The sequence below is a fragment of the Pithys albifrons genome, chromosome 19 (assembly GCF_047495875.1).
Source record: "Pithys albifrons albifrons isolate INPA30051 chromosome 19, PitAlb_v1, whole genome shotgun sequence".
In the NCBI taxonomy this organism is placed as follows: Eukaryota; Metazoa; Chordata; class Aves; order Passeriformes; family Thamnophilidae; genus Pithys; species Pithys albifrons.
The window spans coordinates 9369848-9441126 of NC_092476.1; the positions used below are offsets into that span (position 1 = coordinate 9369848).

Genomic DNA, 71279 nt, shown 5'->3' on the forward strand with positions numbered 1-71279 from the left:
CAGGCAGGTTGGAGTGAGCAACGTGCCCAGTGTGGAGGCTGATGCTCACCAGTGGCCAGAGATGCTGGGGAGGTGTGTGGGGAGAAGGGCTGGGGGGAAGGATGGGGTGGAAAAGCTGCCCTGCTCCAAGGCCAGGCTGAGGATGGAGCAGAGAAGGGGTGTGAAGGACAAATAGCACTTCTGCAAGAGTGAACCTTACAGGAACAGCTGCTGCACTCTGGTGTGTCCCCACCTGCAGCTCCCTTCAGCCTTCCCTTTCATCCCTACAACCTTTATTTCATTTGATTAATAAAAAACTTCTTTCTTTCTCTCAGCAGAGATACTGGAGCACAGCCCACATGTTGGGAGGGGAGGGAGGGAGTAGCTGCAGCTTGGCTTCTCTTCTCTGACCACCAGCCAGCTCCCTATCTCGGGATGGATCCAACAGGAGCACGGGAGCTCACATCCAAGAAACCCCAGTGCTCTGCCAGGGCCACACAGGTAGCAAAGAGCCTCATAGAAAGTCAAGTGAAACATCTGGGAGTGCTTCTTTTTCTGCTGCCTCTCCTGTATTTCAGGGCAGAAACTTTTGGATGTGCACAGAGGATTTGCAAAGCTCCAAATGCTCCAGTTTGCTCCATCAACACTCCTTTGTGTGGACACATTCATGCCCATGTCTGTCTATTTGGATTAGAGGAAAACAATAATATGATGAATCAAAATGTCAATTGATTTAATAAAATCACAGAATCACAGAATGCTTTGGGTTAGAATGGACCTTAAGGACCATCCAGTCCCACCCCTGCCATGGGCAGGGACACCTCCCACCAGCCCAGGTTGCTCCAGGCTCTGTCCAATCTGGCCTTGGACACTTTCAGGGATGGGGCAGCCACAGCTTCTCTGGGCACCTGTGCCAGGCCCTCACCATCCTCTGAGTAAAGAATTAAATAGTAGTTCAAACCCCCAGGAGATCTGATATGTTTTTGCTCAGGTGAGTGGTGGAATCACCTTCTGTAGAAGTGTTCAAAAAAGGTGCAGATGTGGCACTTGGGGACATGGGTTAGTGGTGGATCTGGCAGTGTTGGGTTGTACTCGATGGTCTTAGAAGGCTTTTCCAGCCTTAATGATTCTATGAGTTTAGGAGGGGCAGCAAAGCATTCAAAATGCACCCAGTAAAAGTTGTTAGTAACTCTTTTCTCCTCCTTTCTTCCTAGAGATGTCTCATCCAGCCTGGGAATGGGAGTCCTGCCATGTAACGTGACTGAGTAATCCCTAATACCAACAAAAATCTTAAATAGATAATTTCCTAACAACAGAACTAGCAAACTCTGTTCCTGTGAGCCATCCAGCTGAGAGACAGTGACAGAAGTGAAAAAAATTATTTCAGGAATTAATTGTGAGCAGAGAAGGACTCCAGTGCCAGTGATGCAGGAAAGACACAAGCAAAGAGAAGAAAAAAAACCACAAGAAAATACAATCCAAACATCCACAGAAGACATGCAAATGCAGGCACAGTGAGGGGCCTCTATATTTTGCTAATGAACTCTAATGCAAAGAGGAAATTAAAGAACTCTGTTTTCCACCCTGCCCAGTTGCAGAGTGTCTGTGCAGGAGCTGGAGCGTGAGGAAGGCTGTGGTGCTGGAGGGTGAGGGATGGGGCCAGGCAGGGACCTTTCTGCTCTCAGCCTGACAAGCAGGACTTGTCAGGATTTTATTTTTGATGGAATGCACTTGTTTGTTAAGCAAAACAAACAACCCACTCAGCAAAACTGGAACTTCAGGCAGGAGAAGATCAGCCTGGATAAACTTCTTGACTGAGTGTTTTTGTTTTTTTTTTCTTTTTTTTCTCTAAAAGGGTCTTCAAGAGGGTTCAATAACTAAAGCCATTTATTTTTTGAAATAGAAACATCCAGTCTCCATAATACTTCTCATTTTGAATCGTGAGCTAAGTATAGTATGAATGGGCCTTCTCTGCTGAAGGCAGAATTGAAACCAAATGTTTAAAAATTATCTATTCAAAATGCTTGGCTTGACTCTGACAACTGTTGCTTTTTTAAACTATAAACAATATTGAAATTCTGACTGTTTATCCCCATATGACTTGAGGATTGTTTACAATTTTTCGACATTTCTCAGGAACTAAAAACCTGTTTCTCATGTATATTTATGCTGGCAGCTGCTGTCGAAAGGACAGCTCAGCTCCTCGAAAAGTGGAAGCATATGACAATTTTCTCTTTAGGAAAGCTGGTAAAATATGGGGTGTCAAAGCAGAAAGAATTTCCCCGGCCAGTTTGGCCATCCAGGCAGCTGTTGCATCCCGGCAGGATCTTTGGTGTCATTCCCCTCTGCAGTGCTGGTGCTGAGGGTTCAATGTGCATCATGAACCCCACACTCTTCCCACACACTCCCCATTCAGGGCACATTTATCTGAGAGGGGTTGTCCTAGTTCAGCAGGAGGGACCAGTTAACACTGTATGTGGGGGTGATCAAAGCTGTGTATTCTACCCCCTCTATTCATTCCCCAAGGACAACGGACCATTGGCAGCAGCTGCCCAGGGAGTCATTGGCACCTTCACACCCAGCCTGAGGGGGTATGGCTGTTCATGGGCCATCAACAGTTCAACACCCCCTGGCTCCAGAGTTAATCACCCATTGTGTGAGTCCCCACCCAGGGGGAGGGACTGGGTGCTCCCTGAGGGTACATAAGTGGTGGGTAAGAAGACCTTGGGAACTTCTCATCGGATCCAGAGGAGCAGCAGGACCTCAACAGGAGGAGATCCCCGCTCTCACCCAGACCACAGCCCTCGCCTGCACCAACAGGTTTTTCATTTCCTTTTGCTCTGGACTTGGGGGAGCCACAGGGGTCTTGGCACAAGGGCAAACAAACCCCCTTGGGTTTGTGCCCCAGGACACTGGGTTATACTGCTGGGTTTTTGTGAGTTGAAAGCAATTTCCCTTTTGTGTCAGGGTATTTATTGTAATATTATAAACAAATTTTAGCTCTGACTTATAATCTCTCTCATGGTGGGTTCATTTCTCCTGCTGGTTTGCCTTTAAACCAGCACAGGGGTTTAGGTCGTTGAAACATAAAACTGACTTTGTGTAATGGTCTGACCCATGGCTTCCTCAGTAACCATTGTATCTAAGGAAGTTCCAAGTATTCCACACGTGTCTTCCACGTAGTGGGGGGGGAGTGTTTTTAGGCTTCCTTCTCTTGGCTGAGGAGCTTGTGGGAGGTGGTTGGAGTCTGGTCCCTCCGGTTGTTGGTGGTTCTCCTGTCCTGGGTGAGATTGTTTCATGCTTGTTCGCCTTCCTTGAGGTTTTTAATTGTGTTTGTTTTGATTCATTCGGTTTCTTTAGGTTGGGTTGGTGTCTTCTCTATTTTCTGGCTAATCAATCCCCTTTTTTCCCTTTCCCTCTCCCCTGGGGGTGGGATCCTATGTACTGTGCATACAGTGTGGTTTGTAAATGTTAGAAAATATAATTTATTCTTTTTATTCAGTTCAGTTTCTTTAGAGTGCATTTCTTTTCAGTGGTTTTTTTCTTTCCTTTGCTGGGAAAGTTCTGGGAGGTGGAAGGGGGGCCAGTCCAGGGTTGGCAACAGTGAGGCCAAACCTGCGACACTTTGGGTGCACATTCCTGAGCTGTCTGGAAAATGAGCTGTGCCTTCGGTTTGACAGAGGGAGGACCAAACCTGGGATTTCAGAGAAGCTGTGGCTGCCCCATCCCTGGAAGTGTCCAAGGCCAGGTTGGACAGGGCTTGGAACAAGATGATCTTTAAGTTCCCTTCTATCCCAAACCATTCCATGATCCATCCATGCAGGGGTGCAGGGGCTGTGGCCAGGGCCAGCTCTGCTGGAAATGGGTCAGCTCTGCCAGAAGGTGGTGAAAGCTCAGCCATGATCCCAATGCCAGGTGTGATGATGTGCAGGCCATTACTTCTTCCAGACACCTCCTATGTGAGACTCTGCTCTGAATGACACGGTTTGTGCCAGGTGGGGTCACTGAGGGCCAGGGAGAGCTCACATCTTGCTGACCAAGATGTACAGGGGTAATGTCCAAGTTACATGGGCAGAGCCAGCCATGCCCTAAGCCCCAGCTCTGCCAGAAGCTCCCATGGGTTGTCACACTAATAATTTCTTCATTTAACCTTGAATCTTCTCATTGTGGAAGATGGAGGAGTTTAGTCTCAGGCTAATACTGAGTTTGAGTCACAGGAAAGGGTAACAGTGAGGGGTTTTTAAATCATGATGTGGCATTGCCATTGGATTTATCTCTAGAATTGCCATGGTAGGTGGCTATAGATGTGCCAGTGGAATAGGATGTACTCCTAAACTGGGGCCAACAAACTAAACTTTGACCAACAGACTCTGTCTGGACCTGACAGAGCTTTTTAAAACTCAGTAGAAAATGGCTCCTGGCATTCCAGCAAATCCTGGGATGTGTTGGCAGGATGCTCCCTCTGCCTCCACCAGCCCTGCTCCTCACTGGAGCCTGCCCCCATCACAGGGGGAGCCTGTGCTCGGAGCACAGACAGCTCTGCACATCCCAAAGCTGTGAGTCCTGGGAAGCTGCTGCAGCTGTTTGCCAGAGGAGAGCTGCAGAGCAGGCAGCTGCAGGAGTGCAGAGAGGGGGTAATTAGATTGGTGACTGTGTTTGCCCCATCGACAGGATGCGTTCAAGCGCTTTCCTCTGTGCTCTTAAACTTGTCCTTCTCAGGAGAATGTTTTCACTCCATTGCCATCTCCTCTGTGCCTGCTCCTGGGGGTCCCCAGCAGTGAGCTGGATAGAAAATCTATTGATTCTGTTCCACAGGCCCTGAACAAGGGAAGGTAAGTGCTCCCCAGCCAATACCTCTCAGTTATTTCCTTTAGGTTGTTGCTCACATGCCCTAAATCACAGCGGGTGGTGAAAGAACAAAAGAAATGAGCTGGAGAAACTCTGGCCCAGCAGGTCTAATCCTGCCTACAGCACCACCATTGCTTTGGCATTAAGGAACTCGGAGAGGCCAGATGCCTGTGGAGAAGAACACTCCATTTCCAAGACTGTCCAAATTGGAGGAGGGGAAATAGCAAAGAGCAGGGAGATGGAGCTGATAAGCTGTGTTTGAAGTTCCTCTGCTGCACTGAGGACCTTGGGTAACACTCACACCAGCGAATTTGGCCTCCAGAAGTTACACTGTTGTCTTAAGAACTGCGAGATGATGATGACCATTATTATTCCTAATTAACAATGCTGGAGTGCAGGTGCTGAGCCTTTCCTGAGGAGCTTTGCTTGGCTCTCAGCGGAGTTCCCCATGAGCCAGCCTATCATAGAATAATAGAATGGATTGGGTTGGAAAAGACCTCTGAGATCATAGAGTCCAACCCTTGGTCCAACTCCAGTCCCTTTACCAGATCATGGCACTCAGTGCCACGGCCAAGCTCAGTTGAAAAACCTCCAGGGATGGGGAATCCACCCCCTCTCTGGGCAGCCCATTCCAATCCCTGAGCACTCTCTCTGCAAAGAAGTTTTTTCTGCTCTCCAACTTCAATTTCCCCTGGCAGAGCTTGAGGCCATCGTGCCCCCTTGTCCTATTGCTGAGTGCCTGGGAGAAGAGACCAACCCCCACCTGGCCAGAACTTCCCTTCAGGGAGTTCCAGACAGTGCTGAGGTCACCTCTGAGCCTCCTCTTCTCCAGGCTAAACAGCATTTCCCATACAGCATTTCCCAGCCAGCAGGACTGCAAGGTCAGGGGCCAAAGCAGCGTGGAGGAGGCTCAGCAGTGTTGGCCTTGACTAACAGCTTCACACCCAGCTGGCTGATGGTCCAGAGCCTTGTGGTGCTGAGCCTGAGGGCAGTGTTGGACCTGATTTAACGAGGGCTTTCCCCACAGAGCACTGAGCCCGTGTGGACAGGCAGAAGATGAAGGAGGTATAATTTTTTTACAAAAGCCATGGCTGGCCAATGTCTTAGGTAATAAATGCTGTGAGCTGAGGAATGCAGCCTTGTTATTGCCTGGCTGAGGGGAATGAATTCTGCACACTGGAGTTTTCTGCCCAGGCGTCGGTGACTTCTTACCACCCCATAGGTATTTCTGTATTTCAGCAAAATTCCCCACTTCTAATCTGGATAGTCCGTGCTGGGTGGAGTGCAAAACCCACATTGTTAACTCCGGATAACGGTAATTAAAAGAAAATAAAATCAAAGGTGCTCAGAAAAGAAATGGAAAATTTTTCTGTGGAAGCCAAAAGATTGTATTAAACTTCGGTGGTTTAATAAAATATTATGAAGTTTGGGAGCATATTTTACCCAGGACTTAATCTGTTTATACATCTAAAAAAGTAAATAGAATATCACTTTACTTGACCACACAGCAAACCTGATATAGGGGGGCTGCTCCACTGTGTGTATTTCTTGGGGAATTCCTTCCCCCTCGGGTTTCATGCAGTGCATCATGAGCTGGGTCCATTCCTGAGCTACCAGGTCAAGGAAAGCAGGAATTCATCCAGCTTGGTGGAGAAATGCTGTGGATGTGGCAGGGCCAGGGCCAGCCAAGGGGTGAGTGTTGGGGGAGTTGGGAAGACCTGACAGCTCAGGGATTTTTGCAATTTAAAGAACAGAGTATGACACTGACCTTGCTGAAGAAACAAGACAAGAGGTGGTGGAAACGATGCCTACAATGCCACTGGAGAGTTCACAGAAGGTAAGAAGGAGTGAGTTTGGTTTAGGAGACTGAAATCAGACACAAATGGGTAATTTTGTGTTTTTCCCCCCTTTTTCATAAACCTGCCCCCACTTTCCAGGTTGCTGCTGCCAGCAAAAAGAGAGCACAGCCTCTCAGTACCCGTAAACTTTATTAAATGTGTGCTTTTTCATTCTTAAATTAAATTAAAATCAGTCTGTTTCATACTGAAATAGCACCAAAGGGAGAAGGATGACAGTATCACCAAGAGAAGGGGAGGGAGGAGGGAAAACCCAGAAACTGTTATATATGACCAAGAATTTTTTTAATAGTTAAGAAAATGGGAAATCTTTTCCCCTCATCTGGAGACCTTACACTGTGTGTGTTGGTGTGGGAGAACCAAAGAGGCTGAGGATCAGTGTGAGTCAAAATCACACTGAGCAGGATGGGTAAGGCCAAATCATCACTGGAAATTTGACTTCTTAGTGCTGCATCCCAAAGACCACCCTGGCACCACACAGAGGAGTCCCATACAATGACCTTCATGGCACCTTGGTGGATATATTCTTCTAACTGTGTAAATTATTGAGTGGCAGCATTTCCACAGGAGTTGGTTAAACTCCTCATAGCATAAAATCAGCTCCAAGGACAAGGTGGGCACAGCAGCCTGGTCTTTACCCATCCAGGAATGGCAGCAATGGAATTTGAAGTGGGAAAAGGGCCTGGTTTTGTCTTGCCAAACTGCACTGCATTTCTCTGATATTTTCCAGGTGTGGCCAGTTGAAATAGAGAGCAGAGAACCTTCCCACAGCTCAGGTTTGGCTGAAAGCTGCTGCTGCAGTGGGTTAAAAGGAGGTCTCACCTTCAACCACCTTTCTGAATCTACAAGCCTCTCCAAAGCATGTCACCAACAGTGGGAAAAAACCCTGATGTTTCAAAGACTTTGGGGCAATCCTTGTGCTCAGTATCCCTGTGCCCAAGCTCCTGGTGGTTTCAGTGCAGGAGGGCTGTGGTGCCAATTTTGGGGCTGGGCAAGATGCTGTGCAGACCCCCAGAGACCCCCAGCCTGTTGGCCAAGGGCACCCGTGCAGTGCTGCAGGTGGGGGTGGTGAGTCTGTCTGCTCAGAGATCATGGAATCACAGAATGGTTTGGGTTGGAAGGGACCTTTGAAGGCCATGGGCAGGGACACCTTCCACTAGCTCAGGTTGCTCAGAGCCCTGTCCAGCTTGATCTTGAACATTCCCAGGGATGGGGATCCACAGCTTCTCTGGGCAACCTGTGCCAGGGCCTCACCACCCTCATTATAAAAAACTTCCTTATGATGAATTTGGCACTTGATGCTGACGAGATGCCTCCTAAAGTTTGGTGGGGTTTTATTTTGGTCTTAAAATACATGTTCTAAACCCCAAATGTCTCATGGTATACAAGCCTAAACTTCATCAGTGCCTAATGGCAGATTTCATTATTGAGACCTGAAGCATTTTAATACACCTGATTAATATCTCATAGTTAATGTATTGATTTTTCTGCTTTAAAAAACCCCAAAACACTTTAAGGTCACCTTTTTATTTATAGCTACTTTTGCTTTCCCCTCCAATGCACACGCTCAGCACTGCAGGCCCAGGAGAGGTGCAGGTTTCAACAGTTTACTTCCAATTCTTCTTAAGTTAAAATAATCTAAACTTCATGGCTGGATTTTCAAATAAGCCTAAAGAGTTTAGAGGCTTAAATGCTATTAGAGTTCAAAGCAATTTTGCTTGCATGACCTCTTTTTAAAAGCCATTGTTCATACGTGGAGGGATTTTCAAAAATACTTCTGGCCCAGATCAAACCCAATCAATCACAGTCTCAGCTCCCTAAATAGTTTTACAAGGTGTGCAGCCAGGGATTCAAACCCTCAGAAACGAGGGGAAGTAAAACATTCAAGCATTTAGGGGGAAAGTATGTCTGTGTGGCCAAGTTCAATGTGCTGGGAAGAGTTTTTTCAAGGCACACATGATGTCCTTGTGCACACATAGCAAAGCTCTGCTGATTTACTGACAGGGATTTGGTGGCAATTGTAGAAACTCATTTGTATGAATGTGCCTGGTATTGCTGTAGCTTGTGAAATATGGGCAGAACAATCTGTAGCACTTTAAAGCTGCTTTATACGAGTCTAAATGTGGCTGCATGGGAGACAGCAGCAATATAACTATATTGATTTTTTTTTAAGTCATACTCATAAGTGATATTTATACTTGTGTGCTGGTTTTGGCTGGGGTGAAGTTAATTTTGTTCGTAGGAGATGGTCTGGGACTATGGTCTGGATTTGTGCTGGAAACAGTATTGATAACCCAGGGATGTTTTCATTATTGCTGAGCAGTTCTTACACAGAGTCAGAGCCCTTTCTGCTCCTCACCCCATCCCACCAGTGAAGAGGCTGGGGAGGCACAAGGAGATGGGAGGGGACACAGCCAGGACATCTGACCCCAGCTGAGTCCAGACCATATGGCATCATGCTCAGCATATAAAAATGGGGGAACTGGGAAGAAGGAGGGGATGTTTGGGGTGATGGCATTTGTCTTCTCAAGTCACTGTTACATGTGACATCGCCCTGCTGTTCTGGGGCTGCCTGAGCACCTCCCTGCCATGGGAAGTGAGGGATGAATTCCTTACCTATGAAGCTGTTTTTATCTCAGCCTACAGGTTTTCTCAGATTTACTCTTCTAATTCTCTCCCATCCCACTGGGGAGTGAGTGCAGTGTGGGGCTGAGACCCCAGCTGGGGTTAGACCATGAGAACTTGTCAAAGGCATGTACATATTTTCCCAACTTAGTTTTCCTTGAAATACAAAAGAAACAGCACACTTAAACCTTCTTGCCAGCTGGGAAGACCTCAAACTTTGTGCTTCACTGGTGCTGGCATAGTTTGGTTGTGACTATGAGTGAATGATGCCTTGTCCTTGCCACCACCTTCACTTTGGCATTTGAATGGAACACCACAGGGTGAGATGGGTTGTGTCCATCTTTCATTTCTGCTCCTACAGGCCTTGTTTTTAGAATATTTTTCCCAATAATTACACCTCACCCCACCCCCATTCTTTTGGCTACACTGTAAGCAAACTTCCCCTTGATCTGGCCAGCATGTGCAGAGAGCAGATTGCTCCCATCACCTCCAGTAATACACTGGGGAGACAATGACCAAGAGCCCAACATTCTTCCAGCTTCTCCTGATTTGAACTGCAGAGATGCTGGGAGGGACCATGAGCTCATGGAGCCAAAGCTGTGTGACCATCTCTGATGTTCTCATGTCATCTCTTGCATGAACACTGAGGGGCTGAAGGGAGGCAAGGAAGACAAAGGGCTGTTGGGGGTCTGTGTGACACCTCATGGGCCTTTCTGCTGTAAGGTGTTTGCAAAGGGCAATTAGGCAAAATGCTGAGCCAGATGGGCACTGCCAAAAAGGGGCTTGGAAAGGGACACAATGGAACAAGAATGCTGGGAAGGGGGTGAAGGGATCAGTGGAGGCAGTGAGGGTGGCACTGAGCCATGCCATGCCAGGACAGGCTGCTGAGCACAGCCCAGCTTTGGTGCCTCAAACCCAGCATCACTTCACCAGTGGGGGACATGGAAACCTGGGCTCAGGTAGAGCATTGGGTTGACAACAGTGGGAGAAGCTCCTGAAGCTTTGCAACACTAGGGAAGTTATTTTCATTCCCTTGGGAAAAGGGCTTTGCTTGGCAAAACCCTGTGGGTTTGTGTCTTCAGGGCACAGAAAGGTCCCAGGACTCTGCATCCTTGGGAAGAGAGGGAGATGTGTAAGGATGGCCTGGAAGGTGGCTCAGGGCAGCCAGGAGAGGATGTGGCTCCACACCTGCAGTGGAACTCGGGGCTGCGAGGCTGAGTGGCCTCCAGGATGTTTTCATAACTTGCCTCCCTCTTGGGTTAAATTGTAATTTCAGATACAATTCTCTCTGGACTCCTTGAAATCTCTGCTCTGCTGTGGTTTTATTAAGATCTTGGCTGGAGTGCAGGCAGCCAGCAAACTTCATCCTCAGCCTTCTTCCTAACAACACTCCCAGGTGATCCCCCACTTTGTTTTACTCTGTGAAGGACTTTTCAAAGCTGGACTCTGGAGAGTGTTGTGTTTATGCAGCACCAAGTGATAATTGGGTGCTCCTTTAGCTCAGAAAAGGCTGGAGATAAGAGCTCACAGATAAATGAGACCATGGTAACACAAGATCCTGCTTCACTAATAGATTTCTGTCACTGAGACATTTTTACTGGCCAAAAAAAGGTGATAAAGGAGATTCATTATGCCTGACAATTTTTAAAGCCCTTCACAACCAATGCTCTTGTTTCTGCTTCCTGCTTGGTTCTCAATTAGGACAGAATGATTGTCTTCTCATTCCCCTTTCTGGACATGCATTTTGTTCACTTTTTCCCAACTCTACTATATTTATGACTGGCCCAACTTAAAACATTCATTATTAGGGCTTAAATTGCATCTGCAAGACATCAAGAAGTTTCCTGCACTCATGTGATGAGATGCTCAGTCCCCCATCACCTTAAAGACTGATGTGCCATGAGCATCATCTCAGTGTGGACCTTCCCATTCCATCCCTTCCCATCCCTTCCCATCCCATCCCATCCCGTCCCATCCCGTCCCGTCCCGTCCCGTCCCGTCCCGTCCCGTCCCATCCCATCCTGTCCCATCCCATCCCATCCCCCAAATCCCTTCAGATGGGCCTCCCTTGGAAATGGATTCTGCTGTCAGTGCAGCAGAAGGGATGTAATAAACTCTGGTTTAGAGCCAGCTCCTGTGAATGAGGCCTTTTGACTACCTGGCAATTTTCATCATAGAGTTAAAAGAATCATTTGTTTCCTTTCCCTTTTGGCTACCAAAATTATTTTGTCTCAAAACAAAACAAAGTATTATTGGTTTTGGCTTCCATAAGAGGAAAAATAAGTTTGGTTGATGAAAAGAGCTTGATTTACAGGGGGTAAAAGTGAAAAAAAAAATTGGATAAATGAAGAAAAATTGACCAAATGTTTCATGCAATAAAAATAATCCCCTAAGGTAAGGTTTGGAAAGCCAAATTGGGTATTAAGCCTCCTTTGTTTTATTGTCAGAAGTGGTGAGGTCTGGCCTAAATTGGCACTTGCAAGCCAAAATCTGGCTGACCTTTCAGGTAGACCCTGAGCCCCCCAAGCGCCCCTGTCACTTCTAGAAACTTTGCACCTGCATTTTCTTCACAGAGGCAGCACTAAACCTTGGGCCCACTGAAGGAAAGCAGCCAAGCTGCAGGTGAGGTCAATAGGACCAGGATGCTGTTCACAACCTCCTTTTCTGGACGGACACATCACCTCTTCTCTGAGAGAAGAAAGAAAACAAAGCAGCGAGAAAAGAAAAAAATAAATCAGAGCAAATCATGTTTCAGCACAACTATTATTTTTTTTCTGCATTTTCCCCCTCTCTACTGATATGTAAAAAAAATATATATTATATTATATTTTCCTTTTCTTAAATTATTTTTTTCAGGCTCAGTCCCAGCCGAAGTCCTGCCCCGTCATCTGGTAGAACTTCATGTTGAAGGGGCGGTAGAAGTCCCGCAGCCTCTGCACCACCTCCTGGTCGATGTCGGGGTGGGTCCTGCCTTTCGTCTTGCCCAGGCAGTGGGGTTTGCTGCTGCCTTCCGCCTTCTTCAGGCACGGGAACCCCTTGGTTTTGTTGAAGTAGAAATGTTTGTCGGTGATGATCCTCTTGAGGCCCAGAAAGTCCTGGACCCTGCCCAGCTCCCCCGCGGGGTCGCTGATCAGCCTCTCCCCGCTGACGAAGAGGATCTGCCCGATGGGGAAGTAGAGGAGCCAGTTCTCCAGGTGCTTGGCGTAGATGCCAATCTGGATGGCGCTCCACGAGGTGTCGATCAGGCCCGTAGTCCTGTTTTTGAAGGTCAGGCTCTCAAAGGTGGGGATATCAGGCTTCTTGGAGAGCGTCTGGGTGTAGTCCGAGATGGCTCTGGTCACGGGGTCCCGCACCACCACGATGAGCTTCGTGCCCTTGGACATGGAGGAGATGCGGGCTGGGGCCTCCTTGGTGACGAAGTAGCTGGGGGTCTTCTCCATGGTGATCTGCCCCTCCAGCGTCCTGGGCATCAGGTCCCTGAGATAAAGGGAGAGAGGGACACGTTAGTGCCAACAGCCCCTGGGCAGGGTGGGGGAGCTGGGTGTGGGCAGAGCTCTGGGGATGTCCTGGGTACCAAGGGCAGGATGGTCCTGAGCCTTGTGCCTCCAGCCCAGCTCTTTCCTTGTGTGGGTTGTCAGGAGGTCCGTAATGCTCTGATTCTGCAAAGATCTGAGCTCATTCCTGATTTCCCACTTCCTTTGGCTGTTCATTTACCTAGAATTAGACCTGAATTCATTGCCCTCTTCAAGGCCTCCCCTCTTGATGGGATCCCACCTCCTCTTGCAATGGCACTGTAAGAACACAGCACATCTCTATGATCCCAATGCCCTATCCCTTTAAATTCCTTCCTGCCCACACTGGGCTTTCCTGCACAGTGGCTTAAATTCCCCGGAATAACAGTAAATTCCTGGAGTAACAACACTCCCTTCCTTCAGGACAGAGAGATTTTCAAGGACCAGGATGCAAGACTTTATCTTTTCATATTTTCCAGGTGGCAGCAAGTTGGTGCCACAAAAAAATGTACAACATCAGCCCTCCTGACCTCAGCAATTTCCTTCTTTCACTTGAAAACATCCCCCACACAGGCTGCTTTGGGAAGCTCTCCTAGATAGGAGTGGGAAGGGGCTGAGGGCAGGGTCCTCCCTGCTTCAATGTCCCCTTGAGAGTTCAGAGCCCTCCTGGGCCAGGAATGGATGTGGCTTGCTAAAGGACCACAGGATTTGGTGGCAGGATAACCAGAGCCCCCCACATTGAACAAGCCAAGCCAGGAAAGTGTAGGAGCCATATGAGCAACCAACTGCTCCTCTTGGGCACTCCCAGCTCTGCACCTTGCTCCACCTTGCCTTGCCACAGCCCATGCCCTCACACATCACCCTGGGTACCATCCCCAGCCAGGAGCCAGCACCTACAAAATGCCAGTGATTCACACCACCATCATTTGGTTACAGGAATCCAACCTCTGTAGTTGATCTTCCAATGCTCCCGTCCTTCCCAGGGGGAATGGGAGATGGATGGCAGGGGGCTGCAGCACCAGGGAGGTTCACAGCAGTGCCACCAGCAGTTCTCATGGCAACTGCAGCCCCCCACACCCTGACCCCTCGGCTCTGACCCCACTGAGGCCACAACACCCGTGCTCAGTGATGAACTGCTCCGTTCCTGCTTCGCTGCCACCGTCCTGCAGCAGCAACATCTGGTTTGCAAACCTGTGCAATATGCCAGCAAAATTAAACTCATCTATCAAAAAAGCAACAATGAAAAGCCAACAACAGCTAAAAACACCAATAACAACCAAACCCCAGGCTGTTATGTTACAAATGAGAGAGCAAGGAATGACCCTTCCCTAAAGCAATTCCCTTTGCAACCACATTACAGAGGCTGAGCAAAGACATGGTCCTAGAGAAGCCAAATCTTCGCTGAGGGTTTCTGTTTGGGGGAAAATCCAAGAATTTGGGACATTTAGGACGGAAAACAAACAAGCTGAGGGATATGAGAGAGCTCTCACATGTGCTGAAAGCTGTGAAGACATAAAGGGAATCACTGCTGAATTAAAGGTGGCCTTTGCCAAGCAGACATAATTCTGTGGTGGAATGTGCCATCACCTGATGTTGCAAAGGCCAAAACCGTAACTGGTTCAGAAACAGACTGGCCAAATTCATGGTGGCTGAAATAAATGGGTGGCAGTGAAATGTGGGAGTCCCAAAGCCACTTGAGTCATGGGGAGCTCCCAAACCCAACTGCCCTCAACTGGGAGGAGAGAACAGGAGGAGACCTACACTTGTGTGTCGATACCTGATACCAGCCACCATCTAGAAGGAGGTACTGGGCTGGAAGTCTCTTTGCTCTGGCCTGGTGCAGCTGGTTGGATGGGTTTTGCTCAGGGCAGCCTCACTGTTCACAAGGGCATGGAGTGATAGGACAAGGAGTGATGGCTTAAAACTGAAAGAGGGCAGGTTTAGATTGAATATTGGGAGGAAATTCTTCCCTGTGAGGGTGGTGAGGCCCTGGCACAGGTTGCCCTGAGAAGCTGTGGCTGCCCCATCCCTCAAGGTGTTCCAGACCAGGAACACCTTGAGGACAGGACTTGGACAGCCCTCGGACAGGGCTTGGAGCGACCTGATCCAGTGGATAGTGTCCCTGCCCACGGCAAGGGAATGAAACAAGATGATCTTTAAGGTCCTATCTGACTCAAACCATTCTATGAATCATTCTATGAATCACCTTTTTCCCCCCAGGTGCACCAAACTCACAGTTCTCTGGTGTTGCCCTGCAGTGATTGGATCATCTGGAAGCAACTGAACCCTTGAAAGGGTGAAGGAACCAGGGCATACCCCCTTCTCCACTGCCTGCCAGCTCCGTCCCCACTGGCCCTGCCCCTGTAACAGCCTCTTGCAACTCAGAGTTGCTCCTCAGCAAGAGCCGGGGTCACTGAACCAGCAGCAGGACAAGGGCAGTGGGATGGCACCGACTTCTGTTTGTGTTCTGGTAAGAGTTGAAATCTCAGCTGTGTCTTCCCAAGGAGCAGATCAATCCCTTCCACAGCAAGGCTGCAACACAAAGTGTCCTTCAGTGCCCAGGAATGAGCACACACCTCTGGTGGGCAGGGACACACCAGGACCACGGGAATGTGCTACCACAGCATTGGGGAGATTAATTAATTACAAAGGGCATCTTTCATGGACATAAACAGTTGCCTGGAGGCCTCCTTGGACTAATGGCATCTGATTTTATTGCAAAATAGCCACTTGAAAAGACAAGAACCACAAAAATGTTTTTGGCACGAGCTGCCACCAGCAAGCCCTGCCAGAATAAATGGATTTTGTTATTTTAATTTTAGGAGAGCCCCGAGCTTTATTTCATTACTTAATAGGGGAGGAAGACTTTCCTCCAAGGGAGCATTTCAGCCAGGCATGAATATTCATATCTGGTCTCTTGCAGGTCCAGACTTTGTTTCCAGCACTGGTGTCCAAGGTCTAAGACAGCTGGTCCCGTGTCTGGCCAAAAACCCTGGAGGCAGCTCATGATGGGGGTTGTGGCCCCTTCCTCACACCAGTGGGCTTTGCAGGACTTCACTTTGGTAATGGAACAGCTTGGATTTGTCTTCCCTGGGAGCTGCTGCAGCAAAGCCTCCAGCTCCTGGCCAGGGTGGGAGAGGCAGAGTCCTGGAGGACCAGGATGGGGTGATGCTGTGCATGGGCTGAGCACCAGGATTAGGGTGACAGGTCCAAGTGATGCACCTGGTGCTGCCCAGGGATCTCCTGATGCACTTGGTCTGCCAGTCCTTGATGTCAGCACTTTAGTGCTGGGGTCACACTGGGACATCCCAGTAAGCGGCTCCCGACCCTCAGACACTCCAGCTGTGGGAGCTGAGCTTTGGTGTCATGTTTATTGTGGCTTTTGTAACTCTTTGTGGACTGTACAATGAGGCCTTTAAAAAGCTGGACTCTAAGTTTTCCCAGGGTGTTGGCTCAACCCCCTCCCTGGAGATCAGAGTCCATAGAGATGTTCTCTGATCTCAAGTCTCTGTTCTTATCAAGAGCATAACTCCAGGGAAGAAATCATGTCAAAAAACCAGAATAAGATACAAGACTCCCTTCCCACAACACTGAGTACTCAAGGGCTGTGTTTCTGGCAGTTCAGCTTGGAGAAGCAGAAGCAATGATAGGTGTTGGTGGTGTTTGCCACCAGCCCATGCTGGGTACCCACCTTGGCTCCATCAGGGGCCAGGAAATGCATCAGAACAGCTGCTTTGCCTCAGCTGACCTGTGCTGCTGTCCCATCAACTCGAAGAAGCTGGTTACTGGCAAGAAAACAAGCACTGGTTGTTCCAGAAATGAGATTTCTGGGAGGGGATAGCCTGTTTCATGTAGGAGGAGAAGCCCTGAGCTGCTGTTTCCCACAGAGGTTGGAGCAGCTTTAGGTCACTGGATTCAGAAAACCCAACGTGAGTTTGCTGTTTGAAGTCCATCTGCTGCTTTGCTCCCAGCTGGATGGAGCCATGTCCTGCTCAGGACCTCCTGGGCTCCTTGGCAGCATGCAAGACATGAAAAGAAGCTGTGGATGGACTTGCTGCAAACGTTTCCCACATAAATCTAGCCCAGATCTCTCTCCAAGGGAGGCTGATGTCAGTAGATAAGGGCAGCTCTTCACCAGGCCTCATGCCAGTGCAACCCAGAGCAATAAATAAAGCTGCTGTGACTCCAGGTCAGTCCCACGTGCTCTCTGGGCTCCAGTAAAACCTGCCCCAACCATGTGCTAAGGGCAGGATTCATCTTCTCTTATTTAACCTCAGAAGGTGAGTTCCTTCTCCCTGGAAGTCCTTGTAAGACTTTAAAAATGATCAGCCTGCCAGAGCCCGGGTATCCAGGCTGGATGGACTGAAATGATCATCCAGAATGAGGTGGTGCCACAGAGAGGAAGGGTGGTCTCAACCCCTGCCCTGTGCTGGCAGGGTCAGCACTGCCCAGCAGCAAAGGGTCCTGCACCCCCTGCTCCACCTGAGGGCATGGCCAGGTCTGCCTTTGGCTCAGCTGCAGCAGAGAACTGAGTTTGTGCAGTGCCTGAAATGGCAACTGCCATGTCACTGAGGAAGAGGAGGATGCAGGGAATGGGTCTGGACCAGCACTGGGGTTTGAATCCTGCAACAGCACAACTGCTCAGTGCCAGAGCAGGGAACAGCCCAGGGGCAATGAGCAGTGGGAGATAAAGATCATCAAATGCTGATGGTCCTGGTCCTGGCACCAGCAAACTGGGGGTGGCATATGCTCCCCCTGACAGCCTCTGCTGTCCCTGGGGCAGTCACAGGTCACTCAGTGCAGGAGAGGAGAGCAGGGGGGGTCTGCAAGCACCACAGCAAAAATGGCACAGGTACAGCCTGAACTGCAAAACCACCAACAAATCCTGAGATGCAGAAAACCCTGCAGCCTGGGCATCTGCATGGCAGTGGCATCTCAGGGGCAATGCCTGTGTCCCTGGATCCCTTCAGGAATTCTGCTGGGCCACCTGAGTGCTCTGCCCACCCACCTGCAGCAGCAGCAAAGGAGGAGCTGCTGTGGCCGAGCCCCTTCTCCCCATGCCAATATATACCCTTATCTTTGGCCATGTTCCCACTGCTCTGGCCTCAGCCTTGAAAGGGCATTCAGGCCAGGAACTATCCACAGGATAAAGGATGGGAATGAAGCAGAAGAGATAAAGCCAGAACTCCACAGAGTCTGTTTACACAACCCTGGGCTTTCCCAAAGGTGCTGGTGACTTTGGCTATCAGGATCCTCCCACTACACAGCCTGTGAGGTGCCACGGGGTTATGAGATGCAGCAGAAGCAGAAGGGCATTGCTGACCCCTACCCTGAACCCCAAGACACCTTCCCTGGCCAGTCTGGCCTGGGGGACCTTGCTCCAGCCTCAGGGTGCTTTTTCATCTTTGCCACTAGCCTGAGCAGTGGGATACACAGAAGGGAATGGTGGGGAAGGAAAACCCCATGGCAGGTATTAGAGCATCTCAGGAGCCTCACTGAGTTGTCAGTGAATGTGATAACAAACTGCAAAGGAAAGTCTGCCTGCTGTTATTTTTTTCCTGGTTTGTTGCAGTTTGGTTTTGCTTCCAGTGCAATGTCCAGGGTTTAGCTGGGATTTGGAGCTCCCCAGCCTGCAGCTGCAGTGGGAAAGGAAGTGTCTCATGGGGGCAAGTGCTGTTTTTAAGGAAGTGCCACTGAAGAGGTCATCACAGGAAAAACTGGATCAAAGAAATGTTGTTCTTTCCAAAAGGGTCTGACAGCTCTGCAATCAGCTGTGGGACCCTGGATCCCCTGGAAGAGCCTTTCTGGCAAGGAAGGACCAAAATCTGCTCCCAGAAATGCAACACAGGCTCACAGGGAGGATTGGACCCTCTAGGCAGTGCTAGAGAAGCAAAACAGAGTGAAAATGAACTGGCTGAGAGGGTTTATTTCACATCTCACTTCTCTACAGAAACACTGCCAGAATTTCTGTCCCCAGGAAGGAGCCAGACACCAGGGTGATGGGCAGGTGGCACAGCTGGCAGTCCTGGGGAAACACCCTTCTCCAGCATGAAGCCATGGAACAAGGAGGCCAGGGAAGCTGAGGCATGGCCAGCACTGTGACTTGGTGCAGCCTCACCCCCCCCAGGGCACTGTGCATTCCTCCCTGGGCAGCTGCAGCCACCAGCAAATTGTCTTCTCCTCCCTCCACCATTTCTCTTTTTCTTCCAAATAATTTTAAATAGCGACTCTGCAACAGAAATTTATAAAAAACTCAAACTTGCTCTCTCAAATGCTTTCCTTCCCTCCCCCTCCAGCCCACACTCCCAGAAGTACCATTACAGCATGTACAGGAGATGACTGAAAAGAAAGATGCTCTGGCAAGAGTGATAACTTGATGTAACCAGGAGCGTGTATGTATATATAAATTAAAAAACACTGCCTAAAGAGATGAATTCCTCCCTCCCATGAGGCCAGTGGCTCAGCCCAGGGGCTGTGCTGCCCTGGCAGCTCTAGCAAGGCTCTAAATTTGCTTTGATGAGCTGTGAGGGTACATCAGAGTTAGCTGAACCTCCTGCTCTGCCTTCCTTTAGATCTCAGGTGAAATCAATTCATGGAGAGAAGCATTCCAGGAAATGGAGAAAAATGAAAAAAAAAACCCAAACCCTCCAAGAAAAGCTGTGGGACTGAGGAAGCTGAAAGGAAAGGGGCAAAGGATCAGAGAGGTCTGCAAGGAAAAAAGAAACTCCTCATTGTGTTGCTGGATGTAAAATCTAATCCTACTGGCATTAATAGCAAAAGGACACTCTTGCCACTGGTTCTAATGAGGATGGATTAGGCTGAGCCTGGAGCAAAGTAAGGGGCAGGAACAGTCCTGGGAGAGGACAATGAAGACCATGGGTCTCTCCTATCCCTACCCATCCTGATGCTGGGTAAAGACAATGCTCAGGGAAATCTCAGAGTTATTGGAGGGACCTACAACACAACCATCATTTCCTGGAGGATGTTGCACCCTCACAAAACAACTGCAGTCAAGTCAGGGGCTTGGGATTTCCTCTGTCTCTGCCCTTCTGCCCCCACAGAACCAGTGCAAACTGTGCAGGATGAGCTCATCACCTGATGGGATAAATGTGGTCCTGTTCCCTTGGCCATGGTTGGAAAGGTGTCTGGGAGAACTGCTTCATTTCCACAAGCAGGGAATGATCCCTGGATTATTTGTTTCCCCAGGATGTTCTGAGGACGCTCCTGGCACAGTGGCATGATCCCTGTGCCCAGCACAGCGAGGTCCCTCCCAGTACATGGGGGTTTTACCACCTCCAATGCTCCAGAGGGGTTGAAAAAAACTAAAGCATAGATGAAGCATGAAGAGAGTAGGTTTAGACTGGATATTAGGAAAAAAATTTTCCCTATAAGGGTGGTGAGGCCCTGGCGCAGGTTGCCCAGAGAAGCTGTCGCTGTCCCATCCCTGGTTCAAGGTCAGGTTGGACAGGACTTGGAGCAACCTGGGATAGTGGAAGGTGTCCCTGACCTGGGCAGGGAAGTGGAATGAGATGAGCTTTGAGAATCTTCTGACCCAAACCATTCTGAGATTCTATGAATACAGGTCTTTGTTGGATTGAGCTGTGCTGGGATGAAAAGGGCAGCTTTTAGAGCATGCAGGAAGTATGACCAATTTTAGGAACTCAAGAAAGTACCCCAAAACCCAGACACAGTAGCTGGCAGCCAGTTCTGAGCATGGGCACCTCCCCCTGTGCCAAAGCCGAGGCACAGTCACTGCTGGGTGCTGCAGGCACAGCCCTGGACACAGCCATCCCTGCTGGGGACACATGTGGCACACCACAAAGATGCCACCTTCCCAAACACAGCACTGTCTGAGAGGCAGGGCCCCCAAATGTGCCCTCTCTGTGCTTGCTGCTGGCACAGGAGCAGCCTCGGGAGCTCCCGAGCTCGTCCTCACGGCGGATGCCACTGTTTATTTGAGCAAGCCCTGGTATTTATGTATCTCATTACATCTGCAGCCAGCAGCATCTGTTTCCACGCTGTATCTGTCAAGCAGCACCTTATCAGCAGAGCTGCCTTCCCATCCCTCCCTGCACTCCTTCCAGTTAAGCTCCCTCTGAAGTGTAGGGTTGGCTTACAGCGCAACACAGGTGCAAACCTCCACCTAAACTGTAGCCCACAGGGCCCCCAAATTGTTTTCCCTGTCCCCTTCCAAACCCCCAGCAGTGACTATGGCTAGTGGTCCCAGCCCCAAATCCAGCCCACCCAGCAGGGCAGGGGGGACAGAGGGGCTGGGCAGGCAGCTGTGCCCATCCAGGCATCCATGCTGTGCCCATCACACCAGCATCCTGGCAAAGGTGTCTGTGAGTCCACCCAAGGGCTGAGCCAGGCTCTGGGTGGTCCTCCACAGACTCTCCCTATTGCATATGAAGCAGCACAGGCAGCTCCACTCCCTGCACCAGTGGGTTTAATCAGCTCAGCAGTTAAGAGAAAGACACTCCAGGAATCTCCCTGCCTGCATAACAGACTGGGACACAAAGCTCCCAGTGCAGCATTTGTGGGGGTAACTTCCAGTGTCACCCCACCATGAGGTCACAGCCAGGAAGCCTCTCCCCTTCTGAAGGGGCTGGGAAACCCATCAAAGGGATGCCGTGAAGAAAACAGTTTGTTTGCACTGTGTGTTACTGATAACTCCAGAGGTGGAGATTCTTCCTGGATCTCGGGCTGTGACCTTGGCCAGGAAGAGCAGGAACAATCCCGGGCCAAGGACAGGCCAGCTGAACAGGAAGTGGCAGTGTCCTCAAGATAAGGGGTTCATCTGCCCCCAGGAGACCCCCGTGGGACCAGACACACGCGTGACTTCACGTTGGCTTCTCTGGCCCCGGAGCGACGGGAGCAGGAGGGCTGTGAAGGGCAGGGGAACATTTGCACGCAAAGAGAGGCTGCATAGGAGGGCTCTGCTCAACAGCCCTGTGCCCCCACTGTGCTTTCAGTGCTCAGCTCCTGCCTCAGTGACCCCCTGGGAAGGGAGATTGCACTGATCAGAGCTAATTACAGCACGCAAACCCTCTGCCTAATTGCTCTGATCAATTATTGATGGGCAGAGCTCAGGCTCAGAGGGCAGCAGGTAAGCAGCGAGCCCTGTGCTCAGGCAGGTGCCTCCTGGCTCCTCGTGCTGAGAGGTGACCCTGCTGTCCCAGCAGCCTGTGACCAGTCTGGGAGAGGGAAATGTACTGAGAGGCTCCCAAAAATCTGCTGTGCTGGGAAACCCATCTGAGCATCTCCTGAAGGCCACCAGTGCCTAAGTGCTATCGACAAGCAGGAGCTCCCTGATGCCATTAGCTGTGCAAGCCATTGATTTTCTCTGCTGGAACAAGGAACTCATCAGAGCTGAGACAATCATGGGTGGCACCACCACCTCCTCTGAGCTGACCAGCTGGGTTTGGAAAAGGGGCGTTTTGTAGTTGCTTTCTCTCCAGTGGCTATTTGTTGGTAAAGTCCAGCCCTCTGCCTACCAGAGCAGATGAAGAGCTCTGGAGCCCTCAGCCACAGCCCCCTTTACCACATCTCCATCCTTTGTATGGGAATGCAGACCCCACTGGGCAGTTTCTGAAGGAGTTCTCTCTGATGGGGTTGGGAATGGGCTCATCAGCCATCTCTGCCACTGTCCTGCTCTTTACAGCATTACAGCTCATGGCATTCCCAGTAGCTTTGGAGAGAGGCAGGTTTGGGGTATGCCATGCACTGGGAAGCACAAACTCTGCCTGTCCCCATCAGACCTGAACCTGCACTCATCTGGTGTCTCCAGCACCATGTACCTCCCCCAGTGACAGCTTAACCCAGCAGTGGCAGGAACTCTTCAAGTAAGGCATGGGTTGTTTGTCAAACCCCTGCAGCACCAGCTGATTCTTACACAGCAGCAAATCAGACCCATAGTGATTTCATCATATTTCCAACGTAGTTCCCAAATGAAAAGTGATTCTCCATTTCCCAGCTGGATTTGCTTGGGTAAATTCAGACTTCTGGTGGCTGGTTCTGTTGGCTTTCGGGCGTTGCTTTATTGCAAGTGTGGTCTCTCTTAATGAAAATAGACACTCCTGCTCTCTTCGCCAGATGCCTCTATTATTGGGGGATGAAGGGCTGGACATGACTCAGCAATGTGTGTATCTGCAGCCTAGAAAGTCACCTGTGTCTTGGGCTGCATCCCCACAGCACAGGCAGCAAGGTGAGGGAGGGCATTCTGCGCCTCTACTCTGCTCTGGTGAGACCCCACCTTGGGTACTGCATCCAGCTCTGGGTGCCCCAGCATAACAAGGATGTGGAGCTGCTGAAGGGAGTCCAGAGGAGACCACAAAGATGCTCCAAGGGCTGGAGCCCCTCTGCTCTGGAGATGGGCTGGGAGAGCGGGGGGTGTTCAACCTGGAGAAGAGAAGGCTCTGGGGATACTTTAGAGTCCCTCCAGGAAAGCTGGAGAGGAACTTTGAACAAGGACCTGGAGTGACAGGACAAGTGGGAATGGCTTCAAACTAAAAGGGGGCAGGGTTGGATGGGATATTGGGAAGAAATTCTTCCCTGTGAGGGCGGGCAGGCCCTGGCACAGGTTGCCCAGAGAAGCTGTGGCTGCCCCATCCCTGGAAGTGTCCAAGGGCAGGTTGGACGGGGCTTGGAGGAACCTGGTCTAGTGGAAGGTGTCCCTGCCCATGGCAAGGGGTGTAAAAAGATATTTAAGGTCCCTGGACAAACCTCTTTGTGATGCTATGATTATTCTACAACCTGGTGACTCCCCTTTATGCCGTATAATGGCAAAGGAGGATTTTCCAGCTGAAACAAAGGGCACAATCCTTTTACATCCTTGGAAGCTTCTCTTTTCCAAGTGCCATTCAAGAACTCCCTGTTGCACTCCCACCATGCACAGGGTCAGTCACTAATTGGAGGTGGAAGGCAGAGGACACTCAGTGTGTGGCTGGACATGAGGTCCAAGTGACCCAGTATCTGACATAATTAACCTCAACCTCCTTCCTCCCTAAGGGCACCCCTGAAGTCTTACACAGGTACATCATCCCAAACATCCTTCCAGGTGCTGCTGGTGGCCTCTGGGGGACCAGAACTACATGTTCCCCCACCTGGCCCCAGGTGAACCCTTTTGAGGGGCTCAGTCCAGGGCAGAGGGGTTGGTACTGGGGAGAACCTCCACCCCCAAACCAATAACCACCTCATGTGTCTCTCACTCCAGGATCTCCAAGATCACACATTTCAGCCCTGACTAAGCAAATCATCTTAAAGAGGAAGGTTAAAGAACTGTTTGTTATTGGAAGTGTCTCCCTCTTATTTTTTGATAAATTAACTCCAGCTTCATTACTTCATGATATATTTCCCTTGACATTTAATTATACTTACCCCAAACACATTAAGCCAATCAGTCTGAACAGCTTCTTATTAATATGCAAATTTTTCCTTTGAAAAGCCATGAATCTGTGAAAAATCTCTTTAGGCTTCAATTAGGCCCATTTGGGAAGTTGGGAAATCCCCAAGAAATACCCTCCTGGTCCAAGGCTGGAGGGGACTGGGGGTCCAGCCCCACAGACACTCCCCAGTGCCTGGTTTGGGGACAGGAGAAGGAAATGCTGCCACACACTAAAGCACCTTCTCAGGCCTGGAGACATGAAGATGGGAGGCCGAATCCTGCAAACCAACATGGTGTGGGCAGGTTATCCCCATGCCAGTCCCTCTCCATGGGACCTCCTCTGTGCCAGCCCTGGAGATGCTGTGATCCAGAGAGATCCTCTGCTGGGACCACAAAGCGGAGCTTCACGTGGGAGCTGCAGAAGATTCCGTGAAGTCTCAGCTTTTAGCCAAACAAACAGGAATCCGGTTCCCCCGGCGCCACGGGCAAACGGGACATGATTTGCATTAGGCAAATAAATTGAACCACACAATTAACCATCTGCCCTGGAACAGATTTAGGCTTTGCTTTAAAGCATCACTTCCAGCCTCCCTGCGCTCTCACATCCGTCTGAACGCCGCAGGATTTTCTGCTAGGAAACCAACGGGGAATAAATTCACTGAATCATTCCTATAAATAATTGGAGAGAAACATCAGTGTAGGTACTCCAGCTCCGGTGGCCTTTGGCCTCCTGGATGCGTTTCCTGTGGATTACGACAATGGGCAAACCTCAAAACCGCTTCAAAACCTTCCAGACCCTCCAGTTCCCACCAAAAGCCTTTAGTTGCTAAACCAACATGATTTCCTGGGAGCTGCTGAGTGCCACATCATCATGCCGAGAAAAACTTACCCATTTCATCTTATTTCAGAAAAGGTTGCAGGGTTGGTTTTTTTTTTTTTAAATACGTTTTAGTGTAGTTTTTTTATTCCCTGCAGTCAGACATCAAGATCGGAAATACACTGCAATCAGTGTACTATATAAATAGTCCAATTTTGGAAAACTGCTCTCATGAGCAATAAAGAAACCCAATTTACTATGCACTATAATAAAAATATCTCTTTTAGCATATAAATCAAACCAAAGTGAACAGATAAAAAAAAAAATAAACTCAACCCCCCTGGTTTCTGCCCAGGGGAAGGGCTCGCCTGCCCTGTGTAAATACATGCAAGAGCAAATCTGTTAAAAATTGCAGCCACCACTTTGTTTTCTAAAGGTCCCAGTTTATCCTTCGGCAGAAGAAGGAGGGCTGGGGAGAGGTCGGCCAGAAACACAATCCTTTCCTGTATAAACACTATAGCCTGTGCTGATTGTAAGTGCATCATATGGTATATATTTTATGTGTGTATATAGAGAAAGAGAAAGAGAGATTTTTCAAGCCAGTCAGAGACACAAAGTGATCTTATATCATCTAAAACCAACAGTCATACTTGGACTTCTGGCAGTTTTCCTTGCAGTCGTCCCTGCCACCCCCTGGCCCTCCCTCCTTGGGCTGCCGTCTGCCCCCATTATTTTTCACAAAGGCATATAAATCACTGTGGAAACTCTTATTATCTTATTTTCCCTCTGCTTCTCTCGTGTCTGTTTTGAGAAAAATTAATGCATTTGTCTCCAGAAAAATGTGCAGTCTCTATAATTCAGTTTTAAAACAAGCACAACTAGCAAATGGATAGACCTTGGTTAGGAAACTCATTTTTCATGCCAGTAATTGAACCCTTCCCTTCGATTTTTCCTTTGGGTGTTGAAGACAACCGATGCCTTTCTGGAATTTGCTGAGGTCTCAGAAAGGTTGAAAGACAAGACAGACAGACAGATAGAAAAAGCAGAAGGCAGAAAGAAAGGAGACAGAAGGAAAGGATAAGAAAAAGATGAAAAGGGAGGGGAGGGGAAGGGAGGGGAGGGGAGGGGAGGGGAGGGGAGGGGAGGGGAGGGGAGGGGAGGGGAGGGGAGGGGAGGGGAGAGGAGAGGAGAGGAGAGGAGAGGAGAGGAGAGGAGAGGAGAGGAGAGGAGAGGAGAGGAGAGGAGAGGAGAGGAGAGGAGAGGAGAGGAGAGGAGAGGAGAGGAGAGGAGAGGAGAGGAGAGGAGAGGAGAGGAGAGGAGAGGAGAGGAGAGGAGAGGAGAGGAGAGGAGAGGAGAGGAGAGGAGAGGAGAGGAGAGGAGAGGAGAGGAGAGGAGAGGAGAGGAGGAAAGTCCAAAGCAAATCACAAAACCTTGGCTGTCTCTGTAGAGAGACCTTGGGTAGCCCCAAGGCAACCATACCAAATGAATTTTTCCAAAAACTGGTGGTGATTTGGAAGGCTCCTCCAGTGCACAGGCTGCTGAGGGAAGCCATCCCCATCATGAACCCAGAGAGCTTCAACCTGTCCCCTGCTCAGCTGCCTGCAGACCTGGGGACCACCAGCCCCGTTGTGTCCTGCAAGCACCCCAGGCCCAGATGGGGACACACACTGTGTGGTTGATGCCAATGGTTTCATCCTGATGCCTCTTCCTGCATCTCAGACTCAGGGAATCTCTGCTGCTTCCCTCCCAGTGCTAATGGCACACCTGTCCCCATCCCAAAATGGGAACCCAAATCAACAGTTTTCTGGACTTCAGACAGCTCATGTATTCCCAAACCACAAAAATCACATCCAGCTTGAAAATAATCCCCATCCCTGGTGCTGGGGGACTCCTGTGCAGAGCAAGTATCACCCTGAAGAACAGTATGCAGGACAAGGGCTCCCATATGGAACGATGCACAGCCCCAGCAAGCTCCCTGATCCCTTCTCAGCTCCGAGGTTCAATTCACCACTCAGGCAGAGGAAGTCAGAAATAATTCCAGAAAAGCCACAATCAAGTGAGCACTCAGGCCAGCAAAGTCTATTGTTCCTTTGTCTCTCACTATATTATCTGTGTCCCCTGGGAGCTACATTATTGCCTGCAATATATAATGTGATTTGCTTGTTTTCCATGTCTGCCTCATTTTTCTTAGGCACAGCACAGGAGCACCTTCAGCCACGCACACCCACTGCAATGTATGTGTTCCTCCAATGGAGGAGGAGGAAGAGGATGGGAGAGGAGCCAGGATGGGACCTGAAGCAGGAGAGAGGGGAGAAACTGCAGGTAACATGAAGTGGGACAAAATGTTGTCTGGAAATTAAAAGGACACAGAAAACCCACTAAATGGAGGTGATTCAGGGAAAAAACAGTGTTCTTCCATCCTCCTTCCCTCTGGAGAAGAAATGTCACCAGGTCTGACTAAAAATCAGGACCTACTCAGTGCAGGGACTAAAGTAGCTAAATTAAAGCAGCTGAAGTTGGAGGTAGGGAAATAATATGGGAAATGAGAAGTGGATGCAGCAAGCTGGGACCACATGGGCTATATGGCCACCCTGAAAGATTTTTGGACATTACTGTGACCCTGCAGGTTAATGGACCAGCTGCCAGGGTTTGTTGGGAGCAAGGAGGATCTGTCCCCCAAGATATGGTTATGGTGTCCTAACAATTCAACAGAGACTATGATATAGTTCTGGAAATGACTGTGCCATGCCCTGTACTGCTGGAGATGGGGTGTGAGGGGTGTGTGTCTGTGTGTGCACATCAGCAGAGAGGTTTATGAAAGACCCAGGCACCTCAAAGGACCTCACTGTTGAGAATAGAGGCTGTTCCTTAAATTATGCTGAGAAGTGCCATCTTTATATATCACTACACATTTCTTCCTGCTGCAAGGCCAAAAAATCCTCTATCTGTATTACAAAAAAGGGAGCCTGACCTCAGGCTATGATCTAAAATACAGAGTCACACAAGTTTACCCTTGCAGTGATTCTTCATCCTTCCCGTGCCAATTCTTTGTCCTTTTGCTAAATGAAACTTTAATGGCTGGGAAAGAGCTCCTTACTTTCATTCCTGGAGCAAAGCAGTCAAGTGCAAAGAGGGCAAAAGTCTTCAGAAAACAGAAAGCTTAAAAATATTCTTTCTGGCCTAATTTGCAAGCTCTGGGCAAGGCAGGGGCTAGTGCTGAAGAATCTGCACAGGGTCTCTCCAGCCCCACAGTCTATGCAGGGAATTCAGGCACTGCTCACAAGGTCGTGCATCAAGTGCTCTTTCCTGTGCTCAGCAATTCCACCTCCTCCCAGGGAATGCATCACTGTCTAACCTGGTATCAGAGTCATCTGACATATTTCAGGAAGTTTTAGTTGGTAGCAGATCTAAATTTCATGAGTAAAGGATACAGCCTCCAGCTCAGGTCTGGCTGGCCCGGAGGTTTGTACCACGCTCACCTTCATGACGCTGCACGGGGGGATGTGGAGGCTGTGGCTTGGACATTAGCATGACACCAAGGTTGTTGGGAGTGAATACAGCTCAATAATGTAACAAAAAGAAAGAAAGAATATGAATGGATGAAAAAAAAACCCCAATTAGTGACCTCAGCTTCATGAGTCAGTTTGAGTCATTTGGATCCAGGTCAATAAACATTTCTCTTCCTCACTCAGCACTGCACTGGCATGGGCTGAGGGTTTCAGGCTGGCTATTGATGACCCTCTGCCTCTCCTTTTCTAAGGTTGCCCTGCTGAGCAAGATCAAACCTCCTTCCCCCTTCATTTCTCAGCATCCCCAAAGAGGAGAAAACTCAGCCTGAGTGTGTTCCCTCTTTCATTTGTGTTCCCTTTGGAATATGCAAGAAAATGCAGGAAGAACTGGCTAAGCCCACGCTGATACTCTTCACAGAAACAGGGATTTCAAATCCATGCTGACACTGTGGCCCACCTCAACAGCTGCCCATCACCCCATGGCGAGGGCTCACCTTGGAGAGCAGTGGCACCAGTGGCACCCTTGGCACTCTGTGATCTCTCCACTGCAATATGGAGAGCCTTTGGAAAGGGAGCCCAGGTCTCCCCATGGAGCAGTGAGATTTCTGCACTGAAGCTCCTCTGGAAAGCCCAGACAGGACCCCTGGAGATGAAGCTTTTGCAGTGTGATCAAAGAGACTCGCGGAGATGGCAAGGAGGATTAATGCTTCTGCAAACACACAGTGAAAACGTCTTAGTTATTCCAGTGGGGTTTTCTCCAAAGGGGCCTAAGGGAGTTGGGCACTTAGAGCTCACTTGGATCCTTTATTTAGTTTGCAAATCCTGCGCTGCAGCAGTGCAGCAGTGTGACCCCTGAAGCATTACTTTCTGAGCGTGTCTGCTTGAGTGAAAAGCTGAATTGATTCTGGCTGTGTTGGTGGCCTCCCACAGCTGCTCCTTGTCCGTGTCGGAAGGAGCGAGGAGGGAGCGAGGAGGGAGTGAGGAGAGAGCGAGGAGGGCGCGCGGAAGGAGCGAGGAGGGCACGAGGAGGGCGCGAGGAGGGAGCGAGGAGGGCACGAGGAGGGAGCGAGGTGGGCGCGAGGAGGGAGCGAGGAGGGCGCGAGGAGGGCGCGAGGAGGGAGCGAGGAGGGAGCGAGGAGGGCGCGAGGAGGGAGCGAGGAGGGAGCGAGGAGGGAGCGAGGAGAGAGCGAGGAGGGCGCGAGGAGGGAGCGAGGAGGGAGCGAGGAGGGCGCGAGGAGGGCGCGAGGAGGGAGCGAGGTGGGAGCGAGGAGGGCGCGAGGAGGGAGCGAGGAGGGCGCGAGGAGGGAGCGAGGAGGAAGCGAGGAGGGAGCGAGGTGGGCGCGAGGAGGGAGCGAGGAGGGAGCGAGCTTGCCGGTGGGAACAGTTCAGGGTACAAAGTATTTAAAGAAATAAATAAGGGACCAAGTGAAATCATGTGGATGGACTCTGTGTTCAAGGGAGTCACTGAGAGCAGCTCCAGGTCTGATTTCTTGCACAGGGGTTTATGCTGGACAGCACTTGCTGGAGGATGCTCCTCATGGCAGATCCAGGCTGAGAGTGACCTCCTGCTGAGTCCCCCACAGTGGATTTCACCACCATCTCTAAGAAAGCTGCAGGAATCCCTTGTTTCATGAGTTTGGTTACTCTTCACTGCTCACATCTCCCTGTACTTTTTTTTTCTCCTCCATCACCAGCCTTTTACAGTTAAAAACTGTAGGAAGAAGACTCAGGAGGGGTTTTATTAAACAGCTGGTTACATGTTCATGCTGACCTAATCATTCCTACCATCACTTCTAATCCTGTTGTGGAGGATTCCAGCTCTGGGAAAACAGTATAAGGAAGCTGGAAAAAAGGCAGAAACAATAAACAAAGCACCTGTTCTAATGCAAATGTTCCTCATGATAATAATAATATAATAATAATAATAGTAATAATAAAAATAGAAAGATCACAGTCAGGCTGCTTTCCAAGCCTTTCCACTGCATCCCCTGGCTTTCATTTCACCCCCATCACCACAAACTGGACAGGGAGCCCCATCCACTGAGCCTCTGGACAAAGCAAACGGGTTCAGCATTGTTGGGAAACATGGCACACATGTGACATGCTATTGTCCCTAATTTGATTAATGAAGCCATCACTCTAACAGGCCATTCCACACCCCCCAGCACCTTGTTACTAACCCACGCCAGGAACTTCCCAGCACAGCATTAATTCCCCAGTACTTGCCTTTCCCAACCTTGTCAGGTAATTGTTTATGAAAAGATGAATGTATACAATAATACTGGGTGAAGGGAGCTGATGTATGTGGTGTTAATGAATGAAATAATCAGTTTGGTAATAACTGGCATGTGTATTTGTCAAAAAGGGACCAGCAGGACATTAGCATTCTGCAGCCACTGAACCTTTATCTCCTGGTCTTGTGTTTGACAACCGCCCCCAGATAGTCCATGAATAAAATACAGAGTAGTACCCAGACATAATTAAACTGCCAATGTGCATGTACCTAAATGAACTTGATATCTTAATGACACAAGATAGCAGGCGAATAATGCAGGCGGCACGGAAGGGATGTGCATAAAGAACACAGACATCGTGGCTGGCGCTGAGGCGCTGCCCGCGGGGACCACCCTCGCCAGCGGTGGCTCCTCAACCCCCTGGTAGCATGTGGGGCATTTCTTAGCATGTGGGGCATCATCTGTGCTCCCACATTGCTGAGGGCACCTGTGCCAGGGCTCACCATGCCGGCATTGAGGATGGAGTATCACCCCTCTTAGGGCAGGGACTGGTGTCCTGCAGGGCTGTGGTCACAGAGGATGGGGCTCTCAGAGTGGCCACCTGGCATGTCTTGCCCTCCCCCTCCAGAAATGCCTCCTTTGTCCCATCTCTCTGCACCCCTCACCCCTCCTGCTGCATCCCTCCTTTGTCCCATCTCTCTGCACCCAATCCTCACCCCTCCTGCTGCATCCCTCCTTTGTCCCATCTCTCTGCACCCAATCCTCACCCCTCCTGCTGCATCCCTCCTTTGTCCCATCTCTCTGTACCCAATCCTCACCCCTCCTGCTGCATCCCCCCTTTGTCCCATCTCTCTGCACCCAACTCTCACCCCTCCTGCTGCATCCCTCCTTTGTCCCATCTCTCTGCACCCAATCCTCACCCCTCCTGCTGCATCCCCCCTTTGTCCCATCTCTCTGCACCCAACTCTCACCCCTCCTGCTGCATCTGCTCCTCCAGAGACCTCTGGCATGCTGCTGTGCAGTAGACATGATTTTAGGAGCACTTAACATGATTAGATTACCAGACTTGTTCTTTTTTTACTTTTTTTTTCAGCATGGAGATGGTTTTCGAGGAAAGTAGCCACTCCTTGGGGACGGGATGCTCAGAGGATGTCCCAAGATAACTCAGCTGCATGTGCAGAGCCACAACCTCATAAGCCCACTATCCATAGACATCAAGCCAGATGTGCCCTCTGCCAGCACCCATGGGTGCAATCCTTCCTCCAGAGGATGCCAGGCACCCCTGGCAGCTATTCCAGCTGTCCTTACAAAACTGCTCCAGTGTGATGCTGCAGGCCACAGGCATTTGCTCCCAAAAGGCAGGTTTGATTACCCCTTCTTTGGGGTTGCACCACACTGGGCTTCTACTCCACCCTGCTCCAAAGGTAATTGTCACTCATTGCTCTAATGGCTCTAATTTTAGCAGTAAATGAGCTAAGTGCAAACTATCAGTCTTATTAAAGGAAATAATAATAGGAAACCAGAGCACACGCTACAGGGGAAGCAACAGTCCCCCAGTACAGGGAATGCAGCCCTGCTGGTATTTGACAGTAGCAGAGTCCCTGCCTGCAGCTGATGGAATTCCAAGGTATTTGAATACAATAAGCTCAGCATGTAGGAAAACAACCAGCTCGATATGACTCTGTCCTGATGTAATTGACTGGGGGCTCAGAAATTGTCACAAAGCCAGCATGGGAAACGTGACCTGGAACAGGTCCTATCTCCCTCTAAAAAGGAGATTAGGGAAAAGTGCTTAATACAAAGGAAAAAGGTACAGCATGTTTGAGGGAAAACATCTTAAATCCCTGCCAGTGTCCAAGGCCAGGTTGGATGGGGCTTGGATCAGCCTGGTCTAGTGGGAAGTGTCCTTGCCCTTGGCAGGGGGTTGGAATGAGATGGTTTGTAAGGTCCCTTCCAACCCAAAACATTCTGTGACTCTATGAATACTCAGTAGACAACACAGCTGGGACCTGCACAGGGAGAGCCACACCGAGAGCTGGAGGAAGCACATCAGGTGTGATGCAGGATGGAGTATTGAGATGGGTTAAAAACCATAATTTCTGTTTGGGTCAGGAAAGGGAAAGGGTGGCACCACTGTGATCCAGCCTGGGAGGCGATGGGAGTAACCTGGGAATGTGCTCTCCTCCATCATGTCTTGAGCAATGACAGTCACCATTAGAACAATGCAGCCAAAGAGCTCTGGGTCACTGCCAGGTGAAACCTTCACATTACTGCACTCAGTCCCTTTCCCCCACTGGATATTTGGCCCTGACTGCCAATTCTTTAACCATTGCTTTCCCTCCCAGGAAAGACAACCCCATGGTGCACCCTCAGGAGACAGTAATGGGGATTTCATTAGATTAAATAACTCCGATGAACCCCTGAGACCAACAGCACTTTAAACACAGAGCTCGGAGTCAGAATTACTGTTATTTAACATTGATTAGATTACAAGGCAAACCCAATTTTTCCCTAACCATATCAAGGCTATGAGTTACCTAGTGGGAGATGTTAAGGATGGCATTCCTGGAAATCTGTGCTGAGGGGGGGGGCCACGCCTGAGTCAGCAATGTCGGGGTGACCCACGGGCTTCTGTCTGAGAGTCCTTCTGCAGAGAGCATGAGCAGGGCTCAGGGAGTGTCCCCATTGTCCCTGCTCTTGCTTTGCTCCAAAGCTGGGAGGGCAGATGCATCTGAATCTGCTGTGTTGGCTTATTGCCCCCTCCAGCAGGAGTATCACCAGGAAATAATTGGGCCTTTTTGACCCATGGCCCTGCCATGGCTGAGGCCATTAATCACCCCCAAGCTCCCTCCTGACTCTTTTGCCCCTGGAGTCCCAGAGCAAGGGATGTGCCTGGTGGCTGTGCCACTGCCCATCACTGGTGCCTGCAAGGAGAGGAGGGTGGGAGAGCACTCAGTTCTCTCCTTTCTCTTCATGCCCAGGATCCTGTTGAAATTTGTTTTATGGCTCTGGATTTGGAGTCGGTTGGGCAATGTTGGGCAGGGCAGGAGTGGGACCATCTCAGGGTCCCACTCCTGTAGGGAGGTGTGGAAGGTGCCCCCTCCCCAAGGGCAGTGCAGGGATGGGATGGCTTTCAGTGCACACTGCACTTTCCCTCCTAGTGTGCTGGGTATTTATTGCCTGGCTTGGGAGAATAGCTAGGACAGAGCTTCCTCTGGACCCCTTGGCTGAGTCATCTTTGGAAGCCAAGGGGTCAAACAACCCCTAAATGCATTCCCTACACTGGGCAGAGCTGCTGGCAGATCCAGGGAGGCTGGGCAATCCCAGCAGCAGGCAGACAGGCAAGAGCACAGCCCTCTCAGACAGACAGACTCCCACGAGAGTTGGCTCAACTGCTGGTGCAAAACTCACTGGTCTGATAAATCTGGCATTACCCTGGGGATGGTAAGGAAAAGGGGAATTTCTGCTGCAGCTGGCTTCCAGCAATGAGGTGCAGAGGTCAGGGCACCCACTCTGGGCTAACCACAGGCTATTCAGCAGAAGATCCCAGGGATGGAGAGGAGAAGCAGGGGACATGTCCAGCCATGCTGGAACACCCAGTGGGCTCCAGTGTGGATCCAGACTCCTCCACCCCACTCACCCCCACATGTCCCCAGAGGGGTGATGGCCAAGAAAGCCTCCAGGTGCAGCCAGGGTTGAGTACAGCCCTGCAGGTCACCCCAACCTTGGGCTTCATTATCTGGGTGTGGGCTCACACCTGCTTTTACTGTGCTGCTCGATTTGACCAACAAAACCAAGGGCTTTAATAAAATCCAGAGTCGCTCATAATTTTAAGCCAGATTTACTCCAGAGGAAACACACCCAAATTCCTTCCTTGCCTCTGCAGCCACCACCCTTGATGTCTTTCACATCTACCTTCCAAGGACTACAATATGACTGAGCCCAGGCAGCTTCCGAGTGAGAGCGGGGCTGGGTCATTGCAGAGAAAACAGCAAGAGCATGTGCTGGGGATATGATTGTATTGTCCAAAAATAAATAACAATTTAAAATTCCAATGCTGTGATAGCATAATTCTCATATACCAAAGGATCCAGAAGTTTTACATCTTGCTTGGGAAGGGTGGTGGGTCCCAATGGATAAATCAAGCCCATGGTTTCTCCTGCAGGAGGAGAATCTGAGCGATGCTGATGCCCAGTCTGGTGAGCTGCTGCCCCACCACATGGCCTGGCAGAGGCAGGAGGTGATGAGGAAGCACCAGTTTCTTTCTCCCACCTCTGTTTTGGGGCAGGCTGGAAAGGAGAGCAATGAATGCTGGATTTTACTCTCACCAAGCCCCCTGAATAGCCAGGCTGCAGGAATGGGAGGGAACAGCAGGCATGGGGGCACATCCAGGCATCCACTGTGACCCAGCAGTTTGCTGCCACTCAGCCAAACAACTCAACTGCAATTAGGAAGCACCAAGCAGATGAAGCCACAAGCTCCAAGGCACAGCCCCCCCTCGAAACCCGGCGCTGTCAGCTCAGCTCGCAGGGGCAGCAGGTCCCCGGGATGTGACAGAGGGCCACGACCCCCTGTGTGGGCAGGGCAGAGCTCAACCTGTACCACAGCAAACAAAGCAGCCCTGGTGCCTGGGCAGGCTGTGCTGACCCCGACCCGGGGCACTGCAGATGGTCAAACTCAATTAACTGCCGTGTGTGGCATCTGGGTCAGGCTGTGGAGCCCTTCCCCTGGCTCAGCCCCTTCGGAGCCTCCCGGGCTAACTGCCTGTGTGTCCTACTGAATTCTTCTGCAGGCTCTTCCAGAGCATTTGCTGGTGCTGGGAGGGAGGGTGGCAGGCAGAGCAGCACCATGCCTTGTTCCAAAGGCAGCTCTGGGGCTGAGTGCCTCTAACCTGGGCCCGCTGCCTGTGCTGGGCCGAGCAGGGATCACACCTCAGGCATGTGGAAACGTGATTTCAACCCAATGTGGCTCCATGGGCATCTTCTGCATCTGCCTGTGGTTGGAGCAAACACAGCCCAGAGAGGGCAATGCTGGAGGGATGGACTTGGCGCTCACTGGCTGCAGGGAAGCTCAGTCCCAGCCCCACTAGGAGCACCTTTACCAATGACCACAGTGTTTTGTGGGTATCTCATCAGCATAAATCCACTTCATGGGTGGGGAAAGTGAGGCATGGGACAGAACAGACCCTTGCTCACCACCAATCAGCCAGCTGAGTGTGTCCCAAAGCCACCTCAGCGACCCTGGATGACAAAGCTGGGCATGGTGCTGTCAGGGCCATGGCAATGCCCATTCTGTCCCCAGGAGCTCAGCAGGTGCACAACAAAACCCCACTTCTGGCCCCAAGGAGGGTCCATCTGAGCAGCTGGACAAGAAACATCATGGTGCTCAGTACAAAACATTTAATGTCTGGCCTTTCATACCTTCACCTCTTTGCTGTGAAATGCACCTCCAGCCACAGGGAGTAGGACCAGATGATGCAGCATTCCTGTGGCATCTTCCCTGGGACACATATCACCTCCCAGCCATTCACACCCACCCATGGGCTGGGGGTTTTTGTGCTTGCTGCCTTAAACCCAGGCTCATGTCCTTAAACTGGGGCTCATGTCCTCCCTCCAGGCAGCAAAACCCTCCAGCAGATGGGCAGGAATGAAGAGCCAGGGGAGCAGCTGGATGATAAACCACTCCAAATGTTTGCAAAGCAAATGTTGGTCCTGGCGGGGCTGCAGCAGCTCAGCCCACAGGTCACTGCCATCCCTGCTGCCATGGCACAGAGGGGCAGTCTCAGGTACCCTGAAAGCCCATCCATGTGATGGGATGCTTCAGAAAGTTCAGCTGTACCTACCCAGATCTCATCAGCCTGTAAATGACATGAAGGATCTTTTTTCTTTGTATCTGGTATGAACTGACACAGTTCACACCCATCCAGGCTCTTCAGCACTAGAGATGATGGGCAGCAGGGGTTTGATGGTCATTTATACCCACATTCCCCAGACCATGGTGCAAAGTGCAAGTTTCCCTTCCTTCTTCTCTATCAACCACTGGCCATGTGATGCCAACTAGAAAATCCATCCCCTTCCACAAAGTGCATTTCTAACCAAATAACATCCACCATATTTCCCCCCACTAACAGTTATGGGAAGATGAGCTCTCTGGGTCACCCTGGGGTCCTCCTGATCCATGAGCCAGCAGCAGCAGCAGACTCCTGAGGACTCCATCAGCTGGACTCTGCTTCTGGTCCATCACGTTCAGCAGCTCCTGATGCATCTTTGCTAAGCACCTCTGGAGTCCTTTTAGACTCTTTTAGCCAAAATACTCCCATGACAGCCTGTTTCTCAATCTCACACTGATAAAGTCCCTATATGTGCTTCTTTTCAATCTGTTGCTGGTAGTACAGATGGAGATATGAAAGGGATGGCCACTGCCTTCTCAGCCACCCCATGAAATCTCCTACGAGCAGCTTCTAGACCTGGGCTGCAGAGAGAGTCTTTAACAGAGCTAAGAGAGAGTTTCACAGCTCAGAGCCACTCGATCACACAGTGCCTGAGTGCAGGGGAGGAGGAAATGTAAGATGGACAGTGAGCACTGAGGAGATACAGACAATACTGAGTGGACTTGCAGACACAGCCAATGCTGTGGCAGCTGTGGAGCTGGAGGAGTGATGGCCCCCAGCCCAGAAGGTGGGAAGGACATTCCCAGGACAAGGCAAAGCCATTCCATTACTAACACAGCAGTAGAACAAGTAAACCCCCCATGGGCTCAGAGAGCTGGTCACCACTGTCCCAAAGCAGCTGGTCTGCACAGGTACCAGTGTATCTACCTGCACATGTGCCTGTGCTCAGCATCTTCCTCCTGCTCTTCCTCCTCTGCTGGGGAAGCTGGGTGGGACAGGGCACACAGGGCAGCCAGGTGTTGGTGGAACCACCACACAGAAGCCAAGACTCCCCAAGCCCTGCACAGGAGGTGTCTGCACCAGCTGTCAACCCCAAACCACACTCCTGTGGCCCAGCTGTGCACGTCACTGCCTGTGCCCTGCTTGCTGCAGGCAGTGAGATTTGCCTTTTGTGTTTTTCTCCTCCTTCAGAGATGACAAAGGCACTAACAACCTTTGTCACACAGGTACAAGACTGCTGAACACCAAGCAAACATTTAAGGGTAAATACTCATATTCACACAGCAGAGTTCAGCAGTGCAAGAGGGCAGGGTTATTGCACAACATTCGCTTCATGCCTTGCTGTGACACGCAGCTTTTGCACACAGTAAAAACCTCAAATTATCTTTCAAAGCAACCACTTCCCAGCTATCAAAAGCCAACCACCCTGAGCTCTGTGGTGGGTCTCTGCCAGCAGCACAGTGCCCAGCAGGCCCATGGACAGGGAACAAAGATGACTGGAGCCAGTTGAAACTGCAGAGGTAATTTTTAGGGGCAGAGACTAGAATTACCTGAGCTGGAAGTCAGCCCAGATGTGGGGATTAGCACCCTCAGCCCTTGTGAGAGGAGTCAGGGGAACTTTTCCTGACCTGCCGCCTGAGGAGCAGGTTGAGGAACATCCTGCTGCAGTTGTTGCAAAGCAGAACCAGGGGGAATATGGCTGGTGCTGAGTGAAGCTCAGTACATGCTGAACACCCACGGCCAATGCTTGAACCAGCCAACCTCCCCTCCTGCCACAGTCAGAGGAGATTAACAGCAGCTGGAGCTACAGGGCAAGAGGTCCCATGTGCCCAGTCTTGCCCAGAAGCTCTAGGTGCTTCTCTGCCTGTTTCCTCATGGGCAGAGTGGAACATCTTCCATTCCACCAATGCTGCTGAAGACCATGGCACAGCACTAACCCAGGGACCACCTGCCAGACCCAGGGAACAGGATCAGCCATGCCATGGCTCTGCCAACATCTCCAACCACTGAGGTTTTGGGAAGTAAGAAACACCACAGATAAGGCCACTGACCCAGCACTTGTGTCTCAGAGCAGGGAGATCTCCCCCACTTCTGGCTCTGGCACACCACTCGGCCTCCTCCTGCCATCACCACTTTTACCTATGCAAATTACAGCATGTTAATGGCACAATACTAATTGCACCCAGGATAACCCTCTGCTCCTCCATCCAGGCCTGGGGACCCTGCCATGGGAACAGGACCCCCAGGAGCAGGGAAAAGCTGTGCCTTGCTGCACCATGACACTCAGGGTCCTCACAAACAGCTTCTTATTGAAACTTAAAGAAAAAACTTGGCAATGCCCAACCTGGAGTTCAGAAATGTTGGAAACCAAAGGGATTTAAGGAGCAACTTTCCAACTGAGGGAACGACTATGGAGACAAAGTCCAGATGCAAAATAGGGAAAGCAGCATGTCCAGCTGCTTGAAGCACATCAGAAGCATGGTGTACCATTTAGGAGCATGTTTTGGCTCCCTGTACACCACCTCTTCTGAGCTTTGCACCTCCTGCCTTTCCCTTGCTAACCCAGCACCGAAGGTGTCAGCACACAGAACTTCCCCCAGGTAGGAAACCCACATGTTCCCTCACTTGTTTTACTGAGCTGGAATGTGCCAATGGTTGGGGATTTCTCCCAGACTGGACTTCCCAAACAGTCCAGTTCAGATACTGCAAAAGTGTTTAAATAATGTCAAAAGATGCTCAATCTTACCAGACCATGAAAGCAGAAGTGAAATGGCAATGACAAAATGCAGCAGTGGGAGTTAAAAGCTGCAGATGTGAGCACACAGACCCACATAAACCATGGATAAACACGGAAACCAAAACCATTGGATTTGATAATTTTTCATAAAAGGCTTCCCCAGAGAGCACAGGCTGTGAGAGGGAGTCCTCTTGCAAAGGGCAATGGTAGAACAAGTCAGCCTGGCTCCTTGGAATTTTAAGCAAAAAAAGACACCACTAAAGAGAAATATATAAGAAGAATAAAAAAATAGATGGATGGATGGATGGATGGATGGATGGATGGATGGATGGATGGATGGATGGATGGATGGACGGATAGATAGATAGATAGATAGATAGATAGATAGATAGATAGATAGATAGATAGATAGATAGACAGATAGCCAGCTTCCCATCTTGATGTTGTGCTTGAAACTGAACATCTCTCCCCAGGGAATGCAGGAAGGGCAGTTGTGGTCAGACCTGATCTCCCTTAAGTTACTGGAGTCAGTGGGTATGGCTGGAACAGGGGAAGCTGCTCCATCTCCCACAGCTGGGAGCCAGGCAGGATCCTGCTGAAGTTGCTGTGCTGGCATCCACAAACTGCAGGGGCTGGTGCAAGGAAGGTGTCCAGATGCCTGGAACTGTCCCAGGGGGATTTTCTTATGTGACACTTGGGCACAGCTGCTCAGCCATAGGGAAAACAACCACACAAGGCTTCCAAAGCTCCCCTGGGGCAGTGATGGGAAGTTTCTCCTCCATCTCCCACCAGAGACGTACTCGACAGCAGCCTCGAGCCTGGGGGAGTTTGAACAGGGATCTTTATGTCTCTGCAACAGATGGTGTTGCAACAGAAAGAGCACGTAATGAATCTCCTCACTTCCAGGAAGCAAGAAGGATGGTCTTGCCATGCACGGAGGGAACGGGCGATTTCTTTTACTGAAAGATTTCCTCCTGCAGAAACACATCGTTTGGTGAAAGAAATGCCAAGAATAATTCACTTCCTCAAGCAACTCTATTTATATTCTCACTGTGGGCACCGTCCTGCTCACGTACCCCCCGGCACTCACAGGGCTCAGGTGGGCACAGTTTGGAGCTGAACATGTTTAACTCCAAACCATGAAAAACTGAATTTCCCAGGAGGTGAGTTATGCAGGAGACAGAAAGAAACACCAGCCACTGTCACGGTCCTTGGGATGACCCCAGACCTTACATGGGGCTTTGTAGTGGGGTAAGATCCCAGTATCCAACTCCAGCAACACGACTTTAACTGCAACCTAATCCACTTCCCTCCCGTAATACCTGCATGTAATGAGTATTTGCAAAGATTTATGGCCACAACACCCGCCCCTGCTGCCCCTCACCAGCCTCTGCTGTTCCCCTGCAAAAGCAGTTTGAGTTACCTCAGGATTCTCCAGGGGAAAAGCACAATTAGCAGCTCAGGAGTTTCAATGCCTACATCAGGGAAGGGGCTCATGGGGGTTTATTCTCAGGTTTTCTGATCACTTGCTGTTTGCTCTGAACTCTTTGGAAAGGCAGCAGTTCCCTTCCCCCTCCCCAGACCTAACTGCTCTTATTATAGACTTCAAAAGGTCGGGGTGAAATCCTAGCTGGGCTGCAGTGAACAGACACAGTGGTGGTGATGGTGTGGCCAGAGCATGGCCCTGGACCCCAGACTCCATGTAATGACTCCTAGGAGGGCCTCCCCAAACTCTGAAGGCAGCAGAGCCATGGCAGCAGGACAGGCTTATGTGCATAGGTGAGGATTTGCAAAATCCAGCCTTAAAGGGGGACTAGTGGCTTAAGCTGCTTCTCTAAAGTGTATCCCACTTTTTGCCATAAATGGGCTCTCGCCCCAGCCAGCTGCAGCTTTGTGCTGCTTTCCACCAGAGCCAGCTCTGAGAATTTTACTGACAACATCTTGGACAGTCAAGGTCATATTTTCACAATTGCTCAGCACCAACATGCAGGGCCAGGGGAACCCCATTTCCAAATGGGGTGGATGGGGAAGGTGCTGATCCCTGCAGGGACTGGGGTGTGAAGCAGTACTAAAGAGGAGGGTGGGTCTGTTGACTTCTGAACCTCCCTGGTATAACCCCATGCAGACCACAGCACCTGTAGACAAGAGTCCAATAAAATCCTAAGTACTTATTTTGATGCTTTCTGATGGGAATGTGATTGACTTCTCCTAATATGCCAACTCAGAAGCTCATTCCATCATCAGGAATAGACATGAACCCTGGATAAGAACTTCTCCATTAACATAAAACAGAAGGGATATGCAGAAATGCACAATCCTTAAAATAATCACCAAAAATAATAACTCTTTGGGGTCTTTTTAAGGATTAGAGGCAAAAAGCCCAGCCCCAGGTCTTTGAAGGTAGACCTTGTGTAGAGGTTGTGTCTGGATAGTGCCAGCCCTGGATGGTCCATCCATCAGGTGTTCAATCCACCTCACAGTGAGAGGACAGCCAGCCAAAGCCATGCCAAGGCTGCAGGACCTCTGGCAGGGTTCACCTGCTTTGGGAGCTACTTAACTCACAGCATAGCCCAACAAGCTCAGACTCCAATCCTCCCTCACCTCTGTGCTGGAGGTGCCACAGGGCCACAACCCTGCTGTTCCCCTCTGCAGCACAGGGCACTGACTTCCCTCCCACTTTATAGATGGGCAAACTGACGCCATGCCAAGGCATCTCACCAGCAGTGAGGTGCCAACCTTCAAACTATTTCAGATCTACTGAAGTGCTTTGGAGCATCAAAGTTCAGATCACACACAAAGGCAGCGGCAAAGCACAGGAGCACCAGAACCAGACTGTCTTCCACAGTCTCAGTGACCCCAGCCCTGATCTCATCCAGCATTTCCAGCGAGCTCCTTCTCCCTCGTGCTCTTCCCCAGCAAAGAGAGATCCCTTCAACCACCTTTAAACCCACCTCATCCTCTATCTCCAATGCCTCCTTGCCCAGGAGATCCAACCAAAGCACGCACTCCCCACAGCCTGCGTCAGGGGCTCAGCCCATCTCCACCTGTTGTTTACAGTGAATTACCTGTGCTTTGGGGTCAAGACCACCTTTTGTTCCCTTTTTATACAGCACCTGGCCCTGTGAGCTCAATACAGGAGGTGTCTGATTACACAGCTAATAAATAAACAAGGGCCTTGATCCTCTTCAGCGTGTCCAAGGCTGCAATTTCCAGCAGGCTGTGCTTGAAGCTGTTAGTAATTCAGAGGTGTTTGGGAGATGAGATGTTCCCAGGACAAGGAGAAGGTGCTGCTAAACCAGACGTTCCTACAGGCAGGTGTGCACACAAGCAGGGAGTGGGAAACCCAAACCAGCTCAAACTCAATGTACAATGGCACAAACCACGCTCTGGGCAGGGCACACCTTGAACACAAAGACCTGGAGTTCCTTGCAGAACCAGCAAGGAAACCAGAAGAAAGGTGGGGAGATGATCACTTACAGACAATCCCAAGCTGCATCATCTCCCTTATGCAGTAAGGTCTTTCCTCCTGATGCCCACCTGGTCCTGCTCCACCTTTCATGAATTGTACTCACTGCCCCAATATCCTCTCTGGCATCACCCACACACTCCTGCCCCTCATGCCTACACTCCCATCCTCCCTCCAAAGCTTACACAGCACTCACAGACTGTGCTGCTGAATTATGGTGACCCCAAACCCTCAGGACCTCCAGGCACTCCAGTGCTACAGGAGCAGCCTGAATTGTCCATCCCCAGCTCTGATTTCACTCTGATTTGAGGCACAGAGGATGGGAAACAGAAGAAGGAGGGATGCAGCTGCTCACAGCTGCTGTAAGCACATCCCCTCCCAACAAACCTCCTTTCCTCCATCCCAGACCTCTTCAGCAACTGAGATGTTCTCTGCTCCCTTTGGCTCAGAAACATCAGTGCTTGCCTAGATTACAAAGAAGCAAGGAAAAAAAAAAGAAAGCAAGCCTTGGAGAAAAATCCCAAGAGGACATTAATTAGGAGCCAGAACTCCCCAGCTCTGGAAGCATTAGGGAGGAGCGATACTTAAACTCCCAACCTGATGGAGTAACTTTGAATGATCTTTCATCTTCCTCTGGATCGAGTGTACTCTAATGACATTAGCTTGGCTTCACTCTAGTCAAATTGGCATCGGTGCTACAGAGCAGAGATTAAAACATACAAAATAAATGTTCCCGGGGTGACTGACAGTATAATGACATTCCAACAGGCAGCTCAATCAGCGCGAGACTAACAAAGGATCAGAGGGAACCAGCCAGATTCGCAGTATCACCCGCAAACACTGATATTTTCTTTTAATCCAGACATTTCTTTTACATGACTGGCTCAGCCCCTGTTCTTGGGAGTTTTCCCCAGGCTGTACAGCCGTGCTGGGGTGGGGGATGGCAGTTGAACTCTATTAAAGCCCATGCTCACCTGCTATTGAACTCGGTTAGCTCAATAGCCTTGTTCAGGGCTGGAGCAGCGATCTCAGCGCTGAAGTCAATGTGAGCATTGTGGGCTGCCCCCTCCCTCCTTTTGTCCCTGTACGGAGAGGGGACTCACAAACCCAAAACAGAGAAACCTCCTTTCGGCACACAACTGCCCTTGAGAATCAGCCCACACATGGGCACACACGGAGGTGTCACACTCACCAAATTAAATCCCTCAGAAGCTTTTTACAAAGTCAGCCTCTCGGTAGCACAGCTGCCCCTTAGCCAGGGCTGTAAGAGCAACACTTCATTTAATGGATGGCGTTTCCATGCACTGTGAGACCCGCAGTAGGTGACATAACTTGCTGTCACTAAACCTGTGCCTCATGAGCCACTGCCCTACAGGTACCACCACCTGCCCAGCTGCTCCAGGAGCATCACCCTCCTGCTACAGACACAGCTCAGCCAGTTTCTCCACCCTCACAGCATCTGCTGCTGGAGCTGCTCTTTTGTTTCCAGGAGGAATCTTGGTCCCTCTCATGCCCAAAAACCCCACAGCCATCCTGCCATGGTCCTGGTGTGGCATCCCTGTGACAGCCCATCCCCACGCTCCGGTGACAACAGCATCATCTGCAAAGGGTGGCTGGCTCTTCCCTCCTCACCAGCCTGTGTCACTGCAACAGCCCCCAGGTTTTTGTTGCCTGGGACAGGGCGCTCCCTGCCCGCGCCGGCTTCCTGCGGGCGCTGAAAGCAAACCCAAGTGTTTATACCTTGTAACGATGCTGTTTAGTCTGACCGCTGGGAAACAGCAGTGGACGTGAAACCTAAGCCCCTGATGCCAAAGATAAGGAATGGGGACCCCTGGCAAACATCTGGCCATTTCCCCGGCACTGATCCCTCATCAAAGATTACAGCAAACCCATGGAGAGAGATGGGTAGTTTTTTAAATGAGTATTTATAACAGGCTGGTAACTGGTGACCAGAGGGCTGACAACGCAGCTCTGCCATCGCGCCTGGACCCCGTGTGTTAGTAAAGATTACTCATACAAGCAAAGGCAGCAAGATTAGGTCTCAAAGGAATAATCCCATACAAAGAATTCACTGTACCTCAGCCATCCACAGGGCTAATAAAAAAAAAAAAAAGACGAAACGCAGTACATCAAGTACCAGAACAAACAAACTGCAGCAATTAACGGGAGAACTCATGTGCCAACTGCTAAAACATAATGATTACACAAACAGCGCGCGGGACAGCACCTCCAAGTAAGGGCTGAAAGAGCAAGACCAAACCTCTGGAAAATTAAATCCCCTCCACCAAGGACTGTACTATGCCCTAAATGCCTGTGGCTCCTCCTCTGTCTAGGTCTGCACTCCTCGTTCAGAGACTGCTTCCAGAAGCGGGTCTATCCCACTGCCATCTGCTCCTCAAGGCTTCGAGAGCATCTTTGATAAATGAGCTTTTCTGCATATCCACCATAAATTTTATAGATGCCACCCCACAGCCATGTGTTTATTTTTCAAAGTCAAGACTTGATTAGAGTTCTTGAGGTTTTTCAGAATCATTTTCAACGTTTCCTTTCTGCTACAGGGTCAGCATGTGGAAATTGGATAAGCACAGACTAAAAATATAATTCTGTAGACAGCTTCAGCCCACACGAAAGGAAATCTTCCTTCTCGGAGAACCCACACTCTGCTGCCTGCAGAAACTCGGCGTGTTTCTGACACTGGCAGATACACAGGGAAGCTCATCCCTTCCACGTGTTAAGACTTCTATATAAACACTCGGACTATCAGTACTATCCTACTCCACATTTCAATGCTGTCACCACAAGCTGAGCCAAAATCATCATCTCCTCTCTGATAATAGCTGGGCTTAACACCAAAGGAAAACAAGCTCCAGGGGTACTCGAAGCCCTCTCCTTTTCGCTTGTTCATTCAAGAAAGCCACAAACACAGACACACTCTGCAAAAGAGCAGTTTCCCCCCCACCCCAACCGATCTCTTCCATAGGAATCTGCCAGGAGACGCTCCTCTATTAACTTTAAAACACACAAGGAAAACATCTAAACACCATCAGTGAGAACCTTCTTGGCACTAACATTTACTGGCTCGTTCAAAAGGGGGCACCTTCTATTTTGTTTAAGGCAACACAAATTCATTGAAAGCCGAACCCCATCTACCTTTTTGCTCGTTTCTCAGGCAAGATGAGCGTGTGGGTCACGCTCCTGGAAATGACATTTTTCATTACTCATTACTGGGATGCTGAAATATTTACATGGGAAACAGGTATTTTCTCCTCACTGACCACAGGATAGCGGCTTCTAACGCCTGCATTGCTGAGCTGGGGGTTGTGAGAGGTGGCGATCCGATGCTTTGCGAGGGGAGGCAGCCGGGGCTGCGGGATGGCTCGGCTGAGAGTCACGGTGAGCCACAGGTTCTGTAAAGCCCCCCTGCCCCGAGAGAAGTAGGGCAGCAGCAGCAAGATGTTTGGGTGGCCCGTGCTGCTCGCGGGGGGGTTACCTCTGCCTCAGCATCCTCGGTGCGATGGGGCACCCACTGCTCTTCCCATTGTTGCAGGGGGGCACCCACTGCTCTTCCCCGGGCTGCAGGGGGGCACTCCCGGAGGGACCCCGAACTGGGTGCGCTGCTCAGGGGGCTGGGCGTGGGGGGAGAGCAGGGTCAGGGAATTCAGGGGTGGGGGAGCGGAGAGCCGGGAGGGAATGTGAGGAAAGACAGGCTGGGGGATTTGGGAGCGGGGACGAAACAACGGATGAAGCGAGCGGCTGGGGGAAGGAGAGCGCGGGGAATTAGGGAACACACACGGGAGCTGGGGGGATTGAGGGGCGAGGCGGGGAGGATCGGGGGATGAGAAAAGGATCGACGCGGGGTTTGCGGAGCGGGGACAGGGCTGCGGGGCGCCGCGAGTTCGGGAGCCGCGGGTGGGCGGCGGGTCCGGGCGGCCAGCGGGGGGCACTGCCGGCTCGGCCACGGCCCCGTCCCCAGCCCCATCCCCGGCCACGTCCCGTACCTGTACCAGGCGAGTCCCCGCTCGTAGTTGCGGTCGAAGAAGTGGGGCTCGGCGCCGACGGCGCGCACGTCGGGGTGTACCCGCAGGAACTCCAGCAGCGCCCGCGTCCCCCCTTTCTTCACGCCGATGATGATGGCTTGCGGCAGCCGCTTCGTGCCCTCGCCCAGCAGCAGCGTCAGGGTGCCCGCCGTGCCCGCCGCGCCGCCCCCGCCGCCCGAGCCGCCGGCCCGGCTCCCGCCGCCCTCGGCCGGCACCTCCGCGCCCGGCGCCGCCTCCTGCCGCCGCCGCCGCTGCTTGAGCCGCTGCAGGAGCCGCTTGCGCCGCGCCGCCGCCGCCTGCCAGGGGGGCAGCTCGGCCGAGCCCCCCAGGAACCCGCCGCCGCCGCCCTCCTCCTCCTCCGAGGCGGCGCCCGCCGCGATGATGGGCCCGGGCAGCGTCTGGCAGCGGTCGGCCAGGCAGTAGAAGACGTAGAGGGACATGAGGAGGGAGCAGAGCATCACCAGGAACTTCTTGAAGATGCTGCGGGGCAGCGGCTCGGCGGCGGGGGCGGCCGCCGCGCTCACGGCCATGCTACCCCGAGGCGGCGGCCGAGCGCCCTGGCCATGCTCCGCGGCCGCCCCCCGGCGCGGCCCCTCCGCGCTGCGCTCCGCGGTGCCGGGGGGCTCCGCGCTGCCGCATCCCCGGCGCGGGGGCCACGCTGCGGCGGCGCTTCAGGGGGGCATCCCCCGCGGGGGGCGCGGGGGCGGGTTTGGGGCAGCGCGGAGCCGCCCCCGCTGCCGCTCCGGGGCCGCTCCGGGGGAAGCGGGGCCGGGGATCGGCGCGGGGATCCCACGTGCGGCGCCCGCCGCGGAAAAACTTCGGCGGAGACATCGCCGGGCGCGGGGCGGAGCGGGGCGGGTAGCGGGGCCAATGGCGCGGCGGGGGCGGGGGGCAGAGCCGCCCCCGGACCGGCCCCGACAGCGCCGGAGGGGGGCGGATCCCGTCGGGAAGCCGCTGCTGAGTCTTTTCGGAGGGAGCGGGTCTATACGGGAGGTTGTCCCAGAGGGTGTGGGGATGTTCCGGAGGCTGTCCCAAAGGGTGCGGGGATAACTCTGGAAACCGTCCCGGGGGACGCGGGGATACTCTAGAGGTTGTCCCGGGAGGTGCGGAGGTGGCAGGGAGACTGTCCTGGCGTAGAGGGATGCGGGAATACCCTCTAGGCTGTCCCGGCGGGTGTGGAGGTGACCGCGAGATTGTTCCCGGGAGCAGAGGGATGCGAGAGCCCCCCAGGAGGATGTCCCGGGGATGCAGGGACACCCTGAAGCTGTCCCGGGGGATGCAGGGACATCCTGAGGCTGTCCCGGGGGATGCAGGGATGCACTGAGGCTGTCCCGTGGGGGCGCAGGGATGCACTGAGGCTGTCCCGGGGGGTGCAGGGATGCACTGAGGCTGTCCCGGGGGGTGCAGGGATGCATTGAGGCTGTCCCGGGGGATACAGGAACACCCCGAAGCTGTCCCGGGGGATGCAGGGATGCACTGAGGCTGTCCCGAGGGATGCAGGGACACCCCGAGGCTGTCCCGGGGGATGCAGGGACACTCCGAGGCTGTCCCGGGGGTGCAGGGATGCATTGAGGCTGTACCGGGGGATACAGGAACACCCCGAAGCTGTCCCGGGGGATGCAGGGATGCATTGAGGCTGTCCCGGTGGGTGCAGGGATGCACTGAGGCTGTCCCGGGGGGTGCGGGGATGCATTGAGGCTGTCCCGGGGGGTGCAGGGATGCATTGAGGCTGTCCCGGGGGGTGCGGGGATGCATTGAGGCTGTCCCGGGGGGTGCAGGGATGCATTGAGGCTGTCCGCGGGGGTGCAGGGATGCATTGAGGCTGTCCCGGGGGATGCAGGGACACCCTGAGGCTGTCCCTCGGGTGCGGGGATGCCCCGTGAGGCACAGAGGTCTGGGTTAGCGTTTCTCTCGCTGCTGACTGCTTTCCAGCCCGCGGACAGGCTCCTTTGGCAGCCGAACTCCGCAGGACTTTTCCGTCCAGCCCGTGCTGTTTGTTGTAACCCCGGTGTCTGTGCTTTGTCCAGCTGTCTATCTGTTCATTCAGATTTTTTAACTCCCCACCTCAACCCCGCCAGACCTGAGAACAAAATACCCACATAAAAAGACACAAATACCTTTACATGGAGGAACAGTCCCCATTAAACCCAGTGCAACCACTGACAAGGGTGTAAAACAGTCACATTATCAGCCAACAGCTACGCTGAGCTCTGTCCTGAACACAGCACAGAAAGACCAAAAATCAGACTTTTCCTTGTTCACTTGCACAAGTTGCCCCCAGGCTGACTGCAGAATCTGGCCCACAGTTTGTAAGAAATATCTACAAACACAACACGATGTTGCTCTCGGAATTTGCTCTTCTCCTTTGAGAGTACATAAAATGTGGAAACAGCTCTCAGCTCCATGCCTCGGCTGCCTGATTCTAAGGGCTTCATTATTTCATTGCCTGTGGGAATGCCCTTTTAATTTGAAATGTTTGTCATAGATTATAGAATTTTTAAACAAACTTGCACATGAAACACTTGACTTGGATCTTTTTTTTCCCCCTTCTGTTTGGTGTGGACCTAGTTGAGGAATTAAACTTCAACTGCTTGGAAATAAAGCTGGTGTATCCACAATTATTCAATGAAAAGGAGAGGGAAAATCGCAATGAATTATAATCAGCCATCTGCAGAGCTGGTTGCCTAATAAAAATATGTTTCCAAATAGCAATCAGGCCAAAATTAATAACAAATGTTATTTGCAATGAATTATTCTAATAGATCTTCTCCAAACTTTATGGCATTATTCCTCTTTAGGAAAAGAAACTTACCTTGAATATATGGATTTCCCAACCCACACCCACTCCAGCTGCAACACAGCCAGATCACTTTATCTGAAATTAGTGAGTGTGATTCCAGCTCTGTGGGTTTGGTGACTTCAAGATACAGGAGGATTTCAGGTATTTCAATGCTCCAACATGTAAGTAGATGCCTGGTGTGATTTACAAAAGGCCATAAGCAGGTTAGGCCCCCAACACCTCTAGGCAACTACTTACATCATTAGGAACCTAAATGCCTTTATAAATCTGTGCTCTGATCCAGCTCATTGAAGTCAATGAAAAGACTTTGCTGACATCAATGGGCTTTGGAGTGGGCCCTGCAGAAGGAGCACAATCAATGCAAAGTGGTTTGACTTCTTTATGCTGGTTATTGTGATACTTTTTTCCTAGACACTTAGAACAATGCTACATTTTCTGTTGGAATAAATGGTCATTCAAAATGGAGGAAAACAGAAGAGAGAAGTGAAATCAGTGTGAGAGAGTGTAGATTGTGTATCTGCTGGGCTTGGATCACAGGACTCCTGTTTGCAGCATTTTTCCTGGAAACATTGCTGAGAATCTCAGCTTTCCTTTAAAAAGTCACTAGTTGCCTAGGGAAAATATGACCAGAGCCTATTTAAAAAGTTCCAGTGTCTAGAAAGCAATAAGCTAAATATATCTGTATTTAAAACATCCTTATGATATTTAAGGAAAACTTGTGATTTTTTTTCAGCCCCTGACTCATCGATTCTGCCTTTTGGGGCTGAAGGCTCCGATGGCTCCCCAGCCAACAACAGCTCTCAGAGAAGGAAGGTGTCTTACACCTTAGAAAGGGCAATACAGGGAAATATTGCATACTTTCACCCCTCTGTACCCCACATTGCTGTGGACTCTGTTAGTACAGCTGAAAATCTTAGATTCTTTATTAGCAGACTGGTTTGGGCTGTATTTTTGGGTGAGTTTTTCTTACTACAAAGACCAGTTGCCAAATGCTATACTATAAAGCCAGAAAAATTATGTGGCTGACATCATGATATCCAGTTCTGAGAACGTACACTTCTTATCTGTTCTAGCCCTGCTGCAAAAATAACCCTTCTCAGGGATAACTTAGGTTTTTTTAATGTCTTGAGTTTGGAGAAAAAGGTGCTTTTCATTTAGAATCACAGAATCATAGAATGGATTGGGTTGGAAAAGACCTCCAAGATCATCGAGTCCAACCCTTGGGTCAACTCCAGTCCCTTTACCAGATCATGGCACTCAGTGCCACGGCCAATCTGCGTTTAAAAATCTCTAGGGATGGTGAATCCACCCCCTCTCTGGGCAGCCCATTCCAATCCCTGAGCACTCTCTCTGCAAAGAAGTTTTTTCTGCTCTCCAACTTCAGTTTCCCCTGGCAGAGCTTGAGCCCATCGTGCCCCCTTGTCCTATTGCTGAGTGCCTGGGAGAAGAGACCAACCCCCACCTGGCCAGAACTTCCCTTCAGGCAGTTCCAGACAGTGCTGAGGTCACCTCTGAGCCTCCTCTTCTCCAGGCTAAACAACCCCAGCTCCCTCAGCCTCTCCCCATAGGGTTTGTGCTCCAGTCAAGCAGCTTCTTGCACAACTGACTTAACATTTTTAGCACAGCCTCTTTTATTTTCCTGTTAAATTTGTGTCACGTTGATCGATCTGCCCATCTCAGAGCCTTCCCCTACACACATCACAGACCCAGTGAGCTTCTCCCAAAGCCTGGCAGCAGTGTTTGGATGCCTTGGGGTGCTGGGATCCCTGGGGTCATGGGCACGTGGTCACCCTCCCTGGTGGGCTGGCAGGTTGGAGGGGAGTGTGGCCACCCCGATGTACAGGGCTGTGTGTTGTGCTTGTGACTCACAGCTCTCTGGCACCAATCCTGCTGCTGGCATGGGCTCAGCCCTGGGATGATCCTGGCAGGTTCTCCTCCATGATCCTGTTTGCACTCGCTCCTTACCTTGCTTGCTTGTTCCTTTCTCCTTTTATCTAATCACTATTTTATTGCTTGCTCCCCTCCTGCCTCCCCCCAGGAATGCTCTGTTGCACAAGCCATTTCGAGCTCTCCTTCTGAGAACAAGTAGGGCTCTTCTCCCAGCACTGCTGGTGCCAAAATCCCTCCACCACCACCACCAGCAGCCAGCAAGGTTTCCTACTTCAAATGGGCTGATTTGGGATGCCCTTCATGGGGGCACTGAATAAACAAACCTAGTTACTTACTGGGAGAGAGCCCTTTGGCAAGTGAGTTTGCAAAAGCTTAAACTGAGTAACCCAAATCCTCTGTAGCTTTGGCAAATGAGCTGAAGACTTCACTTCCACTGTGTATTTCCAGGTGCTTCCATCCAAACAGGAAAGAGGAAGGCTCCCAGCTCGGATGCCCCGTGCATGCCCAGCCTGCACTGGCCCCAATGGGATGCCTGTATTTTTTCCCCTTTCCCAGTGACCCGTAGCATAGATGGGATCAGGGGTTAAACTGGGAGTATGGTGGAAAAGGGAGCGGGGAGCCCGAGGCTAGCACAGCTTACAAGTGATTATAAGGTCTGAAGGCAAAGGGAACTGCTGCCTGTCAGGAAGCTGCTGCTGAAGAAAACATCCCATTGTACCGGGGAGATGGAGTATGGGACAGAGGAGAGAGAAACAGATTGATAACCGAGGGGCGATGTGACCCCGCATGGGCTCCAACAAAAGCCCCTTCATCTTAAATGAATAGGAACAATGGCTAATGGGGACAGGCCAGCAGTGGCCGCGGATCTGAGAGTCGGAGGAGAGGGAGGAGGCAATGGCGGCTCCTGTTCTACCCAAATCCTCTCTTGATCTCAATAATCTCCTGGGCTTTCCCCGCCTTGAAATCACACAGAAAGTTCAAGGACTTTTTGCCTTCAGATTGTAGGGACACTCATTGTCCTGGAGAGCTGGTGAGGTGTGTCAGGGGTCGGCTGCTGGGAAGGGCCCCGGAGCAGGGCTGGAGTGCCAGGCATGAGATGCTGCTGTGTCCTGGGATGTCCTGGGATGTCCTCAGCCCCAGGCTGGCAGTGGTGGCAGGGGCACTGTGGCTGCTGGATTTGTCCTGGCACTCACTGGCTCCTGGGTGGGTTCCAGCTCTACTGAACTTTTTGGGGAAGAGTGTGCGTGGATGTACAGAGGCTGACACAGACAGGTCCCAGCTGAGTGCTCCCAAATTATTATAAAAATAATTGTGGTCTTTCTCTTGTGGGGTCAGCAGGGCCTCCTTAGGTACAGCATATGCTGAGGGTGGGCAGGGCATGAGGACACTGGGAATGGGAGTTGCATCCCCATGGAGCATCATCACAGGCTGAGCAGGCAGGGGTCAGGGGTAGCTGCTGAAGATGTGATGGAGAGCTGAGCAGTGCATCCAGTGCCGGGGGTTTTGTTGGAAAGGTATCTTGAAATATCAAGCCAGAGACACTAAAAATGTAGGGACAGGATTTTGTTTTTATTTTTAATAATTCTGGGGGGGTTTTGAAGAACAAGGGTATCCACAGGAAATATCATATAGCCAAGGGAAAAAAAAAGAGGAAAAAGAAGTTTTGAGGGAGTATTTTCACCCTGTACTCTCATAAGCTGAAAAAATTACCTGGTCTGTTGCAGAATTTGCAACGCCTGTGCCCAAAAACCAAATAGACCTGGGAGCAGAAAGCAGATGAAATCTGAGTCCTGCTTTGGCTGAGGCAGGAGGCCACATATCTCTGTACCTGCTGCCTGGCCATGGCACTCCTTCCACCTTGTACCTGATACCTCCTGCCCAGCAAGAGGTGGAGAACAGGCCAGCTTGATTAGAGAGCTGGCACAAGACATGAGGACATCTGGGAGGCCTCGGATCAGGAGCATGAATTAATAAGAACTGGTAAGAGGAGGAGACTGAATGGGATTCAGAGCCCCAGAGGGAGCTCGTCGCTGCCAGCCACGGTGCCCGGCTGCTGTGGGCAGGGTCCTGATTTCTGGACCTACTCTTCCCAAGGCTTAGGGCGATACCTCTGCCATGCAGGAGGGCAGAGCATGGTGTCAGCTCCTTGATGACTCAGCCTCCCATGAAAGAAGCTGCTGCAGAGGCTAGAATGGGCTATGGACCCCCAGGGCCAGCAGGATTGTGCCTCTTCCCTCTTCTCTGAAGCCACAGCTCCCAGTTGTGGTTTTGGTAGTTCACCACTGCTTCAGGCTGCCATGATGGTGGGACAGGCTGGGACACAGCAGGGTCAGGGTCACGTTGGCAGCCTCAGAGCTTTGCTGTGATGCTCCTTTGGGTGCCTGCCCACCCCAGCAACTTCTGCAGTCTGCCAAGTGACCAAGGACCTCACCACTGCAGCCAGCCCACCTCTGGTGCCCAGCCAGGTGCAGGTCCACTGGAGAAGCATCTCATGGACCTCAGCCAGAGGCACTTACTGCAACCAGTGACCTCAGGAGACTGTCACCACTTCTGTTTGATGCCTCAGAGAGCTGAAACACGCAGGGCACTTGGATCAACATACCCCATGGACAAGCAACTACCCATCCTGTTCATAAGGGAGGCTCTTTGCACCATGATCTTCCCTTCTGTGCACTCCAAGAGCAGCCAAAGATCCCTTTATCCCAGGCAGGGCAGTTCCATGGGGCCATGGTGGGACTCGCTGCAAAGAGCTGTGGGCCTGAAGAGCAAGTGCATGGATAGGTTTGAGAGCTACACTGAGGGTCTGGGTGGTACAATGGGGGATCTGGGGGAACAATGAGAGTTCTGGAAGCTACAGTGAGGGCTCTGGATGCTGAGCCCAGCTCTCATCTTGGCTTTTATCGGGTGGGGAAAGGCACCATGTCATTCTGTGTTGTCTGGAAGGACATCAAGCCCTCCCCAGGCAGCAGGGGGCTGCAGGAAGCCATGGATTGCCACCTGGAGTGCCAGGACAGGCAGCAGGAATGGGGGATGCTCTGTGCTCAGCACAAATCCACACACAGGGGAGCCACACATCTGAAACAACCTGTTACACCCGAGTGGTTGTGCATCAGCTGCTCTCATCCATGGAAAACCCACACGGAATAGCCCAGCACTGGGCACACCCTGAGATGGCCTGTGATGCCCCTTCTCCATGCCCATGCCTGCAGTGCTGGGTGTGCTCCCTGGACACCCCAAGCAGGGGGATGTTGCTGGGCTGGCAGCCCAGGGTGATGAACACCTCCCCAGCATTCCCAATGGCCCCGAGCCACTGCAGGCAAATATTTACAAGAGCTCTCCAAGGGAAACCCATAAACTGCTCCCTGGTATAGCTTCCTGAGGATCACTTCAGACAGCTATATTAGCTGGAACATGAAGTAGTTACACTCCTGCTGCTCTTCCAGTGCTTTTGAAACAGATACTTGTCTCTTTTATTACCTTTGTTTGTGTCTCATTTTATTTGTGCTCTGCGTGCTTCCTTGTGCTGGGTTTGATATGGTTGTGAGTGGCTATGGGTTAGAACAACAATAAATACCTTCCAGGCCTTTTGTGCTTTTTAATATCATTCTCCATTAAAAAAAAACAAAAACAACAAAAAAAGGAAGAAAAAGAAGAAAGAAAAAAAGAAAAAATATCCAAGCCAGGCAATGAAAACAATACAGGGAAAATTAAATCCTAAATCTGCATTTATGGTTCTACAATAAACACACAGGGAAGGTTGGCTACAAACTGTTGAGAAAACTTTTTGTTTCTGTTAAATATGTGCTTTTTGGAGGAAGTCGTGTGTTTTGTGGAGAGGGGGTGGCTTTAATGAAGATACCTACTGGGTAAGATTTTCCCAGTCCAGGATGGACGTGTCAGCTGGAGAAAATGACCCCTGTGAGTGAATTGGGAACAAGGTGCACCCTATGTGGGGGTGGGAGCTGCCCACACTCACCTCCAGGTTCACTTTGTTCCTCCATAAAATGCCTTGTCTCTTTGTGAAGGCTCAACCAAGAGACTCTGAAATTAAGGGAAGTCTTTTAGTTGCCTTTATTGGATATCAGGCAATGCTTGGAGAGCACTGAGGGCTGAATCAGTCTCCCAAATGGCTGGAAAAAAGAGTCAGAGGCCCACAAATGAAGGGTTGATGTGTAAATCCTGTGAGCTCCTCCTTTCACAGCAGGTTTTAGGGAATAATTTGGTCTCTGTACAGAAATGGTACATGTGTGGGTTGGATGTGGAGGCACTAATTTGATCCTCGTGCCTTGCTCTTTCCATGTGATCTCTTTGGAATATCCCCCTCTCCTGAGAAGGGCTGAAACCACAGCTAGAAACGACTGGTCCAGGGACAGGAATGGCACCCAGAGCCCCATAGTGCTCCTGAGGTGTTGGAAACACCCAGAAAACACCAAGCCCTGTGGTGTAACCACAGGCAGAGAGGGGCAGGGATGCACCCTCAGCACATCAAATCCCTGGGTGCCCCCCCCTTGGAGACCCTGCCCTGCTGCTCCCACTCCTCTATCCCAGCTGAGAGGAGCTGGTGACAGCTCTTCTTCTTGGCTTTGCTGGGCTGAAGAGAGCACTTTAAAAGGAAGCAGAGCAGTAACATGGCATTAGTTCCTGCTGGAAGGGGGAATGAGATGCACATTCCTGCCTTGTATGGGAAATTTGGCCTCCTTGCATCACCCCGGGAGCTTGGGCTGAATCCTGAGTTCTTAGCACCCCATCCTCAGACAGCACATGCTCCTGCCAGGCTGTGCTCAAGCCCAGTGCCAGCCCTGGCATGGCTGGGCTTCAGCAGCAGGTGAAGTCACACCTGCAGAACTTGCTGGGTCTTTGAGTTGGGGCTGGAGATGGATAAGCAGCAGCAAGAGTCACAGTAAATCCACCCAAAAAAACCCTAAGCAGGGGAAAACTGCCCTGCTCTGTGTTTGGCAGTGTGCCCACACCCACCTGCTGGTCGGTGCAGGGATTTTTACAGGAATTCACACCTTGGGGATAAGCCCCTTGCATCACTGGCATGAGATCTGGATATGACCAGAGCAAGATGTGACTTGTGATCCTGAGAACCCATCCTGGTGAGCACTGGAGGGCTTGGAGGCAATCCCAGGAGTGAGCTTTTCTCAGCTTGGGAGCACAGCATCCCAGTGTCATTTTAGGCTTAATTTGCATGTACAGCACAGCGACGAGTGTGTAATTACTGAGATGCACAGGCAGTCGTCAGCTCGGCTGTTTCCAAACATGATCTTTAGTGCTTCCCAGAACACAAGCAGAGACTTTCCCTCAACACAGCTGCCTGTGAGGCTTGGCTAAGGGAAGCAGTGTGGTTGGAGGGAGTTTGGACAGGTCCACCCAAGCAGCCTCAGCTGGACCATGCCCAGGGAGTCATGGTCACCACCTGTAGACAGGGAAAGGCCTGAGACAAGGATAGGTTAGTCCAGACATGTTGCTGCCCAGTGGTGTCTCTTCAGGGCCTCCACATCTGCCATGCACTAAGCAGATCTGCCATTCTCTGCTCCTTCTCAGTCATCAGTCTCTCTCTTCCCACTTTCTCTACTCCTTTCCTGGCCTCCACATTGACCCTGGAGACCTTTTCTCCCTGATGGGATGTGTCAGAGGCAACTGCAGCACCTTGCTGGGAGGACTCAGGTGCTACTGAAGTTGGGTAAGCTCAGCCCTGAGGTTTCCCTTCACTGTGTGAACTTGTGTCCTGGCTCAGAGGTATCCATGGAGGTACAGAAGGGAAAAGTCAAGCTCAGGATCCAGCATGTGAGTGTGCAAAGGGATGCTCCTGTCTGTGGGTAAACATTTGTGTTGCATGCACTGGAGGTGTGTGGAGGGTTGTGGGGGGCACCTGCATGTTTGCACTGTGTGAGCTCTGTGCATCTGCATGTCATGTGTGTTTTCACTGAGTGTGTCTTCAAGGGTTTCTCTGCACTGATGTTCACAGAAAAAGGGCCTCATACCCATTTAAGATATATCTATGGATGGATGTTCCATGCCAACACCCAGCAGAGTTCTGCAGTTCCAGAGCCATGGTGAGCAAAGACAGAGTAAACAGAGCATCATCACACATCTGTGTCACTATGGGACTTCTCCCACCAGACTGGTTCCCTCATCCCATGTGCTGAACAAGGGAGCAGGGAGGGAGGCAATGGGCACCCTGTGCTCCTTCAGGGTCAGGGGGAGCACGGGCTGTGCTTTTGACTTGCCTGGTTCTTTGCACTGAGGGATTTTTTTCTTTCCATCTGTTAATATCAACAAAACCTGCCGGGACACCTCATCACCAGAGCTCCCCGAGAGCAGACACGACATACTTGGAGCATGCAGTCAGCTTTTCCAGCCAGTCCACACGGCCGGCGTAAACTGCCTAAGTACCATCAGAAACCACTTTATAAACTGAGGACGGGAAGGGGATGATTGATGTCTCCACGCTGGACATGACACAGCTTCCACACTTCCCTGTATTTATAATATTTGTGTGTTGCCCCTACCTCAAAGCTTGACAGGACAAGTCCCATTCACTTAGAGATACGAATTTGGCACAGCCTGACATAAACTCCATCGCTTCGGGCCACCAAGGGAGAACCATTGTTATAAACTTTCTCCCCCCACACCCTGCTTGGCCCCTCTTTTCCCCCCACTCCAGTCACATTATTTCTTTACAAGCCCACAAGAACAGAACCAAATGTTTCACATCTGTTCTCGCTGTCCGGCCATTAGCATGAGAATTGCGGTCAGTGTTTCAATGAGCACAGCTCGCTGGCCAGCAATGGGGACAGGGCCGGCCACCACCAGCCCCTCGTGCTTCTGCCAGATGTCCAGGCTCTACACAAAAGAGACAAACCCACAGCCTCAACAAATCACCTTCTTTCAGGATCTAATCATTCCAGAGATATGTCAGGAGATATTAGTTTCTGGATGGAGTTGTGGAGCTGATCCTCACTCTTGGGTCAACCCTAGAGATATACTGGGTGATTTTTCTTTCTGGACTGTGATGTGGAGCTGATCCTCACCCTTGGGCAACCATTTGGAACCTCCTGTTTAAGGGGTGTGGTGGTGACATTCTACTTTTCCAACATCACTATCATGAAGGGAAGGTGTTACACCAGTGAGGGTTAAGGCAGGGGTGTGTCTTGTTTAGTCAATCAGTAATGGTACTTTTAATGGTAGATCTTCTCCAGTGACATGGCACCACTGGGACAGATCTTTGAAAAGTATACCCATGCTTTACAGAGAGCTCCCATTTGAAAACAAAAACAAAAACAAAAACAAAAAACAAACCAAAACCAACAAAACCAAACAAACCAAAAAGCCAAACAACCAAAAACCAGAAAAAACCCACAAAATCTCCATTAATCTGCTCTTTATCTGCTTGCCAAAGGCATCTTTCTCCCCACCTGCTCTTCCCCTGCATCCCTTCTCCAGGTCTGTTGGGCTCCTGCCTCTGCCCTGAGCTAAAGGTGGGACTCAGACCTGAGACTCAGAGCTGTGATTTTTGAAAGCTGCTTCTCCTTCCAGCCCAGCTGGGCATTATGAGCTGCTGTGTGAGTGACACAGGAATGGCTCAAAGACTTAGAATGTCAACATAAGCTGACAAAAATGCCTTGGAAATTCTAGCAGGGAACTGTAGCATTGAAACCCTTCTGTGCCATCCACCTTCCATTTAGTGGATGCTCTTATTAACTCTCCAAGTCACAGTATTCTCCCAAGAATAATAACATGTAAAGAGAAGTTTTAAAGACATCGTGGGCTGTAGGACCTCTTGTGTTAGAGGTTGTGGTTGGGATCTCCAAGCAGCTCAGTGGATGTTGGATGGCTTGATGCTTCCAGCTCTGCTAGGGCACTTGGGCATCTGAAAGGCTTTAAGGTTGGAATCACGCTCCAAAATGAAGATTATTCCAGGTGCTAATTACTGGGCACAGCCTGTTGGGTCTGTGTATGGGGCTGCTCTGCCTCAGGGATGGTAAGCTGATATCCATGTGCTGGCATCTGAGCCCTGCCTGTGCAGTTCACAGTCCTTCCCAGGGGCTGGGAATCACCCCGTGGGGATATTTGGGAAAGGCAGGGTGGTCTCATGGGAGCAGGCATCTGCCAGGGTCATGATCCCCAGCTGCAATGTCCTCCTTTGGGCCTGTCCAAGCATTTAACTGTTTTTTTGAGGATTCCCAACCACAAAGGCAAGAGAGATTGTGTATTGATCCATCTCCCTTCAGTCAATAGCTACAAACCACCCACAGTCGTGGCAAGTGTCTCACAAGTAAAAGGGGCTGCTCAGTGTCATTGAGAGGGACTGGCTGGAGGTGCAGCTGCGTTTGAGGGGCAGCAAAGCCCCTCGAGATACCACATGCCACATGGTAGCTCATCCCATCAGGGTGGGCTGGATGCAGTTGGCCCAACTGAGCCCACTTTGTGCCCATCTCAACCTCACTTAACCGCTCTGCACACCAGTGATAGAACAAACAGCTGAAGGGCTGGCCCTGTGATGCTCCCCCATGTCCACATCCTGCACTCAGCTGCTGCCAAGCCCAGGCAGCCATGGGTGATGCCCTGGGGAAAGGCAGTGAGCAGAGCACAGCAGAACCCCAGTCCCTGCCAGTTCAGGGGTGCTGGCAGCCTTCAGCACCCCCAGAGCATCTCCACCAGTCTGGCCATGGTCTGGGCAGGGAAGATGGGCACAGACCCAACTTTTCTGCCAACATGCAGAACTGCCCATCCCAACACTGCTGAGGCTCCACAGACCTACCAAAGCCAGGGATAAGCTGCAGGACATGGTGGGTGGTACAGATTTCCTACTTGGAAATAGGGCACAGTGGGATCAATGGGTCAGAGCACATCTGTGGGGATTCAGAGCACATCCTCCCACACTTTCATATCCCATGTCTGAAGGACAGCATTGGCAAAGCCAAGCAATCTGCCTGTGTGTTCAGCTGTAAGATGTGGGACAAGAGGGCAGTTGGCATTGACTTCACAAACATTATAGCAGGGAAGGAAAAAAATTTTGGAGGAGAGCATATGCTGCTGGCTGTGAGACCAGGGACAGTGCAGGGGTGCAGGTCACCTCCTCGTCACAGCTGGGGCTCATCAAGCACAGAAGCTGCTGGCTGTGGTCCACCCTGCAGGGCTCAGGACAGCAGGTCGAGGGACTTGGACACCCACCACAGAGGCAGTGGCATCTCTCCCAAGGTTTCCCCATTCATCACAGAGATCAAGGTCTCATGGCCAGGAGCACTCCCACACTGAGAGCCTGCTCTGCTCTGCAGGCTGGGACTCCCAGGCAGATGAGGGTGTGCAGCAGGGTCAGGGACAAGGCTTTCTGTCCCAGCTCAGATGCAAAGAGGGGTAACAACAGAGTACACCAAGGCAGCAGAGGTGTTTTGGGGGACTGCTGGTGTGTGGCATGTGTAGCACCTGTGGTCAGTGGCAGGACCTTCCCAGCACATCCCTCAGCTGTGCCTTTCACTCCTTGGCCAGGCCACTGCTGTGACACATGCTGACCTTTAGGGACCAAGTATTTTTTCAGGCTACTGCCTGATGGGCCAAAGGCCTGGAATGTGCCAGGGGAATCCCTTTGAACTGACATTTCTCACTGAGCTGTGTTTTCTGCCTTTTCCTGGAGAGATGTGTTCAGAAAGGCTCATCTGTGCTGCCAGTGCCTTGGACAGACATAGAATCATAGAATATGCTGAGTTGGAAGGCCCATCAAGTCCAACTACTGGCCCTGGACAGGACACACCAACAATCCCACCATGAGCCTTAGTGCACTGTCTAAACACTCCTTGAGCTCTGTCAAGCTTGGTGCTGTGACCACTTCCCTGAGGAGCCTGTTCCACTGCCCAGCCCCTTTCTGGGTCAAAAACTTTTTCCTGGTAACTGATCTTGTTAATAACAGTCCTTGGCTCAAGTTGCCAGCTCCAAAGGTTTGTGTACTTGCTCACTTGGACATCAATGACAGCATCAAGCCCAGGGATGGAAGTGTCAGTGTCTGGTCTGCTCTGCACCTCTGTGCTTGCAGTGATGCCATAGGACAGATCTTCTCAGTGCAGCTGCCCTGGGGTGCTGCTCTAAAGGACATGGGCAGGTGTGTGACAGCACAGGAGCAAGGCCCTGAGACATCTGGAAGACCATAAGAAAGAAGAGCAACATGGACATTTCCACCAGTGCCTTAGAGCTTGGGGCAAGTGCTTTTGCTGCTGGGGCTCCCAGAGTTAAATAAACCCATCCAGAGTTTATTTTCATTTAATCACAGAATAGTTTGAGTTTAAAGGGAATTTCTAAAGATCATCTAGTCCAGTCTCTTTGCCACGGGCAGGGACACCTTCCACTAGACCAGGATGCTCCAAACCCTGTCCAACATGACCTTGGACACTTCTCAGGGTGTGGCAGCCACAGCTTCTGTGAGCAATCTCTGCCGGTGTTTTATCCCCCTTGATCTGTCAAGATGCAGTTTGGGCATTTGGAGGGAGGAAGCTGATGGTGGTGGGTCTGCAGCTACCATGTGTCCTTACTTCCCTCTGCACAACTTCTGGAAACACCCTGTGCATCTCCCTTGCAAAGAAAGCAGCTCCATTCCCCACCTCCCTCAGTCCCTCCTCTTTCAGATGGTCTGCATTTCAGAAATCCTCCTTGTCTTAAAATAAAACCAGCAGAAGCAGCTACAGCAGTCACCTGCTCCATATTCATGCTGATGGTAATGCCTTGGATGGCCTCCTGGTACCCAAATTCCCCTTTCTTGAGCTTCCAGTGAGAGCAGGTACATCAGGCTGGGAGGCTGCTGAATATCACAGTAAGGTCTGAATTCATGTTCAACAGCTAAATAAGGTGGGTTTGTTGTAAAAGATGCTGGCTGGAAACAGGAGAGAGGATGTGCAATATGTACTTGTGAGCACAAGAGGGAGAGCAAGGGAGGAAGAGAGATGAAGGACAGGAGCAAAGGAAATGGACTTGATACCTGTTTGTAAACTAGGTCAAGATTAATAATGATCTGGGTAACCTTGGCTCCAGGCCCAATTTTACAGGTTTTGCAAAGGCATATAAAGAAAAGACAATTTCTGCCTTGAAGAATGAGCTCTGGTGGTGATTTACAGAGTCTTCACTTTGCACATGCCAAGAGCCCAATTTCCACCCATATAAACCCAACCACAAGAGAGAGAACTCACACTGGGCTAGGCAGGTTAAGTCAAGGCTCTGGTTTAATCCTACTTATGTCAGTCAAAGCAAGTCTTACTCAAGGAATAAAAAACAACAAACCAAACCCTGCTTGTGAGGTGTCTATTTTTATTTCACTGCTTTATACTTTATCTGCTTTGCTCTGCCATTCCCTCTCATTGCTGTATCCAAGCAGACAGGGAAATGATTGCACCAAGGTTTTAACTGATTTAAGAGAAGTGATACAAAAAAAAAAAAAAAAAGAAGACAAATTCAATGCTGGGCTTGGCCTTTTTGCAAGGCCAGCTCAGCATTTGCTCCCTGGACAAAAGGTTGAGTAACTGGGCAAAAAATCTGCAGGAATGCTCTAGAAAATAGAGAGTGATGGTGAAAACAGGACCAGTGCCTGGTGTGGGGCAGAGCCAGGCAGAGCTCCCCGAGCACAAACCCAATCTCAAGGCAGCATTCCTGAGGCTGTGGAGTCCTAGAGAGCCTGATGAGAGGTTTTGAGAGCTATTTAGCAACACTGAATTGGGACTTGAAGCAGAATTAATTGAGCTCAAATTGCATCCTCCTAGCAATCCACTAATCTGCTGCAGCAGGAGGATAATGACATCTCGAGAAACTGCCTTCAAAAATTGAAACTTGCGGAGCTTTAATAAACGGGCTGCTTAAAGAGGGGATTAATACTTGCATATGAAATATTGCCATTTCAGGACTTAGGCTCATATAGGAGTTTTTTGCTTCCAGAAGGAGGGGGATCTCAAGGGAATTTGTGAGCTACACGCACTCGTACACAGACACAGACACAGACACAGACACAGACACAGACACAGACACGATTATGTGCCCAAAACACATGGAACCAAGCTGCTGTCATGTTCCCAAACTACTTTACTTAAACTGTGTTTATTAGTCCTAGGCAGGAACTTAATAAAAGCTCTTCAAGCAAGGGCCTCAAATTGCTCTGGAAACAGCAAAAAATCAAGTGTCAGATCATCCCTGATGACACAGGGACAGCACTGCAGCCTCTGAGAAGTGAGTGGTGTGTGGGAAATACACAGCAGTCCAGGAATAGAACCATCTCTGTGTCCTTCACTCTCCCTCTTCACTTCATATCTTCCATTTGCTGGGATCTCTGTCATTGGGAGAGAACTGAGAAAATGGGATTTTTGCAGGAACCCTTTGGGAAAACACCCTGTTTACAATGTCCACATGTGGCATGGGAGGCTTTCTGGATTACATTCAATCTGACAGCAAATGGCTTGGATTCCTGGAAGATATCCATCCACCCTCCTCATTCCATGGCTCCTGTTTGGGTTCAGCTGGCTGAAAACACCAAATGCCTTCATGCCAAGTGGCTCCCTTTGCACCTTGGAGCAGTTCCCCTCTCCATGGCTTCCCCCTATCCCCTCACATCTCCCTCTTTCCTTGGGCTTCTGTGGGGATGTAATAACATGGAGCAGAACTTCTCCACCAGGTCTTATCCATCACCCTTAATTTACATTTTATTACCATAGGTATCCACAGCAAAGCAAATAAACTGCAGTGGGTTGTTCCCTCTGTTGCTGTCAATAATATTGTCATTGCCACCGACCCAATTAGAAACGTTTGTCTGCCTTCAGTAATAAGCTCAGAGCCCGTGCTGAGGTCTCTGTCTTTCACTGGGTGGTTCACAGGCTGCTCTGAAATATTTATGAATGATCTTGAATGACATCTGTTTGCTATTTTGCTGGAGATGTTCCCGGTGAGTGGCTGACCTGGGGAGCACATGCTGGTCCTGGCAGTGTGGGCATCAGGTGAGCCCTCTCTGGTGCATCAGCAGGAAAATAAACCAAACCAGGGCTCAGCTGCTTCATCCTGGAGCAGGTCCTGGCTGCTGCCCTGCCGGTCCAACCATGTGAGGAGCATCACCTGGCATGATGTGAGTGAGGCTCAGCAGGCAGCGCTGGGTGTACCAGCATTCCAGCCCATCCTGGGGCTGGTTTCCTCCACAGAAATGTGCTTTTGACTCGCTCTCTTCATCAGATGGTCTTGGGAGGAGGAGAAACTTTATCCCAGAGGCCAATATTTGAAGGAGGAGCTACTTGATGCTTGGGAAAGACGGTGAAATATCATGGCCAAGCACCAAAGTGTTCGTGCCAGGAATGAGTTATGCTGCTGACACAATTTTGTGCCTCATGTCCCTGTGTGCCATGTCCTGGGCAAGGGCAGGGGGTGGTTGGATCTTGTGCCCACAGGAATTGGACCCACTGTGGGGACTGGTACAGGACAGGCTGAGCAAGGAACAGCTGTGGAGATGTTGCACTTCCAAGTTGCCAAATCGCCATACTAGCCATGGACTGAAAGTCTCCATAACAACTCATAAAATGCCCCCAAAATACAGAATTATAGAATCATAGAATCAATTGGGTTGGAAAAGACCTCCGAGATCATCAAGTCCAACCCTTGGTCCGACTCCAACATTGTGGTGTCTGAGCACTATCACTTAGAGAAGATTCAGCTCACCTTGTTTTAAGCAATTAACTGAGACCCCTAAGTAGGTATTTATTGACTTGGCCTTCCTTAAGTGTCTGCAGTGAGTGATTTGCTCCTAAAACAAAAGCCTGTTTCTCTCTGGGGTGCTGTTTTCCCCACAGCTTCCCCAGGGTTCCACAAACCCCAGCAATGCTGAGCAGGATCCACAGTGTGCCATATAGTTAATCAGAGCTGATGACTGTTCAAAAGCTTCCTCACTGTGCTTTGGTGGCCTGTCCACCAGGAGATGCTTGGCTGGCAGGATCCCACCATGGTCCTGCCTCGCCCCTTGTCTGTGTTGTGGGGAGGAGAGGAGGGCAGTGGAGGAGGATGGATGCTCTGGCTGGAGGGGCAGGATGGGTACATGCTGTGCCCCAAGGGCTCACAGGACTAAAGGGCTGTCCAGCAGGGAGGCTGACTGGGCACATGGATGGGTAAAAGCCCAGAAAATCCCCCAAATTCCACCCTTCCCACTGCAAGGAGAAAAGAGAGGCTGGGCTGGAGCTGTAATTTGCACAGGAACAGCAGAGTAGTTATGGATATGTAATATCCTGAGTCTGAGTGCAGCTCATTCCCCACAGCTCTTGGTACCACCAGCACTTTCTCCTGTCACCCCATCCACACCCATTGAGCCTCCAGCCCACCCTCAAACCTTCCCTGAGGTCACGCTGGAGCTGTCAGCAGCAACACTCATTAGGAGGGAAGTTAATGACAGAAATGACATGCTGGTGACACTCTGAGGGAGGTGTCAGGTTGTCATGGGACAACCCTGTCACCACATGCCTTGGAGAGATGCTTTCCTGCAGGACAGGCCCTGGCAGACCCTGTGACACTGCAGGTGTATGAGGTAAGGCTGGTGCTGGGGTATCATGAGACTTGCCAAAGGCCCTGGGGTGAGTTGTCTCAGAGCCAGGGCTGGGATCTGCTCTGGGGACCTTGGATAGGGCAGCTCTGCACACCACAGGGCACGCAGAGCTATGCAGGGCAATCTTCTCTGGCAATATAAAACCTGGGGTCTTCCTTCTGTTAATCTCAACCATCATTTACATCTCAAGAGTAGAAGGAGCTAATGGATACTGGTGGAACTGGGATCAAGTGAAATGACCTACCAAGAGGTGCCCATCTGGCTATTCCTAGGACTGAATCTCCCCTGGGAACCAGGAAACCTCTTGGTTAAAGTCCTCCCCAAAGCACTTCTCTCTTTTATACCCAGGATTATGGTGTTAAAGATGCTCCTCCCCTCATTCCTGATCTTTATTTGCCCACATATGAATTTTAAGCTTTGATGGTCCCAGGGACTTGTGTAGATCCCACCTGCCTGTGTGTGGAGGCTTTATCTGGAGAGTTTTTGGTGATGCTTCTGGGGACTTTGTGTTTTGAGCATCCACCCCTGCCAGCTCTTTGAGCGTCATTCAAAAAGTCAGCAACAGTGAAATAAAAAGAGCAAAGAGGAGAACCTTTCCAGCAGTGCCACTCCAGAGGTTTTCCAGGCTTGGAAGGAAGGACACACCACCTCCTCCTACCCCCTACCCATTCCTTGGAGCTGTTTGAATTGAAACCAACACTTCATGTCTGCTCTCCGGTCAGGCACTTCCTCGGGGTGACTTTGCTCGTGGTGGAGGGTGCTGCTGTTAACACTTCGTTCCACCTGAGGTATATGAGGATGAAAGATAAGTGGAAATAATTTTCCACTGAAGGACATCAGCAAAATGTATGAAAACTGCCTGTCTCTGGACCATCTGGCTGCCGATAATACAATATTAATAACCACAGTCAATTAAGCTGAGCCTCCCTCAGGGAGCTGGGTTTCAGTTGGGCAATGTCACCAGGATCGATGTAATCCAAGTTCTGATGCCATTGATAGCAGCTGGCCCGGGAGCAAGGGAGCCCAGGGGGGTGTCCAGGCACATTCCCAGCTCTCCTTGGAGAGGTGCTGCCACCAGCAGATGCTTTGCAAGGATCCCTGAGTGAAGTGTTCAAGGTGAGCTGCAGGTGCTTTGGGACCCCAAACTGGGGCACCAAAAGTCTCATGTCTTAAGAGGGCCCAGAGTGAGAAAAACCACTGAGAGGTGATGGTGGCACTTTGTGAGTTGCTTGAGGGGGACTTGGATAAATCCACAGGCAGATGGGAAGGGTTGTGCATTCACTGGGTTACAAGAGTTGAAGGGAGATGTGGAGATCACTCTTTGTGAGTGTGGCACAGCCAGTGGTGGAGTCAGAGCTGCTTCAGAGGGGGACAGAACTTTCCCTCCTGCCATCACCTGTAAAAAGCCTTTCTTTCCTCTGAGCCAAAGGTTTTTCTTGTTTCCTTTATGATTTTTTGTGTGTTGAGGCTTGTGACTTGACAGGGCTTTGCAGACAGCTGAGAAGCAGCTCAAGGAAGAGCGCCCTTCATGGCAAGGACATTTGTCACCTTCTGTCACCATCTAACATTGTCCCTGGTGCAGCTGAGCCTCAGCAAACAGCCTGTCCCTTTGCAGAGCTCCTGCTTTCCATCCAAAGCTCTTCGGGACTCCAGAAGTTTTTCCTGCTCTGGAAGAGTTTCACCAAAAAACCCCTATCCCAAAATATCCCAAAGGCAGAATCCCAAGGTGAGAGGCAGACCATGCTAAGGGGAGATGAACACTGAGATACTTTACTCACCAGGACACCCACAAATATCCAGGATTTGTATGTGTGAGCAGGATAATGCCCAGGTTCCTCAGTAAAACAACATCAATCCAACACCAGCTCCCCAGGGAAGTCCTTCTTGGCTTGTGAGGAGTCACAGTCTGAGGTGTCACTTTGGGAACCACCTCTGCCAGGCAGGATGGTGTTTTCCAGCAGAACATTCCCATAGGATTGTGCACACAGACTCCAGGAGCAAGTTTGTAGTATAAAAACATCTCTTTATCACCTACCAGGCAATCTACTCCTAACTGGAGGAACTTGCTTCAAATTTGACTTGCAAAGCAGAGAGAAATTTAGCATTTTAAGGCAGATATACCAAGGTATGGCTAGGATTTTTTTTTTGACATCACATGGAAAATTTGAATTTGCAATCATTTGGCTGGAAAATTTGCACTCTGAGAAAATTTGGGGCTTTCAAATAATACCTTTCTCAGCAGCAATAGATTTGTTGTGATTGACAAATGGTGCCACATGTTAGTTTTGCTCAAAGTTTTAATATTGAAATTTTTATCAGGTTTGACCCACTTTCAAAATTACTGCAAAAAAAAAAAAAAGGAAGTTTTCATGGCACAGGGGACCCTCAAAACTTGAAAGGGTGAGGAAAATTCTCAGAGTATCAGAGCAGCAAATGTGCTGGTGTTTTAATGCACCTCAATGTACAACTTCTCTTGCTGCTTTAACGCATGGAGTTGATTTGACCAATGGAGTTGCTTTGGCACTGAGAAGTGCTGCTGAAGAGAGGCAGGAGCTGATAAAACCAGGATTTACTGGATGGGTAACAACTCCTCCCAATGCATTTCCCATGGGCAGCCAAGGTGGAGCCTCTTTTGGGAAGAGCCAGATGCTTTTAGGGGAGTCAGAGAGCTCATGTCCAGCCCCAGCGTGGCAGCTGACCCTGTGCAGGTCACCCTTCTCCCTTCTTGCCTAATGAGGCTTAATTACACACTTCTAAACAGAGCTGCCTTAGTGTGAGCATGTAGAGCACCCACAGCAAGGAAGCTCTGGGCATGGCTGGAGCTCTGTAATAAAAAACATATTAGTAATCAACAGGAGGAAACAAAGGAGTAAAAGCAGTTCAGGTGAAACTTCACACACACCAGTTTCTCAGCAGCACCTTCCAAGGGAGCTGAACCTCCTACTGAAGTCAGGCCAAATTGCTGCTCGAGAGCAAAAAAAAAAAAAAATTGCTTACATTGAAAATGTATTGTGTGGCTCATTTCACAATGGTTAAAGCAATTTAGAGCCATCAGCAGGATCAGAGCGGGGGATTTGCTCTGTTTGATCAGCCAAATCAGCCGTGACGTTGGATGTCTCTGCCTGCAGAAGTTCAAACGCTGGGGCTTCTTCTGTGAAGCCCCCTCTGCTCTGCTGAGAGCCTGGACACATCCCATGCTGGGCCAAGCCTTTCTTTCCCAACCACCCCAGGCAATCTGTTGCCACGATGCTGGGACTCCAAAGCATAAGATTGGATTAGGCTTTTCTTAGCCTGCCTCACTCCCAGTGTAGTGTTGCCAATTTGTACGATTTTATGCCAAGCCTTGTGATATTTGGGATTTTTCTCAGAGCGTCAGTTCCTGGAATAAAGTGATTACAGAAGAACCTCCTCTCTGCCTCGGCTATAAAAGTACATTCCTGTCCCATGTTGTTACCAGAAGGCTGAAATGGGGAAGGAAGACCTTGGGGAAGCTGAAGACTCCTCTTCCACCACCCAACTTTGGGGATTAGTGTTAAAGCTCCTGCATGTTTTAAGTAGCATTCCCTGATCCCTGAGCGTCTGGAACAGTCTTGGTCAAATTTGCCTTGGAATAAGAGGCAAATTTTGTCCCTATCTAGTGCAATCAAAGGGGAGCCTCATTTCTGGAGTGGTAACAGGAGATAATCTAAATGCTCCTGTGGTCCTGACCAGGCTGAGCCAGCCCAGTGTCCTGTCCCTGGGACAGCAGCTCTTCCCCAGGATATCCTCACAGCCTCAGTGATTTCTGACTCAGAGACACCCTGTTGGACAGTGGTAACCATGGAATCCCATTTTTGGGATGAGATGTTATTTTTACACCAATTACAAGGTTATGGATCAGGCTAAAGGGGGTTTAATATGTTGTAATATTTAGGCACACTTGGCTCCAATGTTTATTGGGGCTGTTTGTAGCAACATGTAATATATGCTCACTGTGCAAGTATGTGACACGCACATAAACCCAGCACAGATGTGCTGGGAAGCACCAGGGAGGCTGGGCTGGCCCATGGCATGAGGAACAAGTGCCCCTCCCTGCACTGAGGGCAGTGGGGTAAAGGAAGAGAGAGGAGGAAAAGAGATAAACTCGTACCTGCTGGGCTTGCTCCACTCAGCTGCGTCTTACTTTAACACAGTGTTTTCTTTTGAGGTCTCAAAATCCCATTGCACAATATTGTAAAAATGTCATAAAATATTTTATTGCACCGTACCACTGAAATGCTGCCAAGAGCCTTAACCCCTGCACTGCCTCCCTCCCCTGGATGCCCAGAGTGTCACTGGGTGGGAAGTGGCTCCCTTTGTTTTGTGGTTGGACTTTGAGGAGGACTGAGGGGGCTTGGGGGCTCGGAGGTGGGAGTTGCCAGATCACTGATCCAGTGAGTCTCTCAGACTGGTGTTGCTCATCTGGAGCCTTCCTGTGCCTCTGTGTGGGGATTTCAGCTTGACCAGAATTAGAGGTGAGGTCAGTCCTGATGCTTTCACTCCTCACCCCCAGTGCCAGCCCTGTGAATACCACTGAAAATGCAGCCACTGCTCTGCAGGTTCCCTGGGTGTGTCCCACCATCTTATATCATGATGAAGCCATTGATTAGCCTTTGGGAGCATCTGGAGTCAAATCCCAAAGGTACAGGAGGTGAAGGACCAACCCTTCCAGCAGGGCCAAGGCTGTCCCTTAGGAGGGTGATGGTGCTGCTGAACGATTGAGCTGGGGAAGGAATTTCACATTATTGGGCCTTGTTTTCCAAAAGTGTGGTTGGGGATAAACAGTTTTATTGACCTGCTGTGTAAAGCTCTTGGAAATTCACTGCTGAGGACACCATGGTATCAGTGTTTATGAGACTGATGGTGGATCTTTGGAGGTCACTGGTGGCATGGGAGTGACATTAGACCCCTCCCTTACACTGATCACCCAAATCAGGGATGAAACTGGACAAGACCAACATAAGATTAGGAGGCTCTTGTTCCTCAAAGCAGTCCCAGAAAGAAAATCTGACCCCTCAGAGCATGGTTGTGGAGTCCACCTCTTCATGAGGTTGGGGTTCCTTCAGTCACTTGCCCTGTGATACCCAGCTATGTACCCAAAATAATGACCACCTGGGCACTCCATCC

At 50.6% G+C, this 71279-nt stretch overlaps 1 protein-coding gene across 1 annotated transcript; it reads right to left on the bottom strand.

Moving 5' to 3' along the window:
* Positions 1–12052: 12052 nt before the first annotated feature.
* LOC139680694 (heparan sulfate glucosamine 3-O-sulfotransferase 3A1-like) lies at positions 12053–47702 on the bottom strand. The gene is made up of 2 exons (XM_071573562.1): positions 46855–47702; positions 12053–12785 (listed from the first exon to the last, which is right to left on the bottom strand). Exons 1-2 carry the CDS (start codon positions 47421–47423, stop codon positions 12167–12169), a joined length of 1188 nt encoding a protein of 395 aa, XP_071429663.1. The 5' UTR covers positions 47424–47702; the 3' UTR covers positions 12053–12166.
* Positions 47703–71279: the final 23577 nt, after the last annotated feature.

Bases quoted from the DNA above. Each gene is read 5' to 3' on its own strand.
- LOC139680694 (XM_071573562.1), bottom strand. From the start codon at position 47,423: ATGGCCGTGAGCGCGGCGGCCGCCCCCGCCGCCGAGCCGCTGCCCCGC. The intron at 12,786-46,854 runs GTACGGGACGTG...CCTTTATCTCAG, and splicing joins CGGGGACTCGCCTGGTACAG to GGACCTGATGCCCAGGACGC.